The following is a 72,089-nucleotide window of genomic DNA, read 5'->3' on the forward strand; positions in this document are numbered from 1 at the left end:
AGAAATGCGGATGTACTAATCCAACAACGTGTGTTGGCCCAACATATCTCTCGCAGATGCTAGCCCAGCTAAGTCTCCAAAACAGGTAGTCTTCGTTAGGGTCGACCTGCAAATATACTGGCCTCCCCATGAGTCGGTCAAGGTCGGAGTGGGTCTGCTCGATAGTGCTTTTTGAGTCCCCCCCATCCCTCCAATAAGTTAAGGGTCAAATGCACTCCCTGGGACTCGAACCAAATCAATTCTTCCTGGTCTGCCATGTCTTACAACACAGGAAAACTTAGCCTACCCAATATTTAATTAAATCATGTTGGACACAATATATATATATATATATATATATATATATTTATTAATAGACACTCAAGGTTTTGTTTTTTTTTATTTGTAAAAGCTCTAATACCACTTTTGTCACGACCTAAACCCGATACCCAAAGACTCGGCGTCGCAGCAAGATAAAAGTAAAATAATTCTAAAATTTTTGTAGTCGTAGGGCAAGCAGATAAATTAAATAAATTAAAATAAAATAATTGGGTACCAAATGTTTATTTAAAGGAAACAAACATAGTCATTTGGGCTTTTATTTTATTCCAAGTGTCCAATTAGAAATACAAATAGTACAAATATATATATATATATATATATATATTGTGGTTTATCCCCCCCCCAAAAATTTTGATCATGCTAAGTCTCGTCAGCTAAAAGGGGTAACAACTATAAGCACATAGCAGAATGAGAAATATTATACTATGAGTATATGGGCACAAAATAGCCATGGATGGTTATTTAAGCTAAAACATTAACATAATTTAAGTTGTATAAATAAATTATTTAAGTGACAGAAACTGAAATAAAAATTACGTAATTAACTATAACCACGGTACAGACCAGAACAGAACATGGGTCATTGGAGTGACAATCAGAACATGGGTCAATGGATCCATGACAAACAGAGGACCACAAGGTGGCCAAACAGGGGCCAATGGTTTATTTAAGTCCCCCAAGACGCGGGACTCCTGTAATGGTACTTACAGAACATAATTATTTATAAATTCTTTGTCAAATAATTTCTAAAATTTAAACTAACATGTCCATGGGTTTCAATTTAAGCAAATAAATTTCAGAAAATAATCCATGTAATTAAAACATTAACATAACCATAAAACATAAATTATATAAAATAATTTGTTGTAACTCAAAACATTCGTAAAATATATTATGGTAACTCAAGACATATAGAAAACATATTATGGTAACTCAAGGTATAATATAACTTACCTTAATGTTAATTCCTTACTATGAATCCCACTTGATGCTCCGAGTCACACATCGAGGTTATATTGTCTCTCCTATTTGTCTTTATATATATATATATATAATTTTCGCCTGCCTCCTACGCTTCCACCCTTCTCCCTTTTATACTTGGTTCACATGCTTGCTTAACAAGCAAATTTTTCCCTTATTTGATTACTGTACAGGTGTTACAACATCAAGCTCTCAGGTGGCATTGTTTTGTGCCTTAAGCCCTACTTTTCCTACACGTGGCCTTACCAATGGTTTGAACTCCTTTGTTGTAGAACCTACTTGGCCTAATCATATATTAATTTTTGATAAACTTTAATGGTCTCGTATTTTAACATATATGTTTATAATTGCTTTGAATTAGCCCCTAACAATATATTTACTATCTTGTTATGTTTTGGTAGCAATCATACTTTTAATTTGGAATTCATTTTGGCACGTATAATTATAGAATCAAATGTTTAATTAATTTTTATTATTTTGTTCCAATTCTAAAGGCTATGATTTCTTAAAATTACATATGATTATATGTTAGGTTCACGTCTAAAAACCTCACCATGCAACTATAAAATGTCATTTACTGCTTATTAAAATATTATACCTTCTCTCTCTCTCTCTTTTTTGTTTTTTTGATATAACAAGGAATTCACAGTATTAAATTTAAAAAGATTCGGGTGTCACAATCACGGTAGACAAGTGTTGGACTGATTGACTGCATGCACAAAACGTGTCATCTCCCTCGCCTTTGGATCCCTGGTTACCACGTGTTTTAATTATGTGACGAGTGTAGAAGAGTGCTAGAGAGAAGAACGTTGGAGAGGAGGGGGATCCGTCATGTTTCTGACCAATTAAAAACTATTATTTCTTTGGTATTTCACAATTATTTAATATAAAATCGCGAGTTCTATCATTTCCACCAATCACAATACACTTAAAGCATCACGTGATAGTGCCTAAGGAAAATCAAGGCTTTGTTTGGCGTAAACTTTTTTTTGGTTAAAATAGTCAATAAAGATAAAAGAGATTAAAATAATTAATAAAACAAAATATTACTTCTAAATCAATCATTTCATTTCTCTTTCACAACCATCAAATCATTTTTTTGTTAAAAAAATTACTAACTATCATTCTAAATATAATTTTTTTTAACTAGGTTAAAATAATCAAATAATCAAAAAACTAGGCTAAAAAAGTTTGGACTAAATGGAGAAATTATCAGAGATTCATCAGAATGTCCAGAATATTATTGAAAAAAAATAAATGGATAAATTATAGTGAAAAACATAGCAAAATGTGCTAAATATTAATAAATTAAAAGGAAAAAAAAAAACATAACAACAACAAACAATAATGGAAAAAAGTATATATTATTTTTTAATTTTTGTAAGATTTAAACAAATAATTTTAAATATTGATCAAACTGTAAAGTAAGCTTTGAAACTGTAAAATGTTACAGTTTTAAAGTATGATTCTATTAAGTATTTAACTTTATTAATCAAATTGGAAAACATGTTATGAAACTGTAAAATTTTATAGTTTCGCACAGTTCTAAAGAATGTTACGAAACTATAAAATTTTACAATTTTAAAGTATGATTCATTTCAGCACCAAAAAAAACTAAAACTGTAAAATTTTACAATTTTCACCGCCTGTAACTAAAACTTAAAAACAACTTATTTAGAATTTGAAAATTTTCTCCATTAAAACAGAAAAATAGAGGTGTGTAGTAGAGAAAATGTAGAAAAATTGAGAAATCGAAGGAGAGAAACAGATATAGAGAGAATATTGCACTCCGGCAACTATTTTTGGTTTAAATCTAGTCGGATCTCATGTAAGATTTGATGTAGATCTGAGTAGATATACTCATTTTCTTCGTCGAAAACTCGTCTCTTTCGTTGTCAGTGAGAGTGAAGTAAGGAGTCGATAGTTAATGGATGTCGGTGAATCCCAAACAACGATAGTCGTCTGTCACCGACAACTATATATTAGAAAAAGAAAGAGAAAAAGTAAGGCATAGTCACTGATCACCGAAAATCATGAAGAAAAAGAGGTAAACAAAAATAAATACACAAATAAAAATGAACAAGAAAAATACGTAGTGGACTTTTGAGAGTATTCAAAAGATTGTGGAACTAAATAGACTTATCCTCTTTTAAATAGGACTTTCAAATAATATACTTTTCATTTTTTTAACTTATCTAAGTCTTATCATCTTTTTACTTTTTATAGATTTTTTTGTAATAAAAAAAAACAACTATTTGCTCAAAAACGATTTTGATTCTCATGAGAGAGAGACTCTCACGTAGGCCTTTAGTTGTACTAATAAAAATTGAGAATTTTAATTTTAACATTTTAAGGAGAATTTTAATAAGATAAAAAGGAGTGGATCTATTATGATATTTGTATTTATATTTATATTTTTTATTTTTTCTCTTATCACGAAAATTAATGGTGTTTATCATTGTTGTTGGTTATATGTAGAAGGCATTTTGAAAAGTTGGTAAATTTTTTTTTTCTTTTTGATTTTTTAATTAATTTTTTTTTTATATAAAAAAATAGGAAGATGTTGTGATTAAAAAAAAAAAAAAACGAAAAGTCAAAAAACACTCATTTTTTTACCACGTTTCCAAAACGCCCCATCGTGGAAGGTAGAGCAACACGTTATCATGCCCCAACATTTACGTCAGAACACAGTGAGAAAGTTCGTGGAACTAAAGAGCGATACAGTGACTGTAATTCCATTTCGGCGGCTCTCTTTCCCCGATTTTCCTCCGTAGATTCCTTTCAAAAACACTTCCTACTTTTATTGTGCTCGCGATCTCGATCACACACCACGATTGCCAGTCTGTGATTCGATTTCCATTCGTTCGATTCGACCACTTTCTTCAAAGTCTTCGCTTCAAAAGTTCAGGAACGACCTCTGAATTGCAAAATTCTGGGTTCAGTTCATGGCGGAGTTGTTCTGAGATCGGAGTGAAATTGAGAGAGGAAAAAGAGCGAGCGAGTTCAGTTCATGGCGGAGCCTCGGCGGTACAGTCTCGGCACTCAACAATTAGGTTAGTTGTTGAGAAAAATTTGTTTCCTTTTCTGGCTTGTCTTCTACAATTTCATGTATGTGCTTGTTGATCTTAGTTGTTCTTATATGTGTTTGTTTTAGTTTGCTAGAAATTTTATGGGGGTGTTTGGGAAGTTTGGTTTTTGTTTTTTTTCACTAAAAACAAATTAGTTACAAAATCAAAAAAAAATTAATCCAAACAAAATATGATATCAAATTTCATAATCATTTCACTTTTTATTTCAAAACATTCGCATTCAACTGCAAAAACTATCTTCCCAAACACAAAAAAAAAAAAAAAAAAATTTCTCCAATAATATTCTTAAAAAAAAAAAACTCACTTCCCAAACATCACTTAGTCTGACTTATTATAACTTATTATAGAATCGATTCTTAATAATCCTCTCTCTGTATATAGGTGTATGTGTAGTTATTATATGTGGAGTGGAGTCTATGGAGTTGGATTTATTTAATTTCTTGAAAACTATTTGAGAAGCAAGTATTCGATGAATTTTCTAGTGGAAAAGATATTTGATAAACTTTGACCCTGGTTAGGTGGAGGTACGCTGATAATATGTTTTTGTAGGAAAAAAAAAAGAGGGGGCAAATGCTAAATGAGTGTCTCTTGGCATTGTTTAATATTGGGATTAATGTAAAAGTTCCTTGAAAATTGGTGAAGTGTTAAAAAGTGTGTTGATTTCAATAAAAAGAGCATTGAATTCAGTGAAAAGGTGTCTTGTGTTCTTTTTATAAAAATAATTGTCTTTTTCTTACGACGTGGGGAACTTACAAGACACAATAAAGAATTAAGAGAAATGGAGTAATCACTGTCATCATAATTTTTAAAAACCTTCTTATTTCAAAGCATCTTTTAAGTTGTTAGAATAAGCTTGAACACTGGCCCTGCCCTACATTTAAATCCCTATCACCAGTAATCAAAATACAGTTTGGAATGGCCCAAGGCATTGGAGAACCTGAGAGGAGTAAAGGAGGAGTTGCAGAGTTGGAATAAGATCAAATTAGGAATTTTTTTTTTTTTTTTTTTTTTGTCATTTGGGAGCAAAGGAGTATGAAACCATGGATTAGAATCAGAGGGCATTAGGTGGTGAAATGGTTGCAGAAATAAATGGTTTAGAAGCCAGAGAAAGCATTCAATTAGTTGGAAATGTGCCAAATGTTCAAGTTCTAACTGTTACAGTAAGTAGACAAATATGTGTTTCTATAAAACTGGATGATTTGAACATTGTTTCAAACCTGGTAGTTTAGTAGTTTTTATTTCATTGCTTCCTTTCTGTTTGGGCATTTGAAAGTCAGCAGATTATTAACTGAGTTTGTGGTTGAATGCAGATATTGAGCAAATACTATTGGAGGCCCAACATCGATGGCTACGTCCTGCTGAAATTTGTGAAATTCTTCAAAATTACAAAAAATTTCGTATTGCTCCAGAGCCTGCAAATAAGCCTCCAAGTATGATTCTTAGCTGCATTCAGTCAGTCAATAAGTACAGAAATAAACATGCACACAAGAAATATTCATCTCACAGTTTAAAGCAAAAATTCAAGTTCAATAATTAACTCGATAGAAGTCAACAATCTTGAAACAAAAGCTACTTAGTCACTAACCAAAAAGAGCTTCTGCAAAAGAGGGACATGGGAAGGGTAAGATGTAATAAAAGAAATGTGCACATTATACAAACTGTAAACACAAAACTTGAACAATGAAATTGACTTAAGTGTAAGAAAAGCAATTAACCAAGATCATCAATTCCCCAAATAGGAAATGACAAAATAATCCCCAACCAATAAACCTCAAACCAAACAAGAACACAAGAAATATTTGTCCATTTGGCATCATTTTTTTGCTTTAATTTATTGGAAAGTTCTTTCATGATTTTCATATTATCTTTTAGATGGATTGGAGTGTTAAAAATGATCTGTTGGTAAAATTGCTTCTTGCATAAAACTCTGTTTTGGTCAAGCTGTTTGTAGTTCATTTGTTTTTGTTTTATTTTCTATTGTCTTCTTCTTCTTCTTCTTCTTCTTCTTCTTCTTCTTCTTCTTCCTTCATTTTTTTTAACACCCAAGATCAAATCTGTATTGCAACTTGTGTGATGCCATTTATTTCCTCAACACTTCTGTAACATATGCTGTAGGTGGTCAATCATTTACACATAAATTCAAAGTTGAGAAGTTCAGTATGGGAAAAACTGGGAAGTTGGAGAAGCAGTAATTTCTTTATATTTAACGTCTTTAAACTCTTATTTTCAAATATTTTTCTTGTGTTTGCCTTGGGCACACTTTCTAAAGGCCAAGGATGATCAACTTTTTGTCCCTTGCATTTTTCAAGTTGTTATTCACTTCTAACAGCTATCCCGCGTTGCCTATTTATATCTCTTTATTTTCATGCCCTTGTTCTTGGGTCTTTTTGTCTGCATAATTGTTTCTATTTTTTTTTCCCCCAACTCTCTATGTTAAACTTCCACTCTTTGTTCCTTTATATGTTTTATTGCTAAATATAATTATCTTTTGGTTCCGACTGACATCATCATTGAAATTCCCATTTGTAACCTCTTTCAAATTCAATGAGATATTGAGATCCAACTAGCACTTAGTGTTATCTCATTTTTGCCTCAACATTGATTGTTGTTGAAATTCATTTTCGATTTTTGTTTCCTTTAAACCCACTGGGAGTTTATATTCTGCTTAGGACATCATTCTCCACACAACTTGTGGCTTGGAAAATGCAATTGCATTGTTTTCTGCGGATGGCATTGATGCTTATTTGTCATTTCAAAATTTTTTGTCTGTCTTGGTTCTTCTAGTCCTGCTTTTTTATCCTCACTACAAGAGCCTTTTAGTTTTAAATTAGCTGCCCTGGTTATTTCCTCTCTGTAATTGATAATTCTAGATAGTTAGGAGTAGCACACAGTTTATGTTTAACTCATAGATAATAACATGGTTTGAAGCTGTAGGTGCATTTATTGCTGTCATGTTTGTGATTTAAATGTGTCATTATCTTCATTTAGGGCATTTTCCCATTAAATTTTGTTGGATAGAAGAGGGCATTTTCTTATATCTTCAAAGTATCTTGGCTTGACGTGCATGTCCCTTTTCAGGTGGTTCACTTTTTCTTTTTGATCGGAAGGTGTTGAGATACTTCAGAAAAGATGGCCATAACTGGAGGAAGAAGAAAGATGGAAAGACAGTGAAGGAAGCTCATGAGAGGCTCAAGGTTTGTGCAAAAGGATGATGCTTGTTGAAGGCAATTTTTACTTTTTAAGTTGATTTTGTCTACACCAGACAGAAGTTTGTGACTTTCAGGAATTTTGCACTATATGATATAATGAATAGTTCATGCTGTGTATTTTTATTACACTTCCAAAGTAATTTGCTTGTATAATGTCCTTTCAGGCTGGGAGTGTTGATGTGTTGCATTGCTACTATGCCCATGGAGAAGAAAATGAAAATTTCCAGAGGCGAAGCTATTGGTTGCTTGAAGAGTGAGTGTCTAAAAGTTTGCCTTGCTTTTATCTAACCGGAATATAATATGTAAAATGTTGCTTTAATAATTAGGTTAGTATAATAATTAGTATGCTTTAATAATGTACCTTTAATAATGTTGTTTGGTTTGTGCTTCTACTTTCGGTTTGTAATTGTTCTCCCTCTCCTCTATGAAGGAGAGAGCTCAACACACCATTATACACATCAATCAATAATGCAATTCTCTTTATACATTCAATTTTAACATGGTATCAGAGCAAGGTTGAGAACCTAGTAATTCCGCTTCACCGGCGGGCGGCAGCCTCGCCTTGGCTGCCCGCCGGACCTCTACACATACCTTCACTCCGCTGCATCTTCCAACAAGATCCTCTGTGTGTTCAGATCTTTGTATGCAACACCATGGTCGTTCATGAACTTCATCCCTTCTGCCACATCTGTACTGGTTTCTTCTGGCTTTCTCCAGCCTTCACCACCACACCTGATCTCAAAGCAACACTGACACCAGAAGATTCACCTTTTCTAACCCATACCAAGTTTGAATCTCTTGGCTTCTGCAGTTTCTGGCTATGGAACTTTCCAGAAACCTTATCGCACTTCCCAGACGATCTTCCACGGCCTCCTTTCCCACCACTCAGTGAAAGATCCTCCAATTTCCGTCCGATTTCCACTGATCGATCAACCGGGACTTTCTTCTCCCCATCCATAACATTCACCAGCAAATTGTTGGCATTTCGCTTGATTTCACTGGTTTTCTCTTCTTCTTCGACCCACCTTCCATGCTCGTCGAACTCTCCAAATCTCAAGACATCGTGGCCGGCGATGGCACCACCACCACCGTCGTCGTGCTCGCCGGAGCTGAGGAGCACTCATGCTACAACCCAAACTTCTCTCTCTCTCTGCCCAAAGTCCACTTTTAGTTCAACATAGGGGTGCAACTCGGGCGGGCTCAACCCGAGCAACCCGAGCCCAGCCCGAGTTTTTTTAGGGCTTGGGCAACTATATCTTGTAATCTGGACGGGCTTGGGCAGATTTTTGATGCCCGAATTGCAATTCGGGCCGGGTTTGGGCAGAACCAATGGCCAACCCGAGCAACCCGAACCCGAATTCAATTTAATATATTATATAAATTATATAATATATAATATATAATATATATATAATTTAATAAATTATGTAATATATATAAATTAAGTAAAAGAGTTAGTCTTAATTTTTATTTATTTATTTTTTTTTTTGGTTAGTTTTCTACCATTAGATTAGCATCTTTTATGTCTATCCTTAGATCTACCTACAGGTTTCTGAACTCGGGCAATTCGGGCAACCCGAGTTCAAAATACAAAGCTTGGGCCGGGCTTGGGCAACAATGTTCGGGTTCATGGTCGGGCTTGGGCGGGCTTGGGCAGTGCCAAATACAATTCGGGTCGGGCTTGGGCAGACCCCCAACCCGACCGAACCCGCCCGAGTTGCACCCCTAGTTCAACATCGACGTGTGAATTCGACTGCAGAGAAAGGAGCGAGATGCCACCGTCGAGCCAGCTTCAGGCAGAATCAGGGGAGCTGGAGTCATCGGCGAGGCTGTCGGAAGCAAATTCTGGCCGCAGCTTGACGGCCGACAAAATGCCTTCAGAAACCGAAATTGAAGACTTCTTCGTAGCTGCTGAAAAGTGCCTCCAGAAACAATTTACAGAGAAGTATAACTATGACATTGTGAAGGAATTGATTTTCCGCGATTTGCTTTTTCTGTGAGCGTGAGAATTCAGAAAAGAATATTCCTTACCTCTTTCTTTTATTTTGTCCTCCACTTTTCATACCCACAATCCTTTTTTTTAATCAACCGTCCAACTTGCGTATCAGGTAAAGCTGTGCAAGCCAACTTTCTTTATTTTATATATATATCTCTTTTTATTATATTATATATAAAAAAAAAAAAAAAAAACCCAAAATCATACCCACTGTGAAAGATCACCACTCAACTTTCTTTTCCTTTTTTTTTTATTCTAGCTTCTTTTATTCAGCCACTGGCTTTTGAAAACACAAAACCAGAAGGTTCAATATATTTCTTTATTTTTTCTTTTCATCCATTTTACACCACCAGACATGATCCAACACATACTTTTTCTTTTTTCTTCTTTCCACACACTCATGTTCCCACTCAACTTTCTTATTTTACTCCATCTTTTGACAAGAACACGAAACACAACCTTGCACACCCACGTTGGCTCCACTTTTCTTTTCAAGACAAAAAAAAAAAAAAAAACAAAAAAACAACATTATTTGTAGAAATTTAATATATAAAGAAATAGAATAATGCATATATTGATGTTATTGATGCTATTACAAATGGTTCCTTATATAGATGTAGGTGTAGTGGATGGTGGTGGTAGGTGAGTGTGTGGTAGGTGATGGTAAGTGTGTGGTAGGTGATGGTAAATTTTAATAGCCCCCCGCAAACTCAAGGAGGAGAGGAACTAACCAACTTGAGTCTGGAGAGAGGAACAAAATAATAAAATACATAAAAATAAAAGAGGATAGGAGACACTGTATGGTCGTGTCAGACCGTTGGTGAAGACACTGGATGGTGGTGTCATAACGTTGTAGAGGACACTGTATGGGGGTGTCATAACGTGGTAGAGGACACTGTATGGTGGTGTCATAACGTTGTAGAGGACACTGTATGGGGGTGTCATAACGTGGTAGAGGACACTGTATGGTGGTGTCAGACCGATGTAGAAGACAGTTTATGGGGTCATGTCGGATCGTTGTAGCAGACAATGTTGTGACAGTTGTTGTGACAGTTTACAGAGTCTTGCTGGACCCTTGTAGAAACTAACCGGAATCAATGTCGGGACAGTTTACAGAGTCTTGTCGGACCCATAAAGGAGCTAACCGGAATCAATGTCGGGACAGTTTACAGAGTCTTGTCGGACCCTTAAAAAGTCGCACCCTCAAAAGGTGTGACCAAACTTTCAAAAGGCGTGCCATCAAAAGGCGTGCCCAATTCATCAAAAGACGAGCCATCAAAAGGCGCGCCAGACACGCGGCGATGCACGTGATCGACAGTGCGCGTGTCGGCCTCTTCGTCATGTTCTATATAAATCGAAGCGGAGGCTGAGGCTGGGAAGCATAACAAACCAGTCTGAAACCTCGGAACCTTTGCAGTCTGAAACTGCTATTTCGCTGAAACACTCAGCAACCCAAAAAACATGGCCTCTTCTTCCCGTTCAGCTACCCAGAATATGGCCTCTTCGTCCCGTGGTCTGCTCACTCTTTTTCCCGACCTCAACGAGTCAACAAGAGAGATAACTGGTGCGGTGGCCCGTGAACCTCAACCAAACACCTCTGATTTTGCTCCGTTGAACTTTCCGATGCGGTCTGTGGAGCAAAAAATGGCGGTGCAGTCGGATGTGGAGGCCAATCAGTATACCTTGAAGTCATGTGTGGAAACCATGACTGCGGTTACAAATTTGTCGAACCGGCTGCAGAGTAGGACAAATGAGGTGCAGCAATTAACCGCCCAACTGGCTCTGCTCCAACGCATGTATAAGGATGCGCGAGCAGAGATGAGTGTGCTAAAGACGGAAAACAAGGAGCTGAAGCGGAAGGCCACCGTGATGTTCCGATTTGGAGGACCGCCATATGCTGCAGTGGAGGAGCAGGGAGTAGGAAACTTGCTTGGTGGTCTAGGAAGTACGGAGGCAACACCGGCAAGGACTGTCCAAGACGGAGGCAAGAAGAAGAGACCTGCAGCAGAGTAGAGAAGAAAAATCCCACTGTGGGTGTGGTTGGTTTGTGTGGGTTCTGTTTGTTTGTGGTTTTTTTTTTTTTTTTTTTTTTTATATTGTATTTTTTTTTCGTGTAAAATTGGGATCAGGATTGATACCTGAGATGAATAAAATATGGTTGGTTGTGCAAATTGGAAATTGGGTTGGGTGTTTTTTTTTTTTTTTTTTTTTTTTTTTTTTTTTTTTTGAAGGGAAGTAGCTGGGGGCACGTGGGGTGAGTGCGGTTTCTTTACAAAAGATGGATTAAAAGAAATATATAAAAAAAAAAAAAATAAAAGGAAAAGAAAGTGGAGTGGGGAACAGGAGTGTGTGGAAAGAAGAAGATACATGGCCAGCAGAATGATTAGGTTTTGGTGGGTGGGAAAAAGTAAAGTGAGAGAGAGAAAAACTGTTTGCTGGATCATCTACCAGTCAATCCATCTTCGTAAAAGTTATCACCGGTGGAAATGATGAAATCTATGTCCGACTTTTCTCCTGTTTTGCCCATCTGAAGAGCAACATGAGATTGGTTGTAATTTCCTTTTCTTTCCCAGTCACCAACCACCAAAACGCTAAGAGACCCATCAGCTTTTGCAGGGTGTTCGAACCTCTCAAGCTCAGCTATGGAGACACTGAAACACAGCCCTATTAGAATAGCAGTGAAGAGCTTGAGTTTAAGAGAGAGATTCATATTCTTGTTTCCGATCAACAATTCAGTCATGGCGTTGGATGAGAGAGAGAGAGAGAGATCAGGTTGTGGAAATTAGGAAAGCGATTCCTCGGATTCTTGCTCTAGTTACGGTTCAAAACCCAAAAAGAGCAGGTTGCCTTCTTTACAGAAGTCCGCTGGCAGCTGTAACAGTGAAAGGAAGCGTGAGAAAATGAGGAAGATGGTGAAGACACTTAGAGGAATTGTTCCCGGTGCCAACCAAATGAACACTGTCGCTGTTCTTGATGAAGCTGTCAGGTACCTCAAGTCTCTCAAGGTAGAAGTGCGGAAAATTGGAGTTGGTTGAGGGAGAGAGCCGTGGGCCTCGTGTTTGTGTTGTCTGAGTGTTGTGTGTTTTTGGTTGTCTAGGTGGTCTCCGACAGGCGAAGTTCACCTGGTATCGTAGTGCCGGCATCGCTACAGTGAGCGTGGCAAACCCAGTTAATCTAACCATCGGGAGGAAGCGCTCCTGACCATAATAGAGGGCTACAGTGGCACAGATCTTTGTTGATTTTATCAGCGGAATAGGCTGAGGTCTGGCGGGCGGCCAAGGCGAGGTTGCCGCCCGCCGGTGAAGCGAAATTACTTAGATTCTTAACCTTGCTCTGATACCATGTAGAAATTTAATATATAAAGAAATAGAATAATGTATATATTGATGTTATTGATGCTATTACAAATGGTTCCTTATATAGATGTAGGTGTAGTGGATGGTGGTGGTAGGTGAGTGTAGTAGGTGAGTGTGTGGTAGGTGATGGTAAGTGTGTGGTAGGTGATGGTAAATTTTAACATTATTAAAGGTACATTATTAAAGCATACTAATTATTATACTAACTTAATTATTAAAGCAACATTTTACATATTATATTCTAACAATTTTGTCAAATCTTTGCACTTTGCTCTCTCTCTCTCTCTCTATATATATATATATATACACATATATAAATCTGTCTGTATTACGGACCACCTCTGGGCAATTGCTTTTAATACAAAGTTTATCTGTTAATTAGTATTAGTGTATAAAGGTTGATTGAATGTAAATGCCTACTTGCAGCTTCTTGTACATGCACAGACATAAGTACAGTCTTCTGATACTATTTAGCATTGAATAAACATCAATTGCTGAGTAGAATCTGGTTCGTTAGTTTTATCTGCTTCTGGAACAGTTTTGCTGCTTTGGAAGTCCCATTACCTTTGTCTGTGAGGGAAAAAAGATGAAATATGGTCTAAAGTTTCTCCCGTTTTCTCTGTCATACTAATCATTTTAATTTTTGGAATTACAGCCATGTCTATAGCTGTAGACTCATGTTAACTTGTATGAACTTCCACGAAATTGACGACACCTTGAAAATTGAATCAATTTATGGAAGTTAATGAAAATCTGACCATTTTTGTATTCTTAGTTGTTATTTTGGAAGGGCTTTTGCTGCACATTCTCATTTGCTTTCTATTTGGATGACACCTGCTGCAGGGAGCGCTCGAACATTGTTCTCGTCCACTACCGCGAAGTAAAGGTTACGAATTTATTCTATTCTTTCTTTGTTTCTTCATTGAAGAGATTCACAATTGATAATTTGTATATTGTATCAGATGATTCTTGAGCCAATATATATTATACATTATGCTGGCTATTTTAGAATAACATCGCTTTCTAGCTTTCCCATCTCTTTTGTTTCAAGGTTTCTTGTGCATGTATAACTTCCATGTATTGGAATCTTGCTACAAAATATAATCTAATGTGTTTTGTTGCCCAACTTTTCACATCAGTGCTAGTTCTAATGGTCATTACAATGTTCATGTTACTTGTAAGATTCCCGACTTGGTAGCACTTCTATGATTTGGAAAGCTCCTCCATGGGTTTTAGTACTTCATGTTTCAGATATAATATTTTCTGTGGGCATTTTTCTTTTGGTTTCTTATTCTATTTTAATTTTCCAGTTTCTAATATCTTCATTTAAGTGACACACCTTCCTTTATAATCTGCTAATCGGTCATTATTGACAGGCTATATCTTTGGGAACCACTACAGTATTCTGATTTATTAGCGCACCAAATCATGTAGAATTAGGCAATGTTTTGAAATTCCATCAGGACATATGTTTGGTCAATGGACATATGTTCGGTTCATACTGGGTTAACTGACAGCAAGAAATAGATCAATTATCAAGTAACTTGGGGAGGAGCCACTCTCTTTAAGGAACTACTAATGGTCTCTTCAAAACTGTCTTAAACATGAACTGTTGAATGCTCTCTGAACCAACTTAACAGTTGTCATGTATCCTGTACAATGCGATGTTTTGAAAATTGATTTAGGACATATGTTTGGTCAATGGACTCAGTTGGTTCATACTGGGTAAACCGACAGCAAGAAATGGATCAATTATCAGTTAACTTGGGCAGGAGCAACTCTTTTAAGAAACTAATACGTTTTCTTTAGAACTGTCTTTAACATGAACTGTTGAAGTAAAACAAAGCTTTAAGAAAGATTCAATAATAATTTCATGAATTCATTGGTTTAATTTTTCATTCTTGCATTTAATCTCCAAGATCCAAACCAGCTAAGAAAAACTTGTGTGGAGCTGAATGGGGATATTAAACACCAGGTTCCATACTCTCTCTCCCGGCGTCTCTTTATTAACTACTGTTTTTTCTCCTGTTGCCTATCTGTTGCCCACCTGGGGAGGGGCTGGGGGTTAGGGTACAGTGAAACAAGGGGTTCTTAAAGCCTCAAGCCAATAGAGAGCAGGACAAAAACCTCCTGGACAGAGACACCAAACCAGCCAATATGGTCATGGTCAGCATACGCAGCCTTTTGCTAACCCCAGGAAAATGAGCCAAGACAAATATCTGATCGAAGAGTGTGAACCACATGCAAGTTGTGGATGCGGACCAAATAGAATGGTAAACCCGTAGTGAAGCGGTTAATATACATTTTAATAAGTAAGACAATTTTAATAAAAGAAACATCAAAAGCAGATTGTGCCCAAATTAAAAAAAGGTTAAACTGTGACAACCTTGGCTACACTGACAAAAGATGCCTAGACTCTCAAAAGACTAAAGGTCTATAGATTCTTATAAGTGAAAAGAATCCACAAAGGGCATGTTTGATTGGGTGGATTAAAGTATGGGATTGGGATTATTAATCCGTGGGTCCAATTATCCTATGTTTGTTTTAACATTTTGGTTTAGGATTATTAATCCAATGGATAATTAATCCAACAAATTTGTAGGATTATTAGTAATGGGGTAGGGGTGGGATTATTAATCCAATGGATATTAATCCAATTGGATAGTGAATACCACACTAATTTAATAGGATTATTAATACTTCACTATTAATCTTGTGAATCAAACATGTTACATGACCAAAATGTACAAACGGTGAGGTTTGGGAGATCCTTCCCCGACATCCATCCAGACAAAATAGACTATACAAACTCTTAAAAGCCTATGCAAAGGCTCCTCTACAGCTCAAAAAGTCCTCTTGTTTCGTTCCCTCACCAAAGCCACATTAAACACAAAGCAGCTAGCCACCATGCCACACCATCTGCCTTTTGGCGTCGTTTCCCTTCCCTACCTTCCCACCACCTCAGCATTACCCCTACCACATCCCTATGAAACATCCACTCCATCCCGAACACTGCTAAAATCAACCCCCACAATTCCTTTGGCCATATTGTACTGAATTAGCAAATGAAAAACTTATTCACTATCACACTTAGAGAGGACTTGTCGCCCCCTAATTAAGTTATCATTTGTAATTCTCATGGGCTGTATTCGACATATAAAAGCAACCTTCGATGGAGCCCCAAAGGTCCAAATGCCTTCGAAAGGGAAGGAGAAGGAAAAGGATACTTTGTGGTAGGGTCAAGAGTACACTTTCTTGGTATTGTGTATATGACAAGGTTTTCGCAACAAGTTTCAGTTTCGAGTTTTGTAATATCAACAAGAAGTAGAGATCATGCGAATAATCTTTGATCCAATATGATGTAGTGTTATACTCTTTATTTCTTCGTTCAATTGTGGAATCCTTACGTTATTTGATGAGAGCCTACTGCGTAAGCTATTGTTTGCTACCCTTCCTTATAAAAGACCCATATTACATAGGCTTGGGTATGGGTGTCAAGTACGGATATGTTTCCAAGTATCAGATTCATCTAATTTTCTTGTCTACGGACACCAATATATAACTAAATTTCTTATTTCTTACGTACTTAGTTTTATTTTTAAGAATAAAATGGTGTTTACAAACTAACAAGAGTATTTTGTAGACAAAATGGGAGTTCTATGCAAAGTAATGATGCAAACTAGACTATTAAGGCATACTTAATGGGTGCATCTCTAACTAGACATGCCGATCACATATTTGATATCCTTACTTATGCGTCGAGTGTCTGACACAGGTATTTCTCAAATTTGGAAGTCCATGTAACATAGTAAACGGCCATACAATCCATTAACTTGCAGAATATCATGTATTTGAACCAAACCACTTTTTTTTTTTTTTGCTTGTTTCTTTTTCTCGGTTGAACCTTCCACTGCTTTTTCTTGTACCCTTGATTTGGATTTCGTAATTATTTTTTGGTGTAATTTGACTTGCCCTTAACTTTGTCTCGGTTGATGCTAGCCTTAGTATCTCACCAATGGATTTATTTCTTATATTATGTTTTCAGTTAGGTAAATGATCAACCCAAGTTCTTAAAATGTCTTATTGCGATGACAGCACAACATCAATTGTTTAATTGTGTCTATGGCGTTAGTTGCAATGATTGATTTGTTTTGTTGGTAAGAACATGATATAATAAAAAGTTTTGGTAAGAAGGACAAATTATTAATTTGAAGATTTTTTATTTCCATTTTCACCCTTGCGTTGTTACATCCTTATACACAACCACCATTGGACTGTCACCGAAAAATTCGTTAGCGTTGGAAAAGTCGCCGGTGATGGCTAAAAAAGTTGCTAATGGTGGTGGTGATGATTTAGATAGATAAGCAGATTAGGTGGGCACATAGGTGGATACATGAGTGACACGTGGACAGATAGATGAATAAATGGGTGACACATGGACAGATAAATGACATTTGGATAGATAGGTGACCTATGGACAAATAGATGACAATTGAGCAAATAGGGGTAATCTGGTCTCTCACATTGTTGTTGTAATATGGTCTTTCACATTGTTGTTGTCCTTATGGCCCCATAAGTTTTAACCTTAGGCTCAACATATCTAGAAATGGTCCTCTGGGCTGAGTCCCCTTGTTTTATTCTAGTAGCACAAAACCAAAATAACCAAACCAAACCAAACCAAAAATTTGTTTCCCAACCAATTGGAGTCGGTTACATGAGTAATTTTCTGCCATTCCGCTTTATCAAGGGCTATATACTCAGTTCAATTTAATAAATTCATATCTCTTACTACAACATCTCATATTAGTTTAGGTCTCCCCTTCCCTCTAGTATTTATATTCATAGTGATTATCTTATTTTTCCTTACCGTTATATCTACTAGTACTCATTGTAAATGACCAATGCATCGTAGTCTGTTCTTTCTTGTGGTACTCCAACCATTTCACAAATGTATTCGTTTTTAATGCTTTCTTTCTCGATCTTACCAATTGCCAACTATTCATCTTAGCATGCTCATAGTAGCTACACTCATTTGATTAATGTGTTGTTTCTTAATTTTCCAACATTACAAAAAGTATTCTTGACCTTATAGATGTTCTATAAAATTTTCCTTTCAATTTTGTTAGAATTGTTCAATTGCATGTGTCATCAAATGCCCTTACTTTATTTTTTGTCTATTGAGCTTTGTATTGGTATTTTGCGAGTCTTACCTTTTGTTAAGATTTCACAACACCTTCAATTAAATTCTTGTTTTGGAATTTAGAGTGGTTGAATACGATCAAGATGGAAGCATACCCCCATTATCTTGTGCTTTCTACTTGGAGTTCAAGTTTATTTAACTTAAATTAGTCCGAACTTGGATTGGGTCCTGTTTCTCAATGGCTAAAACCAATGGGTCTCACTTTTTGATCTAGAACCTAATATGACTGTTGCAAACTTCCTATCTCAATGAGTTGTTTGAACAAAGTGTCATGAAAAAGTGGATTTTTGGATTGTTTTGAACAACACCCGAATCAATCCTTGATAAGATTTCAAAGCTTACAAGGTTGTAAAAATGAGTTTTATTTTCTAGGTCAGATCCACTTCATTACAGCCTTGTGTTGCATACCTCATGACAGCAATTATAATATTTTTTTTTCCCTTTAAATTTCTAGAGTGTGACTTGACATGGATTATTTCTAGCATTGCCTGTTGAGCCATAGGGTATCAGTGTATCACTTGACATATCAGATCTCCATCACCTATGAATGCCATTGCTTATCATATCTCTTGAATCTGTATTTTATTCCTAAATATTTGTAAACATTAGAAATAGTATTTTGCTTTAAAATGTTCACACGTCATTCTTTTCTCATTAGGGAAATAGGGCAAACTTTAGCCGCATTAAAGAGGCTGAAGAAACTATTCACAATTCCCAAGAAAGTGAAGAAATTGTACCCAATTCTGAGGTGGATAGTTCTGTATCCTCAACATTTAACCCATACAACTACCAAGTAACTTCACATGCTACAGATACAGCAAGCTTGAACAGCGCTCAGGCATCAGAATATGAAGATGCTGAGTCAGGTGCGTTTATGGTGTATTTGTCAATTCTCAGTTCTAATTCCTTAGAAAATGGTTAACATTATGTCATATTGAGAGGATAAGTGGATATTAAGTTGTTGATTGATGATAATTCTTCTTCATGATAAATAAATTTGGTGTAGGATATAATCACCAAGCAAGCTCAGGATTCCACTCTTTTCTTGAGTTACAACCACGTGTTGTGGAGAAAATGGAGGATGGACTCTCCGTGCCTTATTATCCAGTGCCTTTCTCAAGTATTATGTCTTCTGCCGTTGTTTTATTTTATGTCGTTTAATTTTTATCACTTCTGCAGTGTTTTTTGATGGTTGAATGCATGATGAGAGGTATCAAAAGATTGTAATACTTACAAGCTTTTTTACAGATGATTACGAAGGAAAGTTGTCTGCTATTCCTGGGATGGATTTTGTTCCACTTGTTCAGGGAGATAAGGGTAAAAACAGTGTTAATGCTGATTTAACATTTGAGCCTCAGAAACAGCTGGACTTCTCATCATGGAAGGACGTAGTGGGAAACAGTGGCACTGGAATTCAATCTGATACCATGAGTTTTAATCCTGGACAAGGAAATGAGCTACTGGAGCAAATTTTGACCAATGACTTTGGTAAAAGTGAAGATGCTGGGATTTATCCACCTCGCCAAGACAAATGGCAGGTATGCAATGACTCAAAATATTTTGCCTTGCCTTGTTTGCCATAAAGTTGTAATATTTGCTTATATGGAAATACATGCTTATTACATAGTAAAAATTTGATAGATGCTGATTATTGCTATCGTAATGAGAGTAGTAAAAATTTGATAGATGCTGATTATTTCTATCTTAATGGGAGTTGTTTCAATTTGTTTTCATCTTTTCTACCTTATAGAATGAAAGTAAGAAAGGATGCATGTGCTTTTTTATATTTATGGTAGTGCCCTCAGTGTCTGTCCTTGACATATTAGCAGATGTGTCACTGGGGTTTCAAAATTATGCAATTTAAGTAAAACATTTTGCACAGGACAAGATGCAACATGGATATAGATGTTTGATTTTGTGGCTCTATTGTGATAGTGAAATTATTGATTTTTAATAAACCCGGAATTTACATGCTATAATACTAGAAGAAGTCCCACCGGAGCCAACCCGAATTTTTTCAGAAACACCCACACAGCATGATATTAGCCAGTGTTGGTACCTGTAATTTTAATGCTTCTCAACCAAGTTGCAGGTGCACTATGTTAGCTTTTATGAAAGTTGCATACGCAAACCTCATAAGTTTAGCCATCTGTTGATTGAAGCATATCCACCACATCCAATTGTAAAAACTAGTATTTGCCTATCCGAAATATTATGTTCAGGCTTTGACTTACCTTGCAATCAGACTTCTGAAGGTGATTCTTCACACATATCCAAGTGGTCCATGGATCAGAAGTTTTATCCGGAGTCAGAGTATTATCCCACCACTGAGCTTTACAGAGGAGTCAACTCAGTGGATTTACTCAACTCTGCAGGGCCCTTCCATGCACATTCTGCTGAACAAAATGAGCATCATACACAAAGTGACCTTCAGATACAAAGCAGAAGTGCTCTGAAACCAGCATCAGAGAACAATCCGATAATAGAGGGAAAAGCTGAATGTTATCCTTTGAAACAACCCCTATTAGATAGCTTTCTTAGAGAAGGTCTGAAGAAGCTTGATAGCTTTGACAGATGGATGAGTAAGGAATTGGGAGATGTAAATGAATCACATACGCAGTCCAACTCTGGGACCTACTGGGAGACTGTTGAAACTGAGGATGGAGTAGATGATTCCAGCATTGCTCCCCAAGCGCACTTAGAAACCTATATGCTGGGTCCCTCGCTGTCTCAGGACCAGCTCTTTAGCATTATTGATTTCTCACCAAACTGGGCATATGCAGGCTCTGAGATAAAGGTATACTACAATATTTTGTTTTTTCGGCCATGATTTCAACTAAGCTATTGGCTGTCTCAGCTATTTACCATCACTGGGATGAATGACCTCAGGAATTATTTGTCACTGAGTGATGAAATTGTTTTATTTTCTTTGATAACCAGGTCTTGATTACGGGAAAATTCTTGATGAATCAACAAGATGTGGATAAGTATAAGTGGTCATGTATGTTTGGAGAAGTAGAAGTTCCTGCCGAGGCTATAGCAGATGGTGTACTCCGTTGCCATACTCCGTTACACAAGGATGGCAGGGTTCCCTTTTATGTAACATGTTCCAATAGGTTGGCATGTAGTGAAGTGCGAGAATTTGAGTACAGAATTGAGAACCTTCAAGATGTGGATATTCCAGATATCTATAGTGGCAGCAACAATGAAATTCTACTTCGTATGAGATTTGGGAAAATGTTGTCTCTGGAATCTGGCAGTCCCCCAAGTTCTGTTTCCAGTACCCTAGGTGAGAATTCCCACCTGAGCAATAAAATCAGTTCACTACTAAGAGAGGACAACAATGAGTGGGAGCAAATGTTAATGCTTACTTCAGAAGATGAATTCTCCCCAGAAGAAGTGAAGGAGCAGCTTCTTCAAAAGCTACTGAAAGAAAAGCTGCACTTATGGCTCCTTCAAAAGGTTGCTGAAGGTGGAAAAGGCCCAAGTGTATTGGATGAGGGTGGCCAAGGTGTGTTGCATTTCGCAGCAGCACTTGGTTATGATTGGGCTATACCACCCACACTAGCTGCAGGTGTAAGTGTCAACTTCCGTGATGTTAACGGGTGGACAGCACTCCATTGGGCAGCATATTGTGGCAGGTTAGACCTTTAATTTTTTTGTTATTTGCTTTTCTTCTCATAGATGGCTTACCTATAAATACATTTCTTACTGTTGCATGTCTTGTCTTCCTTTCCATGGACAAGGCAACATATATAAAAAGGTAAATTGTACTTTTCACTTCTATAGTTTGACCTTAATTTCAATTTGGTCCCTATTGTTTCAATTTGAACAATTTAGTCCATTCACTTGAAAGTTTCAATTTGGTCTTTCCATCCAAATTTTCGTTAAATTTTTCTACGTGTACACCTTAGGAGACTAACAAGTATCTCAAAATCGTTAATTTTAACCTCCAACTTGAATGGAAGAAAGAATCAAATTGAAATTGAACTTAAAAGTGTAGGGACCAAATTATTCATTTGAAACAATAGGGACTAAAGTGAAATTTGGGTCAAACAATAAGGGTTAAAACTGTAATTTACCCTGCATAAAATATGGGGTTTCAGGAATTTTATTGTATAGCTTTCTTGACATTCAACTTTCATTTAATTCAGACGAGCAGTACTCTTCATTTTTTGTTATTTTTTGGGTAGTTATGTTGCTCTAATTTTGTTGATATTAGAGAGCGGACAGTGGTTGTCCTCCTCTCCCTAGATGCAGCTCCTGGAGCATTGACAGATCCTTCTCCCATATATCCTGGTGGTCAAACACCTGCAGATCTAGCTTCCAGCAAAGGTCACAAAGGGATTGCTGGTTATCTTGCAGAATCTGCCTTGAGCTCTCACCTGCAATCACTTCAGTTGAAGGATACTAAGGACGGTGATGAAGGAAAAATTCCTGGGGTAAAAGATGTACAAACAGTTTCAAAGCAGGCTGCTACTCCAATCGACGATGGGGACTTTCCACATGGACTGTCTCTGAAGGATTCATTAGCTGCTGTCTATAATGCTACTCAAGCTGCTGCTCGCATTCATCAAGTCTACAGGGTGCAGTCATTCCAAAGAAAGCAGCTCAAAGAGTACGGTAATGATAAATTTGGAATGTCAGATGAGCGTGCCCTTTCACTTGTTGTTGTCAAGAGCAGGCTGGGACGGCATAATGAGCCAGTACATGCTGCTGCAATACGAATACAAAATAAATTCCGTAGTTGGAAGGGCAGAAGAGAGTTTTTAACAATCCGGCAGCAAATTGTGAAAATTCAGGTGATGATATAATTGTTGTCCTGCTTACGAAGTTCTGGTTCTTTTTGTTGTATGTGTTTATTCTTCTTGAATATTGTCATACAAATCTTCGTCAATTCTAGTTCGGTTCTTGAATTCTAATTTTCTGCTTCTCTAATGGATAGGCCCATGTGAGAGGACACCAGGTGAGGAAGAATTATAGGAGCATAATCTGGTCCGTTGGAATATTAGAGAAGGTAATTTTGCGGTGGAGACGGAAAGGGAGTGGCTTGCGGGGATTCAGACAAGAAGCACTTACTCAGGGCTCTAGCAAGCAAGATACACCCTCCAATGAGGATGATTATGATTTCCTGAAAGAAGGCCGAAAGCAAACAGAAGAACGGTTTGAAAAGGCCCTTGCTAGGGTGAAGTCCATGGTTCAGTATCCGGAAGCAAGAGATCAATACCGTAGGTTGCTGAATGTTGTCACGGAGATGCAGGAAACTAAGGTATTTCTACTTCGAAACATTTGAAATGCCACTTAACTGTAATTGTTGGAGAGCTTGATATACATTGCTGGGTCCTTTTCCTAACATCTTAAGAGTTTGGGACAATCGGTAACTTAACATGATATCAGAGCTCAAGTTGAGAGAGGTCTTAGGTTCAAGTCTCTTCATTTGCATTTGATCCCTAGTTGCATTCTTTCTTCTCTTGTTTGCATTCTGTCTTCTATGCATGGATGTTTGCATCTCCAGGTGCAAGATGGGTTGCACGTGAGGGAGGGTGTTGGAGAGTTGGATATATATTATTGGGTCAATTTGCTAACAGTTTAAGCTTTTTGGGACAATTGATGACTTTACAATAATCACTTTGGTATTTTCCTGGGAAAATGAATATTCAATATAGAAAGAGTTGTAGAGTATAGGACTTCATTTAATTCAATCTGGATGTGAAAGTTTAGCAATTTATGAAAAGCTAATGCAGAAAAAACTTGGTTTATTCTTGTGTTAGTATAAATTTTAGCTTGGTGCACACTGTTGGTCATGTGTCACTAGCATTTTCGTGTAATGTTGTTGCAGCAAAAGCTTGATTTATGCTTGCTTCTCCACCCTAGTTTGAACCCATATGACAGTCATAAGCGCTGGCCAACTGGGACAATCCAGTTGGTTTAGTTGCAGTTGTTACTAGTCATTTTACATGGACTCTTCAAAATAAATCAAATACTCGTGTTGAACACCAGACACTTAGACAAGGGTGTCGGCTGTGTCCAATACTTTCCATTGGACATTTCTTATAGATTTGTATTTAACACTCATTATATGTATAAATAGTAATATAATTGCTATAAACTGAGTAAAATGCCGCTTTGACACTATGTCATATATAACACCATTTTATCTTATATAATATATCAAAATATGAATTTTTTTTTTTTGGCCCAGTCTACATACCCTTAAATCTGAGATTTGATGAGTCCACCCTCTAGATACGCACCTTCACCCCACACCTATACCTAGGTGCATGTAATATAGGTTACTGTGTTAGCTGGGTTGATATATATTATTGGATCAATTTTCTAATAGCTTAGGCTTTTGAGAAAATTAGTAACTTATGGTATTAGAGCTCAGGTTGAGAGAAGCCTTGGGTTTAAGTCTCTCCGTTGGCATTTTGTATTCTTTCCCTGTTTGATTTCTTCTTCTCTGTTTGGTTGTTTGCTTATCCGTCTGTTTGGTTCTCTGTCTCTTCATGTGCAAGACGGGGTTGCACATGAGAGAGGGTGTTAGATAATTTGATATATATTGTTCGGCCGATTTGAGTCAACAACTAGAACAAGAAAGCACACTTTATTTAAAGTAGTCATGACACCTCTAGTTCACAATCTAAGTCAGTTTGGTTCATGTACACAGCATGGGAAGGACAGTACCAATAGCTAACTAGCATTGCCAAGAATAAATACTTAAAATCACCATAATGCCATATACTTTTGTGAAAAAAGCTCATGCCTGGGACTAGAGATGGCGCAATTCAGGGGAATGTGTCACCTATATGTTTTGCTCAAGTTGTGTAATTTGGTTGAATTTTACATTATTATATCACAAAGGAGAATGCCCTTTACTTGATCATATTGTCAATGACCATAATCTTAATTTTCTTAAGTGGGGAAACGAGATTGCTCATTATTCAGTAATAGAATTGCAGTCGAGGCCATGCAATTTTTCCTCACTAGATTCCTTAGACAACATTGCGTTCGTGTTTGTTTGCGTATGGTGAGGTTATTTTCGAATTCAAACAAGATTGTCTTTCATTGGAAATTATTGTTTTTCCTTTTTGACCCATCTTGCAGGCTGTGTATGATAAGGTTCTAAACAGTACAGAAGATACGGCTGATTTTGATGATGATCTGATTGATTTTCAAGCACTGTTGGATGACGATACCTTCATGTCCACAGAATATTGACCCCGATCTCTGTTTCTATACCTTCTGTAAAATTTGGTTTGCCATCTGCCTTTATTTGATTCGTAGAATTGTAACAATAGGTTGCACTGATATTCATTTGTAAATGTTATATATGCCCGAACCATTGACCACCCTTGTCCAGACTGGGTTAGGAGTTGTAGCAGACACAAACAAGCAGGCTGTGCTAGTGTGAGTTTGTGCCCATAAATTAATCCGTGCATTTGTGAGAATATGTATGTAGTTGTGCACTGTATGATAGGTATTCACAATGCAAGTTGACAGTTGATGAAAACATAGGTTTGATTGTGTTAATGAGATTTGGTAGTTTATTTTTTCTTCGTCATAGACGATGAGAGCCATGTTTATATGCTATATGCCTATTGTGTCCTCGTGCAAAAGCTTCTTTTCAAACCTCTGTTGTATAGTTGTCTCCATCGCTAAAGCACACACCGTGTTTGAAAACTTAGAATCATTCCAACTGTGAAACCTTTGAAGGTATTTCCAACCTCTGTTTGGTAACTAGATTGTATGCATTGGTCTTGTTTATTAGTTGACCCCATTTCTTGTACACACCAAGTCTGAAAGACAATATTATATGTTTCTTTTCGTGTCCACATTGGAGCTCTCAGCTAGTGAAATTCGAACTTGGTTATCACGCTGTATAACAAAATACCTCATCCTCCTAAGAGATCGTCTCTTTGGATCATGAATTTTAATAAGAATTTGGAAAAGAAAAATAAAAAGATAAGTAAAATATAAATGAAATATAATTATATATATATATATATATATATTTTAAATTCTTATTTAAATTCATGATTCAAATACAACTTACAAGTCTTGATAAATGTTTATGGGACAAACCAAGCAAAGCAGTTATAATTGCATACAATCCTTGAAAGACAAAAGAAGAAAAAAAAGAAGGTAATTTCTTACCGTCATATTTGAACATTCTATGCTTTGTATTGCATGTCAAAGAAAATCTATGCCAAAAAAAAATTAAAATTTGTATGAGCATATGGAATATGACATCCTATGAGCTGAAATCAAACCAAAACGTAAACATTCTATGATTTATATTTCACAAGAGTACTAGAAAATTTTATATAATAAAACATTACGCACTAACTAATTAAAGGACGAAAAAATTTCATAAAATCTAGCATTATTCATTTTTGAGCAATGCAAATTGAAAATATTGTTGGAAAATGTGGGTTGACATTTCATTTCATGGTTAAAACAGGTGGGTTGACAGCAGCATAATCTAACAGCTCCGGATCTCTCTCGAACACAGCCATGTCTTCCTCCTTCAGGCACACCCAAGCTTCAATCCCACCACCATCAAAGCTATCCAACAACACCATCACGTTTTTAAACGGCATGTAAACAGTACACACCCACACCGGCTTTCCCCACCCAAAATCAGCCTCGTGTACTGGAAATCTACACCAGCTAGTCACTGCGTACATCTCCTCATCTCCTCTCTGGAAAATCTTCATCCTCTCCAGTATAGCCGTCGATGAGCAACCACCCTCTTTCTCTTGCAGCTTCTTCACGTAACCCTCGTTGAACTCTATCAAACCCTTCTTCAGCTCCTCCACCGCTTTACCCATATCGATCTCGTCATCCGATGTTGTCACCGGATAGTATCCGACCATGTTTCCCATCGAGTTTCCCGGCAACGGAGGGTTGAATCTCGTCCTCAAATTCACGCTCTGGAGCAAGACCGTTGGCTTTGTTTGGGAATTGGATCGAGAAGCCTTGGTGGCGCATTTCCATATCAACGCCGACACCGCTTCGACTCGGGTCGGCTGCGGCGGTGCTTGGTGTTGGTGGATGGTTTTTCCGGCGACTTCGGATTTGAGATTTCCGATGCTGGAAGATGAAAATACGAACCGCTTTATGGAAGTCTTCTCCGACGAAGAGGTGGGTAAGTTCGCGTTGGCCAAGAAATCTTTTGGGGGGAAGAGAGTCGGCCCTGTCAGTAGCTCCGGGGGACTGACCGACTCGCCGCGTGCAGCGGAGGCCCAGGCGGTGATGAATGTGGCCATGGCGGCGGCGTCGGCCATTTTGTGATGAAACAAGAGCCCGATTGCTGCTCCGCCGCATTCGAAGAAGGTTGATTGAATGAGAAGCAGAGGACTACTCGAATCTCCGTCATTTGATTGGATATTATTCAGAGGAAGGAATTTCCTGAGAAATCTCTCTGAAGGTTGGTTCAGAATTTGTGATAAATGGCAACGAGCTCGAGCTTCGACGAAAATAGCTCCATCGTCGTTGCAATCGACTGAGAAGTTGGCTGTGATTCTTCCTGCAAATGGGTAGAAGAGAGATAAGATTTGAGAGAGAGAGGACTTTAGGAGCTTCGATTTTGATTCGATCTCTGCGCATTCAGGAGATGAGGGGAGGTAGAAGTAGATTTGTTTTGAAAAAACACGGGCAACGAGCTGATCTAATAAGGAAATTTTGAAGGTTTTGAGATGATTGGGAGTGGGAGAGGATGGTTTGATAGCTTCTGTAGAAATGATCTCGACCTCCATCGCCATCGCTATCTGTATCTCTGAGCTCCTTTTGTTTCCCTCTGGCTGCCTTTTCTTCACTCACTCTTTCACCATTAATACTATTTTGTGTCTCCCACCCCACGCGTTTAGCGTGGTGCCACATTACCAAACACCTTCAAATTTGTATAACAGAAAGTTAAAAAGGTTGGGAACGAATAATATTAGGGGGCTTTTCTGCCAAAATACCAAGCCATTTCTTAAACTAGGATTAATTTGGATAAATTTTTTAAAATAGACTATAACATAATTATAAATTACGTTTTTACCATTTTTATGGTCTTTCTGTGAAAAATTTGTAAAATCATAAAAGTGTGATTACAAATTACGCTTTTAATTAAGAAAGCGTGATTACAAATCACGTTTTTAACAAAAATTTTTTTTTTTAAAAAGATGATTAGAAATCGCACTTTTAATTAAAATGTAAAAACATGTTTTGAAAACACGTTTTCAATGTTGCACTCACTCTTCATTTTCATTCTCACACTCACACGCACTCACTCTCTCTCTCTCTTAGACACACACACCCGCCACACTCACACACTCACATTTTTTTAATATATATAAATTTTATTTTATAAATTTGGGATCAATATTAAATATATATAATAATAATTTATAATAGCAAATAATAATCAATTATATAATTTTTGTAAATATAAATCATTTTTATATAATTTTTATTTTTCGAGTGATTAGAAATAATTTTTTACAAATTAAATTGAAACAACCATACGTATGTATATAACCTGTCCAAAATTTAAAATGATAATTATTTTTTATTTTTTATTTCTTAACCAAATTAATTTTTAATTTTTTTAAAAAAAATCTAAAAATCAAACCATACATAACCTAAAAATCTTTTGATAAGTCATTTCTTACGTTGGTAACTTATTTAATTATTTGTTAATTTTACAACATTTTTACCATCTGAGACATATTTGGTAACCATTTCGTTTTCAATTTTCAATTTATATTTACAAAAATTTTAAAAACTATCATAAAAACTTGTTTGATAATTTTTTTTGTTTATAAATGGTTGTCTCAATTTGTAAATTTGAGGAAAAAACGTAAATTCAAAAAATGAGTTTATATTGGTTTTTAAACAAAAATTTAAAAATTTTACTAATAATTTTTTTTTTCAATTAATTTTATTTGAAAAAAAAATTATTTACAAACTAATGTGAACTAATTTTTTGAATTTATTTGAAAAAAAAATTAATTGAACAAAAATTTTGTTAGTAAATTTTTTTAATTTTTGTTTAAAAACTAACGTAAACTCATTTTTTAAATTTACGTTTTTTTCTCAAATTTACAAATTGCGACAATCATTTATAAACCAAAAAAATTATCAAACAAGTTTTTATGATAGTTTTTAAAATTTTTGTAAATATAAATTGAAAACTGAAAACGAAATGGTTATCAAACATGCCTCAGATGGTGAAAATGTCATAAAATTAACAAATAATTAAATAAGTTACCAACGTAAGAAATGACTTATCAAAAGATTTTTAGACTATGTATGGTTTGATTTTTAGAATTTTTTTTTAAAAAATTAAAAATTAATTTGGTTAAGAAATAAAAAATAAAAAATAATTATCATTTAAGGTAAAAAAATAATTATCATTTTAACTTTTGGGCATGTTATATACATACGTATGGTTGTTTTAATTTAATTTGTAAAAAATTATTCTAACCACTCGAAAAATAATAATTATATAAAAATGATTTATATTTACAAAAATTATAAAAATTATATAGTTGATTATTATTTGTTATTATAAATTATTATTATATATATTTAATATTGGTCTCAAATTTATAAAATAAAATTTATATATATTAAAAAAATGTGAGTGTGTGAGTATGGTGGGTGTGTGTGGGTGTGTGTGTGAGAGAGAGAGAGAGAGAGAGAGAGAATGAAAATGAAGAGTGAGCGCAACAGTGAAAACGTGTTTTCAAAACACGTTTTTATATTTTAATTAAAAGCGCGGTTTCTAATCACGTTTTTTGAAGAAATTTTTTTTTGTAAACCACGCTTTCTTAATTAAAAGCGTAGTTTGTAACCACGCTTTTATGATTTTACAAATTTTTCACGGGAGGACCACAAAAATGGAAAAAGCGTGGTTTGTAACCACGTTTTAGCCTATTTTAGAAATTCCGTCCGAACTAAGTCTAGTTTAGAAAATAGCTTGGTATTTTGACTTATTTTGGGAAAAGCCCCTAATATTAGGGAGGAAAAAAATATCATCAAATGTTTATAAAGATTTTTCATCCTTTAATTAGTGTATAGTGTTTTTTTATATGTGCAATCTAATGGTGGAGAATCTTTCATTATTATTTTCATGATATTTTTTTCATGATACCTAACATTACTCTTTTGAACCCCTCACTCCAAATGTATTGTGGTTGGTTAATTTTTTTTTACATTTTTTTTTCTCCTATTTTTGGTTGATATGTGTGTGTGTGGAGTTGTGAGGTTCCGATCTAAGTCGAAGCGGTGTAGGACTCACATAATATAAGTCTTATGTGGATCCTACCCATATATGATTAATAAAATTTTTCAAATCTCTAACATTTTATTTTCTTTTCTTTTTTTGGATTTTTTTTTCAAGGTATTTTCTTGTTTGAGGTAGCAAAATACTACTTGAAATAATATATTCTCTTTATTTCAAAATATTAATTTTTATTTTATTTTTTTATTATCTTAAAATATTAATTTTTTAAAATTTTTTCATTCTTTTAAATTCATTAACATTAATATTTTTAAAGTATAATAATTATACTACTAAAGGATAGTTTTAGAAAATATTTTTGAAATATAATAATTATACTATAAAAAAATTAAAATTTCTATAAAAAAAAAAAACTAATATTTTAAAACAGAGTGAGTAATATTTTTGTTTTTTAATCTATTACAATAAACACAAAAGGAATGTTTATTTATATATGGCTGTACACGTATTTTTATAGCATGATATAACTAAAAGTATTATTTTAAATTATAAATATCACAATATATTGTTGAAATAATTTTAAGGTAAATTACAAATACATCTAGTGAGATTTGTAAAAAATATGATTTTTCCTCTCGTTTTGAAAATTACAAATATTCTTTTGTCATAATTTTTCTTACAACTGGCTTCAAAAAAAAAAAAAAAAAATCTCAAATGCCCTCTAATACCAAAATAAAATTATTATACTATTTTCATCCACCTATTACCAAATTTCTCTCTACACTATCACAATATTTTTAAACTCTCCTCAGCGATGCACCAAGTGTTTGTAAACAATAATGACTGTTGTTGATTGAGTGGGAATTGGTGGTGTAATGGTTGAGCAAAGTAGTTTGACTCCCCTTCACTACGCGAGTCTTAACTTAAATGGGACTTGTATTGAGGAGTCGATGCAAAATCTAAAGTTATAGTCTCTCATCCAAAATGGACAACAAGATACCTTGGTAATCTCATCATGGGCTCTACCTGAAGCCTGCGGAAAGGATGTGAGGATTTTCCTGTAACAAAAAAAAAATGTCACTAGTTGAAAGAAAATGAGGAATAACAAATGTGACATGAAAAAAGAAATAAAAGTGTTTAACTTTATAAAGGTTAATATAGGTATTTAAAAAAAAAAAAAAAGGAAATTACCCACAGGTCCCATGTGGAACATGTGGACACTATTTAATCCCATAACTTTTTGGGTACACCCAAAAGTCCTTTCCTCTATCTCTCTGGTTTTTTCCTCCCTTTTTACGTTTTCTTCTTTATCTTTTTTTCTACATTTTTCTCTCATCGTCTTCGTCATAGATGATGGTGCAAGTGTTCATGTCTTTCTCCATTGATCGGGGTTCACTGATAACCGCCAACCATCGAAATCAACTCGTGATTTCACTCTCACCGACGGCGAAGATATATATTTCCGACGAAGAAGAAGAGTGGATCTACTTAGATCTGATGTAGATCTACTCATATCTATCAGATCTGAGTAGAACTACATCAGATTTGGCTAGATCTAAACAAAAAAAAGTTGTCGGAGTATAATCCTCTCTCTACATCCGCCTTTCTCCTTCGATCTCTTTTTTTTTTCTCTGCTATACACTTCTGTTTTTCTATTCTAATAGAGAAAATTTTCGAATTCTGAACAAGTAGTTTTCGAGTTTTAGTTACAAGCGGTGAAAACTGTAAAATTTTGCAGTTTCAAAATTTTTTTTTGGTGCTGGAATGAATCATGGTTTAAAACTGTAAAATTTCGCAGTTTTATAACATTCTTTAGAACTGTAAAATTTTACAGTTTCATAACATGTTTTTTAATTTTTTTTTCCGGCAATATTCTAGACATTCCGGTGAGTCTTCGGCGACCGTTAAATTGAAGTCCGACAGTAGTAAGATGTGAACAGTGTCTGTAAATTAAAAAAAAAAAAAGGATTTTTTGGTAACAATTAAAAATGTATTGGACTAATTGGTGCAAATGTTTTGTTTTGGGATTAACTGGATCTTGAACTTGGTACATGGGACTTATCAGTAAGTTCCCCAAAAAAAAATTGTTACTTACCTCATATACACTGGCAGTTTAATTTAACGGTTGATTAACAGAGGGAATAATTGAAAATCTTAAAGTGTGGGACGTAGTTTCTTAAACATAAGGGGAAATTTTATATTTTTAATAAATCTTAGAAATTGTATTTGTAATTTATTCGTAATTTTATATATATGTATATATAAAAATACACATAAATAATTTAATTAACATGAAACGCATATTTATTTAAGTTCAGGATGTACCTATGATCTTTGCCTAAAATGTTAAAAGAGTGTTTGTGAATTCTTGCCAAATGACATGAGCGTCTATGATATAACTCAATGTTAAAAGAGTGTTTATGATGTAACTGTTGGAAATGGTTATAAAATTCTGGATAAAATCAGAATTTTTTCCTAAGTTCGGTCTATTTTTAGGTGGGCCCCGAGTGTCGATTTACTCGGGTCAAAGTGGTAGCGCGTTCTATGCCGCGTTGTGATTCACGTGGTATATTTGGTTGCTCAAAACCATTACCGAGTGAATGGGAAATTGAAGCCAAAGTGTGCTCCATGGAAATGGAGTTTTGGTGGAAATTCCTTAAGGTTGTAAATTGGCTTATCCCACATTGATTTGGTGGGAAGTTTTGAAAGGGTTTATAAGGCTTAGGGTGAGATACTTGGGGTGTGCCCCAAGGGGTACCCAAGTGTTTTAGAGGGAGAGGTTATGGGCAAAATGGGCTACACCCATTGGATCCAAAAATCACCACACGCGCGCCGCCGTCCGTCCGGCTGGGCTTGGGCTTTGAATTTAATTTTATTTTTTATTAAAATAAAATCCAAAATTCAAATTAAATTGGTTTGGATTTTTTGTTCATCCAAACAGGGCCCTTCCCGTTTTCAAACAGAAATAAACTGTTTTGGAATTAGTGCACACCCAAACAGGGCCCTTCCCGTTTTACTATCTGTTTGAATTGTTGAATCTGTTTGAATTCAAAACCCAACAGGTATCATACCTGTTCAATTCAAAACCAAGAGCCACATACCTGTTCAATTCAAATCCAAGAGCCACCTTCACATCTATAAATAGGACCACCCTCATTTGATATTTTGTTAATTCAGAAATTTCGTATTTCACCTCTGTTAATTCTATTCTTCATCTTGCTGCATTTTATTTTCCAAAGAAAGAGTGTAAACACTTAGTGTGTTCGTAAGGCAAACAATTTGTAGTGCTGCTATTGTTTGTGGTAGATCATTTCATCCTGGGAGATAGACGTCCAAATTCTGAAAGCACCGTGGAGAGGACGAATCTGTCTTAAGGACACAGTGTCTAACACTGGACTTGATCAGAAAATAATTTAAAGAAATTAAATCAAGTAAGTTATTTAATTTATTTTCAGTGTTGTTTTTATTTATTTAAATCAGATTTTAATTTTGTTTTTGTAACAAAATAAAATCTGTTTTTGTTTATTTATTTTTATTTCGAGTTTGATTTTTGTAATCAAACAAATTCTCTCCTTTTCTTTATTTCTTTAAATTCTATTTGTTGTTGTGTACACAATAGAATTAAATCTTTTAAATACAGTGAAGATTGTCCAACAATAACTTCTAAATGTCAAGAGCTATCTGTTATATATTGAAATGTTAAAAGGTATCCATGTATTTTCATCGAATGTAAAGATGTGTTTGTGTACACTTTTTAATTTAGTAGATTGATTCCAAAATAATAAATAAAAAGTTTATATTATTTTAATTGGAAATAAAGAATATAATATTGAGTTTGAATTTTTTTTTTTACATATTTTTTATTCAATTTAATGAGATTACATAAAATAAAATATAAAAAAATAGGAGGAATTACCAAAAAAAAAAAAATCTCTGGGTTTGACCCTCATAACAAAATAAACTTGAATTTTTAATTTTATCAATTTAAATTATGAATTTTTGATTTGTTTTCATAATATCCCTAAATTAAAATAACTTTTGAAAAATAAATTTATTTTTCTAAATGCAAAATCAAAGATATTTTCTTTACAGAAAATCGGAAAGAAACGGTGCCATTTGGGGTGCTGTAGAGAGCATAGCAGCAGGTGTCACAACAATGACCCTACATCTTTCGAAGACACTATTTAGACCCGTAGAGTCAATTATCGAGTTTTGCTTTAATGATTCCAATCATTTATTTTATCATATATTTTGTGTATATTATTTATATAAAAAAATTAGTTCAATTAAATAATCGTAATATATTTAATTTATTATATTTTTTATAAAAAAAATTAAATATGTTACGTTTATCAGATCAATTTTTTTTTTCTTTCTAAATATTTACATGAAAAGCCTAATAAAATAAATAATTTAAATAATTAAAATGAGACACGTCATGAGTCATACAAGTTCGAACAATACGTTCTAGGCCAAATTATGAATTATGGACCAAAGGTATTCACCTCTTTTTATTTTTATTTTTTTGATCTTTTAAAAGGGAGAAAATTCCCTCCAATCCATTGTTTGGACTGGAAGGCCTATCAGAAGCCCATTTTAGGTCTATTTTATTAAATTCAAACAGTTCAATTTTAGTGCATTTTGAGTAAATTATGTAGGCAAAAAATTAGATTGATTAACATAATTTTTTACATTCATAATCTAAAATACACAAAAAATTGAATGATTCAAATCTATAAAACCCATCGGTCCATTGTTTGGACTGGATGAATTTGCACCTTCTTTGAAAAATAGATAGTGCTATATTAACAAAATAATTTTGACATTATTTTATTGAAAATCATGTAACAAAATATTGATTAATGTGATTTATAATTTTTATTTAAATTTTATTTTACTTAGATGAGGGAGGCAAATGGTGCTATGATCATTTTGGAGGCAAATGAATGCAAGCACTCTGAGTCCGGATCCTCGGCCGCCCATTCCTGCAATCATTCCTGCGGCGCCCCAAAACAACGTCATTTTTGGGCAAAATTTCAATTAAAAAAAAAAAGACTAAACAAAAGCAAGGAAGGAGGAAGGGAGAAGAAGGAAGAATGCACTGAAGAGAGAGGTGGGTTTCAGAGTTTGAGTGGTTTGGACAAGAGAAGAGAGAGGGAATAGTGGGTTTCATCACGCTGCTTCCTGGAACCGCCACTTCGAGCCAATTTGTGATCCAGAACTATCAGATCATTGCTTGAAACTTTGCGTTTCACACTCGCATTCTCAAATTGATCCAAACTCTGCCCAAACCGCACTTTTCATCAAGTCCAATGCACCTTCGGAGTCACCGCCGTTGATCCTAAACGGCCAGATCTCGGCCAAATTGTACGAAGCCGCACTTGCACTCTGAAACACACCGCCGTTGATCATCACAGGCTGATCCATCCGAAGATTCTCAAAATCACATCCGATTCGAATCCAAATTTATCTTCAATGTTATTCAAAGCTCATGAATTAGTTGCAAAGAGAATCATTGCTATAGTTCAATTTCAAAGTGTGCATTTGAAGATAAAAAACAAGCACAGAGAGAGAGAGAGAGGGGGGGAAGGGCAGCTGTGTGATCTTCTTTGACAGTGGAGATTGATTGTTGGTGAGCACTGTACACACTACCACTACCAGTATTCACTGGAGGGAGACCTCTTTTCTTCCCTTCTTCCTTCCTTCCTCTCCCTTCTTCCTTCATTGCTTCTGTTCAGTTTTTTTTTTTTTTTTTTTTTTATAATTGAAATTTTGTCCCAAAACGATATCGTTTTAGGGCGTCACATGAATGGTTGCAGGAATAGGCGGCCGAGGATCCGGATTCGTCTATCCCTTCATGTGAAAAAATTATTGAATAGTTACTGTTGGAACAATTTTCTGTGTAAATAAAATAAATTGAAATAAAACCAAACAAATAAATAAATAACGTACCGAATTTATTTATTGAACCGAATTAAAAATTCAAAGACCAAGTCGAGTGTGTGACACTCTGTCCTTAAGACAGATTCGCCCCTCTACGGTACTTACGATTGAGTGGCGTCTATCTCCCAGGATACAATGATCTTCACAAATTGTAGTAGTACTCCAAAATATTTGTTCGGCGAATCAAACCTGTGTTCTAATACTCTCTTTAATTTATTCTAAAACTAAATATGAAGAATAAATGCACTAGAGAAATTTTGGACAGCAATTTAGACAATCTGCAGACTGGTTTTCGGAACCCCCAAAGACTGCTGGAACATGGCTGTATTTATAGGCAAAATATCTGACCCGAATAGGTACAAACAAGTAATGAACAGGTGCGAATTGAATTTTGAACAGATGCTGTTTGTTTTAACAGATTAACTGCTGGCAACCGTAGCAGTTAATTACCTGTTCTCAAACTGCCCAAAAAACCGAATCTGTTAAGGCCTTCTTGAACCTGTTTTAGAACTGTCCAAAAAAAAACAGAATCTGTTAAGGTTGGGACTTTATTAATTAAACCATTGAAATATATATATAGTAAACTATTAGAATATATATATATATATATATATATATATATTAAACTATTTGAATAGTTTAATAAATAAAGGAGGAGGTACAAACTTTAGGAAACTACTCAGGAACCCAAAATTTGAATTTAGAATTAAATTAAATTCCCACAATAATTTTTTTATTTAAAAAATTCAAATGAATTTTATCTAAAAAATTAATGTTAGACCTGAAAACGACGTCAACTTTCTAATCACTCATAAATGGTTTTGACGTTCCGTCTTCACCGTGTGACTTGCCACGCGGCAAGGAACACGTCACCTCTTCGGACCCACCCCAAAAAACGTTTGGGGCCCACTCAATTTTGGGCTCAAAGTCGGCCCAAAATATGCCTATATTAACCATTTTTCCAACAATCCCCCACATGAATGGAATTTGACGGAGAGAAAATATAACAACATGATCTAATTACAGAGAGTACAGAAATTGAAAATATTCTGCAAAGGATAGGTAGCTTTTAGCTTTGAACCTTCCCTTGTGAGACATTATCGGATTTACTAGCTAACCAGTGAACATGATGTCTTGAACTGTTCAGCCGTTTGTGTAAATCAAGACAATAAAACTCACACAGTATATTCCCAGACATAGTTTAGTTTTCATTATTGTGTTCATTTTGGCCCTGAACAACCTGGTCTTTCATGAGTGCTCTAGAGAATCGTAGCCCTACACAAATCTCATAGAACCGGCCCAGCTCACACTCACATAGGTGATTCTTATGAAGAGTATCCTGTCATACTCCACTAGGTTTACCTAGATATAAGAATCATTAAAATTATTACTTAACCTAAAATGCTGCAGACATCACTATTTCATCATAGAAATGGATAGGAGTTAGACTCCCTAGTGATCCTTCTGAGTTATTCACAACTCGATTGTCCCTTTGAACCTAGATCTTGGGATCTCCAGTCAACTAGGTTGGGATGCCGTTGTGGTAACTCTTATTTAATAGCAGTCCCATTCCCCTCGATGAATTCTCAACTAACTCTCTTGCTAACCCTTTGGTTAGTGGATCCGCTATGTTGTCTTTAGACTTAACATATTCTATAGAAATAATTCCATTAGAGAGTAGTTGTCTCACGGTGTTATGTCGACGGCGAATGTGTCGTGACTTACCATTATACATATGACTCTGTGCTCTACCTATAGCTGATTGACTATCGCAATGTATACATATAGCAGGCACCGGTTTGGGCCATATTGGAATATCGTCAAGGAAGTGGTGAAGCCATTCTGCCTCTTCCCTACTTTGTCTAAAGCTATGAATTCAGATTCCATAGTAGACCTAGCAATACAAGTTTGTTTGGAAGATTTCCAAGATACAGCCGCCCCACCAAGAGTAAAGATATACCCACTAGTGGACTTTGAGTCTCTAGTATCTGATATCCAATTTGCATCACAGTATTCTTCAAGTACTGCTGGATATCTAGTATAATTCAGCCCAATATTACGAGTAAATCGAACCCTTATAATTGCTTTCCAGTGTTCTATTCCCAGATTACTCGTATATCTATTTAATTTACTTACTGCATAAGCTACATCTAGGCGAGTGCAGTTCATCAAGTACATTAAGCTTCCAATAATTTGGACATACACTAATTGAGAAATACTTTCCTGTACATTTTTAGAAAGATACAAATTAACATCTACAGGAGTTCTAGCAAGATGATCATCATCTTTGCTGAATTTGTCAAGTATTTTCTCAATGTAATGAGATTGTGACAAAGCATATCCTTCTGATGTTTTGGTAATTTTCATACCAAGAATTACATCAGCAATGCACATGTCTTTCATGTCAAAATGTTTATTCAATATTTTCTTGGTAGTTTTAATTATGTCATTATTACTACCAATGATGAGCATATCATCTACATAAAGACATACAATGACATAACATTTATCTGTGTTTTTAATATAAACACATTTGTCACACTCATTAATTTTAAATGCATTTGACATCATTGCCTTGTCAAATTTCTCATGCCATTACTTTGGCGCTTGTTTTAAACCATATAATGATTTAACCAATTTACACACTTTCTTTTCTTTCCCTGGAACAGAAAACCCTTCTGGTTGTTCCATGTAAATTTCTTCATTTAACTCACCATTTAAGAAAGCGGTTTTAACATCCATTTAATAAATTTCTAGATTGTATAGAGATGTAATAGCAATTAGTATTCTAATGGATGTTATTCTAGTAACCGGTAAGTATGTGTCAAAGTAATCTAGACCTTCTTTTTGTCTAAAACCTTTGACTACAAGTCTTGCCTTGTATTTGTCTATTGATCCATCTGCTTTCAATTTTCTTTTGAAAATCCACTTGTACCCAAGAGGTTTACAACCTGGCGGCAAATCCACCAATTCCCAAGTGTGATTTTGCAAGATGGATTCAACTTCACTGTTGATAGCTTCTTTCCATAAAGGAGCTTCAGGACTGGACATAGCCTCTTTAAAAGTTAAAGGCTTATTTTCTAACAAAAATGTTAGAAAATCTGAACCAAACGATTTTGAGATTCTAGCACGTTTACTACACCTAGGTTCATCTTTCTCATTTTGATCTAACTCTTGTTCTTGATCCTGACTAGTAATAGCATTATGAGATCTTTTATTGTTACTAGTCTCTTGTCCAGTCTTATTTGGAAATGCATGTTCAAAGAAAGATGCATTGCTTGATTCAATAATAGTATTTACATGCATTTCGGAATGTTCTGATTTATGAATCAAAAATCGATATGCACTACTATTCTTGGCATAACCAATGAAAATGCAATCAATGGTCTTAGGACCTATCTTAGTCTTTTTAGGACTAGGAATAGCCACTTTAGCCAAACACTCCTACACTTTTAAGTATTTGTAGGATGGTACTCTTTCATGCCACAATTCGTAAGGTGTTTGATTCACTTTCTTTTGGGGTACTTTATTAAGTATATAATTAGCAGAAAGTATTGCTTCCCCCCACAAGTTCTGAGCTAATCCAGAACTGATTAACATAGCATTCATCATTTCTTTTAAAGTCCTATTTTTCCTTTCAGCAATTCCATTTTGCTGAGGTGAGTAAGGAGCGGTGGTTTGATGAATTATTCCATATTCTTTACAAAATTCACCAAAAAGTGATTCATATTTACCACCTCTATCACTTCTAAGTTTCTTGATTTTCTTACCAAGTTGATTTTCAACTTCATTCTTAGATTGAATGAAAGTTTCTAAAGTTTCATCTTTGGTTTGAATTAAATAAACATAACTATATCTAGTATAGTCATCTACAAAAGTGATAAAATATTTTTTCCCACCTCTAGTTTGAATTGATTTAAAATTACAAATGTCACTATGAATTAATTCAAGTGATTTCGTACTTCTTTCAATTGAATGAAAAGGAGTTTCAGATAATTTTGCCTCAACACAAATTTCACATTTATGATTTGAATCAATGTCAAATTTAGGTAAACATTCCATATTAATTAATCTATGCAAAGATCTATAATTAACATGTCCTAGTCTACCATGCCATAAATTTGAAGACCCAAGCAAGTAAGAAGAAGATATATTTTTATTAATACCAGAAGGTACAACAGTCATTACATTCATTTTGAAAAGGTCATCAGACATGTAACATTTTCCTACATACATCCCATTTTTGGTAAGTACAAACTTGTCACTTTCAAAAACTAGCCTAAACCCATTTTTACTCAACAAAAATCCGGAAACTAAATTTTTGCGAATGTCCGGTACATGCAGCACATTGTTGAGAGTGAGTTCCTTTCCTGATGTCATCTTAAGTACAATCTTTCCTTGTCCTTCAACTTTGGAAGTTGAGGAGTTGCCCATAAAGAGTTGTTCACCATTGTCCACTGTAGAATAAGATATGAACATCTTTTTGTCGGTACAAATGTGGCGAGTAGCACTAGTGTCCACCCACCATTCTTTAGGATTTTTGACAAGATTTGCCTTGGAAACAACTGCAGAAAGATTTATGACATTTACACTATTGGAAATTTCATCCATTTCAGTCATTTTGGCTTTAGCAACCTTCTTACTTGTTCTTCATTTGCCTTTACGTTTGTAACGGCAATTGTGGGGATATATTTTCTGAATACCAACACGTGGCATGGTGACGCTGACGTGTCAGCCGAGGTGCCACGTGTCGTGGTAGTTAGGCCGAGGTGATCTCGGTGTTGCCGAGGTTATCTCCGAAGATATCAGAATCCGAGATAAACGAATAAGGGACAAGAGTCCTAAGACGAAGAGGGGACTTAACCAAGATAAGGATAAAGCTCTTAGGGAGTTTATCTTTATCTCTTGAGGAGTCCAAAGTAAGCACAGAATTGGAGTTCATAGAAGTCATACATCTAGTGGGACTTCGATTGAGTATATTATAAAAGAGAGGCACCCCCGTGGGTCTAAGGTATCCAATTTACATTTTGAGTATTAAGTTTAAGCACTTGATTATCTTTGAGAGATATACTGACTTGATCGTCGGAGTGCCCCCGAGTGGAAGAACCACCGCCGGAGCCTTCTCTTTCTGTTACAGGTTACTGAAGCCATCTATTCTGCCTGTGCTCTCCAGCTGATTACTGAATAGGCAGTGTGGTCAGATTTTCACCCACACAATTTGGCGCCGTCTGTGGGAACGAAGGAAGAATAGATGGCCAGTAACGGACAGCAGGAAAAAATTGGGGATGACGCTCCCGCTGGGAGTGGCAGACCAATTGACCTTGACATTGAAGGAGACAACCACAATACAGAAGCCTGTGACCAGGGTCACAGAGAGAAAGACGTCATCCAGGAGGGTGACACGTCAAAAAGAACAGACCAAGGAAAGTACTACAATGAAGATAACCTCCAGGTATGGAGGGACAGGTGCCTACGGAGGGATGAGGAAGTGAAAGAATTGGCGAACAAGTTGGCAGACCTTCAGTCAGTCGTCAACTTCATGATGCAGAATAATGTTATGCAGCCACCATACCCGCTGTAAGATACGCCGATGCCAGCAACCAACACCCAGAAGGGCGGAAGAAAAACAATCCCCGTGGTCCCTCAGCATACCAGGAGCGGAAGGCATTCTCACCGGCCTTCCAGGGAAGTCGGACGAGAAGAGCCGAGGCAAGAAGAGTCCCGAAGGACCCACCACATGAAGAATCCAGAACCCAAAGAACATCGGCATGTTCGAGGGCAAGCACTCTGCTTTGACACAACCCATGGAGAAAGATCCAAACGGACCCACCACGAGGCCGAAAGCAGTGTACCAAAAAGACTAAAGTCCAAAGACAGCCGAGCTCCAGGGAGGAGCAAAGAAGACCTGAGAGACTACCTCAAAAGGAGACAACAGAATGCTGACGCCGAGGTAAACTCCCCAGTAAAACCAAAGACAGCCTTCTCGGTGGAACTGGACAAATTCGAACCACCAAAGAGGTTCAGTATGCCAAGGTTTCAAATTTATGATGGTAAGTCAGATCCAAACTTTCATGTTGGACTATACCTGAATTCAATGGCATTATATAGCGGGAACGAGCCGTTGCTCTGCAAAGTTTTCCCCTCATCCTTTGGGGAAATTGCATCTGATTGGTTCCATAAATTACCAAAGGGAAGTGTAAAGACATGGGAAGGCCTGGCCGAGATGTTTGTGGCCAGGTTCGTGACCAACAAGCTGCAGCCCCTGAGGGTTGATGCTTTGATGGCTCTAAGAATCACCAAGGAAGAAGGCCTTAGGGCCTATGCGAAGAGGTACTACGAGGTGTTCAACCGAATACCCGAATGCAACCAAGAGGTAGCGGTCGTGTCTTTCAAGAACAGCCTGAAAGATGACTGCCCACTACGGAAGTCTTTGGCAAAAACATTGCCAAAAAGCATGGAAGAACTCATGGCAAGAATTGAGAAGTACGCCAGAGTCGAAGAAGTTACATCGGGAAACAAAGAGGTAAAGCAAGAAAAGGGCAATGGCTCGCCGAAGCGAGGCCGAGGCAACAATGGGCCGACCAAACAAGAAACAGAGTTGAGAAGTAAACAGGCGGTAACGACGGTATTCCGAATCCCAATCCATAAAGTCCTAGATCAAATTCGAAACCAACCTTATTTCAGGGCTCCGGCAAGAGCACTAGGGGAATTCATGGGAAGGAACGTTGGAAGACGTTGTGCCTACCACAATGAAGAAGGACACCCAACTCAAGGTTGCAGAGCCTTGAAAGCACACTTGAAGGACCTGGTGAGACAAGGCCTTCTGAGGGACCTGGTCGATGAAGCCAGGACAAGGGAAGAACAGGCAAGGTTGCCTCAAGCACCAGCAGCGCCGCCTCCCCCAGCACAGCTACCACAAGCAGGAGGACCGAGGGTGGTTAATGTGATCCACTCAAGGGTCAACGAAAAACGAAGTCAGAGGGGAGACCCAGAAGGTAAGACATTTACAGCATGTCTACCAAGTTGGGGAGAAGAGACATCGGCCAGAAGAATGCCAAGGGCCGATGATAGCCTTTACTGAAGCCGACCTGGAATTGGTCCAACATCCGCATAATGATGCCTTGGTAGTATCCCTCTAGGTTGGGGAGTGCCAAGTGAAACGCATCCTAATAGATCAAGGCAGCTCCTGTGACATCATGTATGTCAGATGTTACAAGGAGCTGGGCCTTCACCCTGATGACTTAGAACAATCCAACGGCCCGATGGTCGGCTTTAACGGAACGCCGACATGGCCACTGGGCGCAACAAGCTTGAAAGTACAAGCTGGCACTAAGAAGATCCAGACGGAATTTCTGGTAATTGACACGCCCTCACCGTACAACATCATCTTGGGAAGGCCGTGGTTGCATGCAATGGGGGCAGTTCCCTCAACGTTGCATCAACTACTGCGGTTCCCAATAGAGCATGGGATTGAAGAAGTCAGAGGGGATCAACTGCAAGCAAAAAATTGCTCCATGGCAGCAATGAAGTCCACCTGTAGTATACGAGAGCCAAGGAACGCAGAAGTTGAAGATGAGGACATGGAGGTCCTAGAAGACGTCGAGAAAGAACCAGCCGAAAAAAGCGAAGAGGCGCTAAAAAAAATCTTCGTCCAGGAGGACGACGAAGAGCGTTTCTTTCTTCTCGGCTCAGGCTTAGCTAGAGAAGAAGAGAAAGAACTGGAAGATTTTTTGAGGGCAAACATAGAGGCGTTCGCCTGGACACCTTATGAAATGCCAAGCATTGTCCCCGAGGTCACTTGCCACAGACTGAATGTCGACAGATCGGCAAAACCTGTGATTCAACGAGCCAGAAGACCGACGTTGATGCACGTTGAAGCAGTAGAAGAAGAGGTAGACAGACTCCTGGAGGCCAGGGCCATCCGAGAAGTTCAGTACCCAACATGGCTGTCCAACACAGTAGTAGTAAAAAAGAAGAATGGCGAATGGAGGGTTTGTGTAGACTTTACCAGCCTCAACAAAGCTTGCCCCAAAGACAGCTTTCCTCTGCCCAAAATCGACCAACTGGTAGACGCCACTTCAGGACATGAAAGGATGAGTTTTTTGGATGCATACAGAGGGTACCACCAGATTGCCATGTACCCTCCAGACGAGGAGAAGACCGCGTTCATCACCCCTAAAGGCCTGTACTGTTACAAGGTAATGCCTTTTGGGTTGAAAAACGCAGGAGCAACCTATCAGAGGTTAGTGACAAAGATGTTTAAGCACCTGATTGGCAAAACAGTGGAAGTCTACATCGACGACATGGTCGTGATGACCAAGGAATCAAAGGGTCATCTTGCCGACCTAAAAGAGGTCTTTGACATACTCAAAAGGTATCGGCTCCGACTCAACGCCTTGAAGTGCGCCTTTGGAGTTGGATCAGGTAAATTTTTAGGATATCTGGTAACAAGAAAGGGCATTGAGGCCAGCCCAAACCAAATCAAGGCCATCCTGGACTTATAGAGCCCGACATTGGCAAAGCAAGTTCAAGTGCTTACTGGAAGGGCCGCATCCCTAAACAGATTCATCAGCAGAAGCTCAGATAAGTGCAGACCCTTCTTCAACCTGGTGAAAAAAGCCACAGACTTCCTATGGACAGAAGAATGTGAAGCCGCCTTAACCGACCTAAAAAAGTACTTGACCACAACTCCGGTTCTTTCCAACCCAGTACCAGGGGAGGAACTGTTTTTGTACTTAGCAGTCTCAGAACACGCAGTCAGTGCAGTGCTAATCCGAGAGGAAAAAGGGGAACAAAAGGCTGTTTATTATGTAAGTAAAACTTTGGCCGACGCAGAAACAAGATACCTACCACTGGAAAAATTAATGCTGGCCTTAGTAATGGCTTCAAAGAAGTTGAACCATTACTTTCAGGCACACAAGATTGTGGTCCTAACAGAGCACCCATTGAAGTCCTTGTTGCAACAAGGAGACTTAACAGGAAGGATAGCAAAATGGGCAGTAACCCTGGGCCAGTTTGACCTGGAGTTTAGGTCGAGAACAGCAATAAAGGGCCAAGTTTTGGCCGACTTCGTCGCAGAACTCACACCTGAAACCATCGTACATCGGGCTCCGTCGAGCCAAGATGAGCATTGCCCCAACAAGCAAAAAGAATCCCAGCCAAAGACAAAAAAGCAAGAGAAGGAGAAGCTCAGACCCTGCAGCATCTACATCGGCGATTCATTCAGACTATTCGTCGATGGAAGTTCAAACCGCCAGGGAGCAGGGGCAGGAGTACTGCTGATATCTCCAGATGGAGAAATAGTAGAACAGTCTATCCGTTTGGGGTTCAAAGCCTCCAACAATGAAGCAGAATATGAAGTATTAATTGCAGGGCTAAAGCTGGCAACAACAGCAAAGGCAGATGAGGTAATTGTTTTTTGTGATTCACAACTCATTGTTAACCAGTCAACAGGAGAATTTGCAGCCAGAGACGAAAGAATGTCGGCATATGCAAAGGAAGTCATCAGATTGGCAGCCCTATTTCAGAACTGCAGATTACTCCAAGTTAGCCGAGATGACAACACCCACGCCGACGCGTTGGCTAACCTGGCCAGTTCAATTCAAACTGGAAAAACAAGGACAATTATGATCGACTACATGTCGGCCCCGAGCATAGATAGACAGAGCACCGAACAAGAAGCAATGTGCGTGGACTTGGGACCAAGCTAGATGGATGCAATTATTGCATTCCTAAAAGAGGGGAAGCTGCCAGAAGACCACAAGGAAGCACATAAAATCAGACTGAAGTCGGCCAGATTCAGTCTAACAGCAGAAGGCCATCTCTACAGGAGGTCTTTCACTGGGCCGCTTTTAAGGTGCGTACACCCTTTGCAGGTTGAAGATTTTCTTTACGAAATTCATGAAGGAATTTGTGGAAGCCATGCTGGGGGCAGATCATTAGCCCACAGGGCCATTACCCAGGGGTATTGGTGGCCCTACATGCAAAAGGATGCCGAAGCCTATGTGAAGAAATGTGAACAATGCCAAAGGTTTGCACCTTTGATACATCAGCCAGCTGCTGACCTGAACCCAGTATCCAGCCCTTGGCCGTTTGCCCAATGGGGCATGGATCTGGTTGGACAACTTCCCCAAGCAACTGGGCAAAGAAAATACTTGCTGGTAGCAACAGACTACTTTACAAAATGGATAGAGGCAGAACCTCTTGCCAAAATCCGAGATGTGGACGTCAAGAATTTTATATGGAGAAACATTATCACCAGATTTGGGATTCCAAGAGCAATAGTCGCCGACAACGGAACACAGTTTGACAGCAAACTCATCAAGAACTTTTGTGCAAAATTCAAAATCAAGAATTATTTCTCAACACCAAGTTTTCCTCAAAGCAATGGGCAAGAAGAGGCATCCAACGAAGTAATTCTGGATGGAATAAAGAAGAGACTGCAGGCTGCAAAAGGAAAGTGGGTAGACGAGTTGCCCAACGTACTTTGGGCATATCGGACTACGCCAAGAAGATCAACAGGAGAATCCCCCTTTGCCATGGCTTATGGCACAGAAGCGGTCATCCCATTGGAGATCGGCATCCCAGGGATCAGAACCCAGGGAGTAGAGAATGGCACCAATGACATACTCTTAGCCCGAAATCTGGATTTGTTGGAAGAACGAAGAGAGAAAGCTGCAATTCAACTTGCAGTATACCAGCAACAGCTTGCCAAAGCTTACAACAAGAAGGTCAATCCAAGAGATTTTCAAATCGGCGACCTAGTCCTGAGAAAAGTCGTCGAGAACAAGAAGGATCCCAGGGAAGGCAAGCTTGGCCCAAACTGGGAAGGACCCTACAGAATTACTTCAGTATTAGGCAACGGAGCTTATCGGCTTGAGGACAATGAGGGCAAAGCATTGCCCAGACCTTGGAATACTTGTAATTTGAAATTTTTCTATCATTAGATGTGCATCATTTTTTGGCCGATATCATCAATAAAGTCTTTTCAGAATTCTTTCAAACACATATGATTGATAAAGTTATGCATTAATGTTTATTGAAGACATAATTAATGTGAACCCAAGTCAAACTCAGGTTCACGTTGGGGACAAAGAAAAGAAAGAGATTATTCCTTAATTCACTTGTTGAAATTTGTAGCAATTTACAAGTTGAAATTAAGCTGATTCCTTATCTTCACTTGTTGAAATTTGTAGCAATTTACAAGTTGAAGTTAAGCCGAGATTATTCCTTAATTCACTTGTTGAAATTTGTAGCAATTTACAAGTTGGAATTAAGCTGATTCCTTATCTTCAGTTGTTGAAATTTGTAGCAATTTACAAGTTGAAGTTAAGCCGAGATTATTCCTTAATTCACTTGTTGAAATTTGTAGCAATTTACAAGTTGGAATTAAGCTGATTCCTTATCTTCAGTTGTTGAAATTTGTAGCAATTTACAAGTTGAAGTTAAGACGAGATTATTCCTTAATTCACTTGTTGAAATTTGTAGCAATTTACAAGTTGGAATTAAGCTGACTCCTTATCTTCACTTGTTGAAATTTGTAGCAATTTACAAGTTGAAGTTAAGCCGAGGTCATTGCTTAAGTTCTCATAGCAATATGTGAGTTGCTTAACCCTAAGGAAGATGCTTAACACTTGTTGAAATTTGTAGCAATTTACAAATTTATGTTAAGCCGACATATGATCACCCGCTGAGGTATACAGAAATTTACAAGTTGAAGTAAAGGCTAAGTATATTGTTTAAACACTTGTTGAAATTCGCAGCAATTTACAAGCAGATTATTATTTAACACTTAGAAAAGTTTACAGTATATGTTAACACTTGTTGAAATTTGTAGCAATTTACAAGTAGGTTAGACCGAAGTCCCTGTTTAATACTTGTTCAAACTTGATAAGAAGCTTGCAAAGTTCACATTAAGTAGTATATGTTTTATACTTGTTAAAAATTTATGAAAGGTTTGCAGGTCAGTATCTTGCCGAAGCAAAAGTTTTGTAGTTATACCCTAGGTACGTAACCCCGAGGAGATTGCACAAAGGAAGCAAAATGAAAAAGCATGCAAAAATTTCTAAGTATAGAAATATGCAGAAGCAATCAAGAACATCACAAGATCAAAGACATCTATAGACAGAACAGTTGCAGTTACATATTGAAAAAGCTACATCGGCCATAAGAAGGAGTTTTGCATTGTCCAGAAATTAAAAAAGAGTACAAAATGCAAAGTGTAGAAAAAGAAGGAAAAAGTACAGAAAACATTCGAATCAAGACTCTTCAACATTGGCAGCCAGAGGGGCTAGGACCTCGGAAGACTCTGGTGGAACCTCCTCGGTAACCTTTTCTGCTTCAATCTCAGCATCAATCTCAGCCAGCGTATTGTCCAGATTTCTTTCAACCAAAAGAAGGTCGGATGATAGTTGCCCGATGGCAATTTCCTTGGGTGCCTCCCCAACCTCATCACCCTCCTCATCCAAGGTTAAATCCATCACTTGCTCAGCAGGAGGAGAGGACTTAGCTTCAGCAGCATCCTTGGGTTTTCTCACCAAGGCCTCATCATCATTGTTCTCTTCATCCTCATCCTTGGCATCAGCCTCAAGCTCTGACTCGTCTTCAACCTGACTTGGAGGAGGAAATGGTAAAGGAATGGCATCGGCATTACGAAAGGGCGAGTCAACAAGGAGATCAAGCTTTTTTATCAGGGACATCCAACCAAGGGAAAATCCCCTGTTGCATGCCTACCTGACTTGAAGTTTGTAATCCTCTGTGACGTCGGCCATACCCTGGGCATAGGCCTTTTCGTCGGCCTCTTTGACTTCGGCCTCTTTGGTGGCCAGAGCTTGCTGGAGCTCTTTCTCCGCTCGGGCCTTCTTAGCCTCGGCCTCTCTTTTCTCGGCCTCAGCAACCTTTTTGACGGCCTCAGCGGATTCGGCCTTCTCTTCGGCTAAAGTTTGGGCTTTAGTTGCAGCCTCGGCCTGATCCTCCAGTTTTTTCATTTTTGATTCAAGAGACTTTATCTCCCTCTTCAGAGAGGACGCCTCTCTCTTCATATCAACCAATCTTTGACGATTTTCAAAAGATTGCATTGAAAATGAATGGGCGTGTTGGACGGCTTGAAGGAAAACAGAAGTGTTAGAAAATATTCTCAGAAAGAAACAGAAGGAAAATTCACAAGTGTAAACAGAAACACTTACTTGCACGGAGTGTTGGAGCATGAGAGCGTAATTCTCATACTCACTGAGCTCAGCATTTCGCTCCAAATCCTTCGGAAGGAGAAGAGCAGTGCTGAGGGCGACACCAACGTTGATATCATCGGCGCTTTCGCTGGCCATAATAGGCCTATCCTCCAGAGTTAATTGAGGGGCCCATGGAACGTCAGGCTTCTTGGACGCCGAGGTCGTCGCAGACGATGACCTCGGCCTTTTTGATTGTGTAGACGCTAAGGGTTGGGCCTCAGCAGACCTCTTGATGGAGGCAGAGGTTGATTTTTTGCTTTCTACCAGCTGAGAAATAGGCAAAGCATCCTCAGCTTCGGCATCAGTAGCCTTGGCCTTGGGCTGAGCCTTTTTTACTCTCTTCGGCTTTGGTAGGGGCATCACATGCGTTGGTACAGCATCGTCGTCGGTTGGAAGGTCGGCAAGAAGATCTTGGGCGACAGGCCTTGGACGAACCATCTCGGCAGTCTTCACAAGTCTTCGTCGACATTTACGTTCTGGAATTGGTATTAAGTAGGGGGCCGAAGTAGATGGCAGATCGGCTGGATCAGAAGTGGATCCTTCGTCTGCTCGTGATATAGAAGCAATGGAAGGAGTTGTGGCAGAAGGTGGAGAAAGGCTCTTTTTCTTCCTTTTTGGGACGTCTGGTAAAGTGGATTTATAAGTCGGAATGAAATTTAGCAACAAGGGAGCCTTGCGCTTATGGATAGGAAGACCAAGAAGCTTCTTTAAGTCTTTTCCAAGAAAGAAGGATTGACGGAAGTTCTTGGGTGGTTGATGAAGATCTGCAGGACAAGAAAACAGACATTAGAAACAGACCAAATTTTAAAGACTTAAATAAAAACAAACCAAGTGTCGGCACTGGGCTCTTACCCTTGCCCTCTTTAACTGTTCGAGGAAGAGGGTAGAGGTGGACATCTTCGTCTGGGCCAAATTCCCAATTTTCCGAAGCGATAACAAAGTCATCCCCAGCCCCCTTGTTAGAGTCTGGGAGGTCGGCTACAATTTTGAACCCGGTAGACCTCGGCTTAAGGTAATAAACAAAGCCCCTGTCCTTCAGGTTGAGGGGGCACATTGTATAATAGTACTGAAGGTCGGCCAGGGTGATCCTAAGATTCTCTTGCCTAGCTAAAGCTATAATACCGTTAATCACCCTATAGGAGTTGATAGTAAGTTGCATGGGGTTCAGCTTGTAGAAAGAAAGAACTTCACGAAACAGGGGATTAAGTGGTAGCCGAAGTCCACATTCAGTAAAGACTACTATAGGAAAGGGCATCGTATGGTCTGTGGGCATGATGGTATCATCATCCCCAGCTAGCTTAAGGTGAACATCGGCTGGGATAGAGAATTCCTGTCTAAAGTATTCGAGTTTTGTTGGGGTATTTACCCTATGCCTCCACATACCCATTACGTCAAACTAAACAAAGAAGAATATGTTTCAGAAAATGGGCGTTCAAAGAAGGGTTGCAAGAACCTCGGCAAAGACCTAGGAAGGAACTGATAAGGCTTGTTTCAGTTTTTCCTGAAAAGTTGAAGGTTCTACACACAAACTCCCAAGCCAAAGAACTATAAAGATCAAAATCGAAGGCACAGAACTGAAACAGATATGAGAAAACAAGAAAACAATGGCAAAGTTTCAAATTCAAGAACAACGATGGGCTATCAGAAACACAAAGAATACAAAGGGTTAAAAGCCAAGAATTATGGCAAGAAAAGTGGTGAAATAGTGCAAGTATTCAAGATATAGCCATGATTCAAGATACAAACGAATCCAAGGCTTTGAACAAAACAATAATGACAACAGGCGGACGAAGGCACATAAAGAGAACTAAAAGTAAAAGGAACAGAATCTTACCAGAACAAATGAAGCCGGAGCAGTATTCGCCGAAATCAGATGTCGGTTGTGACAGCAAAGAAAGCTTCGCAAGAATGGAAGATTAAAGACAGTTGCAGAAGAGAGATTGAAGCAATGGCAGATTAGAAGAAAAAAGGGCTTTCGGAGAGAGAAAGAGCAAAAAATTAGAATGAAAAAGTGAAGAAAGAAAGGGGCAAAGAAAAGTTTTGTCAAAAACTTAAAACGGCGGCAAAACAGGGCATTTATTGTGCCTGGAGCACCGGATACGTCAAACGGCGCAGACGGATGAAAAGACAGCCTTAAGGCGCGTCGCAGGAACGGGCCAATAAAAACAAAGCACGCGAAAGGAACGGTTAGATGTGCATGACAGCTCATGCGCGTGGTGGAGTACATTTGAATTCTTGTTCTCAGAAGCGAACACATCGGCTTGGAAAAGAATTAGCTCGGCCAAACAGTTTCTTGGCCACAATGCAGAAAGAAATATCAATATAGGTTCCATCACCTCAGAATGCCGAGGTAATAGAACCTAGGAGGCAGTTGTGGGGATATATTTTCTGAATACCAACACGTGGCATGGTGACGTCGACGTGTCAGCCGAGGTGCTACGTGTCGTGGTAGTTAGGCCGAGGTGATCTCGGTGTTGCTGAGGTTATCTCCGAAGATATCAGAATCCGAGATAAACGAATAAGGGACAAGAGTCCTAAGACGAAGAGGGGACTTAACCAAGATAAGGATAAAGCTCTTAGGGAGTTTATCTTTATCTCTTGAGGAGTCCAAAGTAAGCACAGAATTGGAGTTCATAGAAGTCATACTTCTAGTGGGACTTGGATTGAGTATATTATAAAAGAGAGGCACCCCCGTGGGTCTAAGGTATCCAATTTACATTTTGAGTATTAAGTTTAAGCACTTGATTATCTTTGAGAGATATACTGACTTGATCGTCGGAGTGCCCCCGGGTGGAAGAACCACCGCCGGAGCCTTCTCTTTCTGTTACAGGTTACTGAAGCCATCTATTCTGCCTGTGCTCTCCAGCTGATTACTGAGTAGGCAGTGTGGTCAGATTTTCACCCACACAGCAATCTTTGGCTGATGTCCCTCTTTGTTACAAATGTAACACATGCCATTAAACTTGTACTTTTTAGGTTCCCCTTCTTTAGATAGTATTTTCTTTTGCCATCTTTTAAAAACAGTTCTTAAGAACTTATTTGGTTTTTCACCATGATTCACTGGCACAGTCCCAACATAAGGAGAGGTTGGCGTAATGGCAATCACCATACCAGTACTGGTTTGAACATTAGTTTGACCGGTTTTAGTATCCATCAATTCTAAATTATAAAATAAAATTATAATTAGAATTTTATACTACACAGAAAATTTAAACCAAAAAATACAGAATTTTAAATTCTGTAAAAAATAAAAGAAACAAGAATTGTAACTTTTATTTCCAATTAATTTGAAAATAAAATAAAATTTTATTTAAACAAATTAAACCAAAACTACAGAAATAAATTCTGTTAAAATAAAAGAAACAAAAACAAAATGTAACTTTTATTTTCAATTATTTTGGAAATAAAATAAAATAAAATTTTATTTAACCAAATTAATTCCAAAACTACAGAAATAAATTCTATTAAAATAAAAGAAACAAAACAAAATGTAACTTTTATTTTCAATTAATTTGGAAATAAAATAAAATGAAATTTTATTTAACCAAATTAATTCCACACAGAAAACTAATCCAAATTCATAAAATTAAATTCTGTAAAAATAAAAGAAACAAAAATGTAACTTTTATTTTCCAATTAATTTGGAAATAAAATAAAATTTTATTTAACCAAATTAATTCCACACAGAAAATTATATTTCTATAACACTTCAATAATTAAAATACTGAAACAGAATTTTAATTAATGAAAATCCAAAAAATAATTTCTAAAAAACCCTAAATTAATTTCTGAAAAAATTCCACAAAAATATATTCTGAATTGTTAATGACACCAGTATCGCACTACTAGTTGTCAAAGAAAATAGACAGTATATTACTACTATCTGTCAAATAGCATATAATCACTATTTGTTTTTCCAACCAGAATATTATTTTGTTAATCCACAGAAAAAAAATTTCTTCCGAAATTATTTACGAAGAATGAAAAAGAAAAACAAACGAAAAATTCTGTAAACAAAATAATTCGATTCTTTCTTAAGATTGTTGGAACAATCTTCTGTGTAAATAAAATAAATTGAAATAAAGCCAAACAAATAAATAAATAACGTACCGAATTTATTTATCGAATCGAATTAAAAATTTAAAGACCAAGTCGAGTGTGTGACACTCTGTCCTTAAGACAGATTCGCCCCGCCACGGTACTTACGGTTGAGTGGCGTCTATCTCCCAGGATACAATGATCTTCACAAATTGTAGTAGTACTCCAAACTATTTGTTCGGCGAATCAAACCTGTGTTCTAATACTCTCTTTAATTTATTCTAAAACTAAATATGAAGAATAAATGCACTAGAGAAATTTTGGATAGCAATATAGACAATCTGCAGACTGATTTTCGGAACCCCCAAAGACTGCTGGAACATGGCTGTATTTATAGGCAAAATATCTGATCCGAATAGGTACAAACAGGTAATGAACAAGTGTGAATTGAATTTTGAACAGATGCTGTTTGTTTTAACAGATTAACTGCTGGCAACTGTAGCAGTTAATTACCTGTTCTCAAACTGCCCAAAAAACCGAATCTGTTAAGGCCTTCTTGAACCTGTTTTAGAACTGTCCAAAAAAAAAACCGAATCTGTTAAGGTTGGGACTTTATTAATTAAACCATTGAAATATATATATATATAGTAAACTATTAGAATATATATATATATATATATAAAACTATTTGGAATATATATATATATATATATATATTAAACTATTTGAATAGTTTAATAAATAAATGAAGAGGTACAAACTTTAGGAAACCACTCACCCAAATTTTAAATTTAGAATTAAATTAAATTCCCACAATAATTTTTTTATTGAAAAAATTCAAATGAATTTTTTCTAAAAAATTAATGTTAGACCCGAAAACGACGTCAACTTCCCATTCACTCATAAATGGTTTTGACGTTCCGTCTTCACCGTGTGACTTGTCACGCGGCAAGAAACACGTCACCTCTTCAGACCCACCTCAAAAGACGTTTGGGGCCCACTCAATTTTGGGCTCAAAGTCGACTCAAAATATGACTATATTAACCATTTTTCCAACAATTGCTGAGTATTTTATGATATTATCTCTACATATTGTATATTAGATTGTTTAGGAAATTAATTTTTTTAATAATTATTTTACTTTTTACAAAAATATATATAAAAATAGGAAAAATAGCTGATTTTTTTTGTAATAGTTTTTTGATTTTTAACTAAAATTATCAAATAATTTTTTTACAAATAAATAAATTAATTTAAGTTTTTTTGTATGGCGATGGGTGGATGACGCATCACCCATGAGTGGCATCGCCCGCTAGCAAAGGGCTCATTTGGAAAGGGTGGATTTGGATTTTTTTGATTAACATAGTTGCAAAAAAAATTAAATTGGTTTTTTAATATTAGAAGGCATTGTTAGATAATATCTCAATGGGACCACATATTTAAATGTGGTGTTATCATTTATAAGAAGCCTACAATTTAAGTGATTCAATTTAGTTAATAGACTTAAGGGTATATGTGTTATGGACCTAATGTGTAGATACTAGTTGTATAATTTCTATTTCTATGAGGGGCAGAAATAGAAATTAAAACATATTGGTTAAAGTTGGTTTTCATTACCTTTCAGTTTTAAAACCAATAATGGGTAATTTATTGGTTTTCATTACCTTTCAGTTTTAAAACCAATAATGGTTAATTTATTGGTTTTCATTACCTTTCAGTTATGAAAACCAATTACAACCTTTAAAAGGTTATGGTCCCTATTCCTTCCCAAGGTGAAAAAATAAGAACATTGTTTTGTTTTTCTAAATCCTCTCAAGGAGAAACATAAGGCACCAAAGGGGAAAGGATTAGAAGGCTCTAACAAAGTCAATATTAAGGTTTTATTGATAATCAGACGCTTCCGTTTAACTGTTCATCAATGGATTCAGGTATGTCATTTTGTCTTGATTTCTTGATGACATACATGGTAGATGATCCGAAACATGAAGTTTCATGTTCTGAAATTTATGTTAACAAGTGGTATCAGAGCGGTTATATCATGTGTATTATCAGAATAGATATGCTTTTATTCATCCTATTTAGTTTCTTGGAATCAGATTCTGTTTTTTGTATTTCTGTTTTTCCCTCTGCTGCAAATTCTGTTTTGTTTTCTGGAAATGGAACATAATTCGGATGGGCGGTTCATTTTTCAAATGGTGAACATCATGTATTTATATATATATGTATATAATTGGGATTGCTGCAGATTATATAACATATACGGGGTAACAAATTTAGAAATCTTTAAATTTAATGTAATTTCATACAACGTCTACAGAAATTTAATTTTCTAACATTCTCAATATAAGTCAATTCAAACAAGATGTCACAAAAGTGATCTCTCTTGTCTAGATTATTTTATATGGAATGTTTTGATGTTCATGTATGTGTATCTCATGCGGGTATTTATCGGTCCAAAGACATGATTAATACTTGGCAGAATTACACACACATTTTGCGGTGATAAACATGTGCCAATTGTCAAGAAAACCTAATGTGAATAATAAATCCATCAAAAGATAGATTTGTTATTTGATATAACTTATTGTCAATGTTTGATCATTATAACAAGAATACCACTTACAGTTAATATCACTACCCAAAGGTTTGGTATTAATATTGTGCTAGGTATCTTGAGATGTTGTCATTAAATTAATTTATTTAGAGATTATCTGTTTGGTAACTTTATGTGAAAGAGAACATATTGATTGTTCTCGGCTGCATGGACATAGACTTGGCATTAAGGATGCCAAAACCGAATGCTCTCACTGCACAAAGTACTCCTGAGGAAACTGTGTACTTTGAAAAGTGGGATCGTTCTAACAGGCTAAGTCTTATGATCATGAAACGTGGGATTCCAGAAGTTTTTCGGGGTGCAATAACAGAGGATGTTACCGTTGCCGGTGAATTTCTTTCAGAAATTCAAAAGCGCTTTGCTAAAAACGATAAGGCTGAAACAAGCACGCTTTTAGCAAGCTTGATTTCAATAAAGTTTGGGAATTTGTCTCATTACCAGTTAGTGCGAAGCCCGTAGGTTGTAAATAGATATTTAAAACCAAAAGGGATTCAAATGGTAATGTGGAGAGGTATAAGGCACGTCTTGTAGCCAAAGGCTATACTTAAAAAAGAAAGAGTGCAGAGTGGACAGATTTCCATAGAGCACATTGGGACAAACTCCATGATAGCGGATCCACTTACGAAGGGACTACCACCCAAGGTCTTTCATGAGCACACTGCTCAGATGGGTGTTGTTCTATTTGAGAACATTCTGGTTTAGTGGGAGTTTGTATTTATATTACTGCTTTATGTCAGCCTTGAGTTTTATCTATGTAATTAGATTAATTTCTGCAGAAATGAAGTATTCAGTTTATTACACTCTGTTACGTATTATGAAGTATTGATCTCAATAAAGTTAAGTAGGACCAGTTGGAAATAGGCATGTATGGATCACATCACATGTAATTTCCATGCTACGCATCCATGATTGATCTATGTCATTTAGCTGTATTAGTATACGTGACCATTGGTGGGTCGAGTTACGATTGATGTAACGAAGACCGCTTTGATCCTATATCAATATAGTTAATGGACAAGATTGTTTGGATACCCTCAGGTCATGATAACAAATTTCTGAGCTCACTAAAGTTAAGCACATTTTTCAGGTTACATATGTGGTCCAGTGGGAGATTGTTAAATAATATCTCAATGTGACCACATATTTAAATGTGGTGTTATCATTTATAAGAAGCCTACAATTTAGTGATTCAATTTAGTTAATAGGCTTAAGGGTATATGTGTTATGGACCTAATGTGTAGATACTAGTTGTATAATTTCTATTTCTATGAGGGGCAGAAATAGAAATTAAAACATATTGGTTAAAGTTGGTTTTCATTACCTTTCAGTTTTAAAATCAATAATGGGTAATTTATTGGTTTTCATTACCTTTCAGTTTTAAAACCAATAATGGTTAATTTATTGGTTTTCATTACCTTTCAGTTTTAAAACCAATAATGGTTAATTTATTGGTTTTCATTACCTTTCAGTTATGAAAACCAATTACAACCTTTAAAAGGTTATGGTCCCTATTCCTTCCCAAGGTGAAAAAATAAGAACATTGTTTTGTTTTTCTAAATCCTCTCAAGGAGAAACATAAGGCACCAAAGGGGAAATGATTAGAAGGCTCTAACAAAGTCAATATTAAGGTTTTATTGACAATCAGACGCTTCCGTTTAACTGTTCATCAATGGATTCAGGTATGTCATTTTGTCTTGATTTCTTGATGATATACATGGTAGATGATCCGAAACATGAAGTTTCATGTTCTGAAATTTATGTTAACAGGCAAAATATTACATCTAAATCATAATCATTATATTCTTTCTCTCACAAAAAAAGTCAAAAATCCTTCCAAAACGAGACTTTTAGTCCCATGTTAAAATAGCCAAAAAGTCAAAAAGTCAACCCACTTTCTAAACGAACTCAAATAATATTTTCTAAATATTCCGATCTAGCAATAATCATCTCGTCACTAGTATTTTTTTTTAAATAATAAAAATTAAGAGTTCTAATTTTGGAATTCTAATATTGTGTTTGGTTGGGAGATTTGAGTAGAGATTTGGAAAGGAAAATGGAAAAAATAGGTGAAATGTGAATAAAACATACTTATATTTCACTTAATTTCATACACTTTTTTCCTTTCTCTTGCTAAATTTCTTCCCAAATCCCTCAACCAAACACACTGTAAAGAGAGCTCTAGTGATGTGGTATATATGCTTATGTTTTTATTTTTTAATTTTTTTTCTCTTGTCACATCATTAAAGTTCTCTTACATGTGATGTATGTGCCTATGTTTTTTTTTTTTTTTTTTTTTCACATCATTAGAGTTCTCTTTAAAGTTTCAAAATTAAAGCTCTCTGTCATTGTTTTTTTTTTAAAAACAATTATATGCAATGTAGTGAAGAAAGTTTTGCTATGCGTTTGAAAGACTCTCAATAAAATAATTAAGACTGTGTTTGGTTTTGTTACTCAAAAGACAACTTAAGAGGGGGGTGAATTAGGTTTTTATAATTAAAATTAATAATACCCTAATAAAAATTATGACTAGCACAATAGATAAATATAATTAATGATATAAAAATAATTAAAACAAGTGTGTTAACAACTATGTCAGCTAATGAATTTAGCAAAGTAAAAATGTGAAATATAGTTATGGCAATTTAAAATAAAATAAAGAGATAAGGGAGAGAGAGCAAACAAATTTATAGTGGATCGGCTTCAACTCGGCCTACATCCACTCATCAAGCTTCACTTGAGATTTTCCACTATCTTCTAGTTTCATAGGGGTGCTAGCAACTTCTTTACAAATGGAGGAATCCTCCACGGATTTTACACAAACTTCACAAGTCTAAACCCTTGCAAATCTTAGGTGATTCACAATCACTCTCAAGATTTCAAAAATACAGTGTTTGCAACACTTTTACAAGATGAAATAGTATTTTTGCTTTCAAAGAAAACTTACAATAAATATCTCTCAAAGATAGATATATAAAATGAAACTTTAATTTTTCTGTAAATCTCACACAAGAAAGATGAATTTAAAGTTATAAGGCTCAGTGTATAATTTTTTAGAATAGATGTGAGTGATTATAGATCAAAGAATATTTTTAGGTTTTTTGTTGTAACTTGTTTACATTAAAGGCTTTGGTATATATAATGAAAATTATAGCCGTTTATAGCCGTTGTATTCCTTTGAATTTATAGCTGTTTATAGCCGTTGTAGTCATTTAAATTTATAGCCATTTATAGTCGTTGTATTTCCATCATTACCAATTTGAATATCTTCCACTCTATTATTACAAATTTGAATATATTTCACTTGAACTTTTTGACCTTTTGAACCTTTATAGTCATTGTACTTCCATCATTACTAATTTGAATATCTTCCATTTGAACCTTTTGGCCTGCTGCTGTGCTAGGTTGTTTGAACTTTTGTTTTGGGCTGTTTGAACTCCTGATTTAATCAAATATTAAATACATTCTAACAACATTTAGGATAAAGGTTTAGGTGAGAAATAATGGGACAAAATAAATTTTGATTCTATTTTCCTCTTTCAAATAAATTATCAAAATAAATTTTGATTCTATTTTTTTCTTTTAAATATATCATCAAAATAAATTTTGGATTCTATTTTTCTCTTTCAAATAAATTAAAATATAATTAAATAAATCATCAAAATAAATAAGTCTAACAGGTTTGTCATTGGAATAATAATTCTAAAGGTAAAATTTTTAAATCACTTTTCAAAATTCATAACCAAACACACAACTCAAAACTCAATTCAAAACTTTTTTGATGATGTAGCGTTGAAGATAAAAAGTGATGAGATTGTTAAATTATTTTTATAAAAAATCAAAAATCAAAAATTTCTATATTTAACAAATATCTAAACAATATATATATATATATATATATATATATATATTTTCAAATAACAGGTTGAAAAAAAAAATGCAATGTTCTTGTCAATCGGCTGGACATTTGGGAGGATATTCGGGCGGACGACTGGGTAGACCCAATCCGCTCTTTTTAAAATTTAAAATTTAAAAATTCCTTTCAAAACACTTTTCAAAACTCATAACCATACAAATTTTTTTATCTTTTCCAAACTCAACTCACAATTCCACAATCAAATCATAATTTCAAAAAGAAAATCACAATTCTAAAACTAAACCAAAGGCAACCTAAATTTCTCTTATCAATTTTGGAGATTATATAGTTAAGAAACAGGAAATTCTATAGGGTGGTATTTGGCAAGAAAAATTTTAGCCATTTTAAGATAAAATTCACAAAAAGATAAAATAAGTTAAAATAGTTAATAAAGTAAAATGTCACATTAAATCTATAATCATTTTATTTTTTCTCTTATAAACATCTCATTTAATTACAAAAAATCTAATCATCTTTCTAAATATAAAAATTTTAACCTACTAAAATAATCAAAACCTAAAATAACCTACTAAAATAGTAAGTTTCAAACACCCACATAGTTTGGCCCCTTAGACACTACCATTGACTCTCCACGCCTCCCGAAAATAAAAATAAAAAAACAAAGGGCAAATTACATATACACCCCTCCAGGTTTGACAAAATTACAGATACCCCCTGAGGTTTGAGAAATTACGAATTCCCCCCTGAATGCTATATTTGCATAAGAAATTAGGGGGTAATTTGTTATGAAATATAAACCTCAGGGGGTAAATTGTTATGAAAATACAAACCTCAGGGGGCGGGGTGTAATTTCTGAAACCTCAGGGGTATCTGTAATTTAACCAAACCTGGAGGGGTGTATATGTAATTTGCCCAAAAACAAAAAGCAAAACAAAATTAAACAAAAAAAAAAAGATAAACTACAAATACATTCTTTACATTTAATTAAAATATGAATTACTTTCTATAATTTTAGAAATTATATTTCATCCTCCGAGATTTTTAATTTCATAACAAATCGTCTATTTTATTAATAAATCATCAAATTAATTAACAATTTTTAATGATATTAGAAATATGTTTCAATTAATAATTTAAATAATTTTATTATTATATAAGAGAGTAATTATGAATTTCATGTTTTAGTTAATTTTGTTAAATAAAAAATTATAACAAGAGGGTATTTATAATTTTTCAAATCACATAAGATAATCTGTACTTTAAGCAAATCTCCAAAAACATATTTGTAATTTACCCAATAAAATAACAACACTTAATACAAACAACAGTTAATACAAGTAACACCAAGTAACTCTAATCTACTATTTCAACACCAGCAATTCTTGAATATGCAATTGTATAACTCACAAAATTGTATATTTGTAAATATACGTAAGTTAATTCATAAAAATTAAAAAAATCACAACCTATATATGTTTGTGAAAACTAGTTCGATTTTGTAAGGTAACATATCTATATTTATGAGTAGGGGTGTGCATAATACCGCCAAAACCGTCGAAACCGCCAAAACCGCACCGAACCGCACCACCAAGGCAAATTTGTTATTATTTGCCAATCGAACCGCCGGTTTTTGATAAGAAAAATGGTAAATTCTAGTGACACTTTTATCAATCCGCCGGTTTCTATTTTTCTTCCAAACCGCACCGACCCGCACCGCTATTAAATCATGTTTTATAAGATTCTAAAAATTCTTTTTTACTTAAGTTTGCTTGTTGTTCTATACCTTAGAATATAGTATTACATTACTGCTCGAGGGGAATTTAAGATGTCAGTAATCCAAAATAAAGTTGGATTCCAATTCATTTTTCAATCTTTTTTTTTTCTGGCCATGTTGCAAACTTGCATCAGCTCACTTTTCAATCTAAATACTTTTCAACAGTAAACATTTTCAATATATTGTAAACCTTGAATGATATTAATTTTATATATTGTATTTGATCATTGTAGCTTACACAGATGCTTGTAATGAACTGATGACATAGTCGTTGATATTATCATGTTGTTGCTACACTTGCTGCATCAGAAGAAAGCTTCGCAAGATGCTCACGGTATCTCTCGTCTTTTTTTTACTCTTTGATTTAAGTTTTGTAATTTGAATTATATTTTTTATAAACCGCCAATCTGCCCGAACCGTCAAGGCAAATCCGCCCGAACCGTCAAGGCAAATCCTCCATTATTTGCCAACCGAACCGCCGATTTTTGATAAGGAAAATAGCAAATTCTAGTGACACTTTTATCAATCTACCACCCGCCATACAATTTCTATTTTTCTCTCAAACCACACCGACCCGCACCGCGCACACCCTATTTATGAGAACTTACGCAAACTCAATAGCTTCCTTTTAAACACGGCTTAAGAGAGAGGAGTATGTGTGGAAACAGTTATGGGGTGTGTACTTAGAACATAACTGACTCAAGGCGCAAGCCATCTCTTCCAGTCTTATTTTGAAAGAGGCCCAAGCTCTCATTATCCAACCAAAAGCCCAAAAAAAGAGCCCAACTAACAAAAATTGTGCTGTCCAAAGCATATAACAAAAATCTTGTGCAACGTTCAATCGAACAAGCTGGGCTTTTGGGGTAAAAAAGAGTGGGCCTTATAGAGTAGTTAAATTTTGGTTTAAATAATAGTTCTTACCAAAAATATAAAATTAAATAATAGTTGTTATTTATTTGATTGAATGTTAAAAATTTACCTTTTATTCAGTAAAATCTTTCATAACCCTAGTCTTCACGTACATGAATGTGTGCCTAACTTAAGTCTAAACAATTGCTCAATTGTTCTGTTAACTAAAATTTAACTAATAGTACAAAGGATTTACAAAATTGAGCAATGCTATAAAAATTGAATAATAAAAGGTTCGATATATTTAAATAATGTTATATCTTGTATTAAGGGGTGTTTTGAGAAATTGGTTAAAAGTTAGTTTTTGTGACTTTTTTGACTAAAAAAGCTAATTTTTTTAGCTAAGAGCATCTCCAACGGATCAGTATTTTTTTCATAAAATTTGAGTAAAAAATGACTCATTTTCTCAATCTGATATCAGTTGCTCCAACGGTATATCAAAAAGAAGAATCATCCCGTGGGTCAACCGGTTGGTCGACCAGTAAGGCAAATTTTTTTTTTTTTTTACTCCTTTTTGAACTGTTTGAACCTACCTAACCATTGGTTCAAAATTTTTTTGAACCGTTTGAACCAGTAATTTGAACCGTTTAAACCAGTTCGCAGGCCAATTGTTGAACCATTTGCATGAGTTGGTCGACTGGTTGGTTGACCTGGGGGTCGACCACCATGTGTAAAATTTTCACAAATTTCTGCTTTAACGGCTATGCACAGTGAATTGGTGAAAGGAGCAACCTGTCCTTAGTTTGGTGAAACTTTTGATGTTTTCTCAATTTGATATTGTTTTGGTGCAACCGTTGAAGCATAAAAAGTAATTTTTTTTCATCAAATTTGAATTTGATATTAGATTTGGTGAACCGTTGAAGATGGCCTAAAAAAACTAAAAAATTCACTTTTTATGAAGTTTCCAAAACACCCCCTAAATTTTACAAGGTTTAGCTATAGTTAGATTTGCAAGCTCAATGAAACTATCTAAAAGCACGATTCACCTTCTTAATGGTATTCTTGAAACACTGCTCATTTCCCTTTAAGGAAAAAAAAAACAGAAATCAATAAATAAAAAAAATTCCATAGTAATTTCATAAAAAATTAAGATTGATATTTTCAAAACAAAAGTGCACACCAAAGTTAAAATTAAAAATACGATATTTGATAAATGTGATTTTTTTTATAGGCATAAGGTATTCGACCAGCTTTATATATTAAACGGTTTAAATTATTTAAATGAGACCCATGACAAACTCTACGGTCCTAGCCGTACCGTCCAATCCACTTTATAGACTGAAAATAAGCCTTCTGCTTTGTCAATTTTATTAGATATAATATCTTTCAAAATCTAATATGAATAACAAAAATAAGAATAAAACACTGAAATAAAATTTTAGATAAACTACTAATAGATCTTAATAATTTGATTTAATTCTCATAAAGTCCTATTAAAAATAAATCATAATAAAATCATCGCTAAAAATAATTTTTTGTGACAATTTTTTGTATATGTAGTAAAAATTGACAATTAGTGACTTTTTTTTATCACGATTTTTATAAATTGTCGCTAAAACTTACAATTAGTGATTTTTTCTATGAAATTTTTTAAACTATCGCTGAAAGTTGAAACTTAATGACGGTTTTTTTAACTGTCTTTAAAAATTATAATTAGTGACATTTTTTATAACAAAATTTTTAAACTATCGCTGAAAATTAACAATTAGTAACTTTTTTAATAGTGTTTAATGAAAAATGTCATTAATTATCATAAAACTTATTACACAATAAATTTATCTACTAGAATTTATATATAAGTCCCTCTATAAATTTCATAAATTAATAATTCAAATCTCATGCTATAATACGTGGAATAATCATACTAGTCTAATTATTTATAAAAAAAAATAAAGGGTTAATTATAAAAAAAAAAAAAATTCTAGGGTCTCGCATGTTTTTCAATTTAAACCCAGAATTTCAATTTCGATAAATTAAACCCTAGAGTTTCATCCGTATTTTAATCTGGTCCTTCTGTCCATCTCCGTCATATTAAACTAACGGAATCTTGGCAGAATTTCAAATTCAAACTTACATGTTTAAACAGTTATATATCCCTCGTCATAATTCCGTTTCGCCTCTTTTTTACGTCATTGGATTCACCTCATGACCTACTTTTCATTTTACTCTTCATACGCTTTGTTCCATATCTTTTTACTTGCCGTCAGAGTTCCGAAAGTTAGCCAAAAATAAGATTTTTCTCTTTTTGGGCAAAATTTTTATATTCAAATCTACATATTCAAGCACTTGTATCTCCCTCGTCGTAACTCTGTTTCACTTCATTTTCACGTCATTAGACTCAACTCATGGCCTAGTTTTGATTCCACCCCTCATATGCATTGTTTCATCTCTTTTTGCATACCTTTGGATCTCCCAAAGTTGGCTACAAATAAGATTTTTTTCTCTTTTTTTTGTTTTTGTTTTTGTTTTTTCTTGCTGCTATCGCAACAATATTCTTGGCAATGGAGATGCAATGGATGATGCTTAATTGGAAACTAAGGCACTCTAACATGCTCACCAACTCATTTGGTTTTTGATTTTTATGTGTAGTTGTATACCTATTATTACTCGACAACACCATCACCATTATCACCACCACCTCATCTTGCAGATAATGATGGTGAAGCAGCAGCATCATCATCATCATCAAGTCAGAAGGAGGAGTCGCGGAGGAGGAGGGAAACAAGAGAAACAAAAAAAAAAAAAAAAAAAAAGAGAGAAAAGGCTTATTTTTGGCCAACTTTCAAAGATCCCACAGCATGCAAAAAGAGATAAAACAAGGCACATGAGGGATGAAATAAAAATTAAGCCATGAGTTGAATCTAATGACGCCAAAATTAGGTGAAATGAAGTTACGGTGAGAGAAATACATGTGCTTGAATATGTGGATTTCGAATCTAAAATTTTTGCTTAAAGAGCGAAAAATCTTTTTTTTGACCAAATTTCGGAGCTCTGACGGCAAATAAAAAGATGTGGAACAAGACTTATGAAGAGTGGAATGAAAATTAGGCCATGAGTTAAAACCAACAACGCAAAAATGAGGTGAAACAAAATTACAATGAGGGAGATATAAGTGTTTGAACATATAGATTTGAATCTAAAATTCTGTCCAGATTTTCGTTAATTTAATATGACAGAGATAGACAGATTGAAATATGGATAAAATTCTAGAGTTTAATTTATTAAAATTGAAATTCTAGGGTTTAAATTGAAAAATAAGCAAAACCTTGAGTTTTTTTTTTTTTTTTTTTCTGTAATTAACCTAAAAATAAATTTAAAAGCGAAAAAGGAAAAGAAGCAAATCTGGTTGGTGGAGCACGTGACAATCGTGGCTCGTGGAAATCGTGGCCAGATATATTTATTAAAATAAAGCAACGCTAAAAAATATATGGGTTTGAGAAACTGATTAAAAGGCAATTTTTTACTTTTAATTTATTTAAGTTAATTTTTTACTTTTAATTTATTTTTAGTTATATTATCTCTTATATTTTTTATATATAAAAAGATTAAAAAAATTAAAAAAATTAGTTTTTAACTAATTTTTTTTAAATACCTCATAATAAATAAAAAGATAAAAAAAAAACAAGCATAGGATTAAATAAATTAATTTTTTATTTATTATAAAAATACGTATAAAAAATAAAGAAATAATATAACTCAAATAAATTAAATAGTGTAATAACTTATAAAACACTTTTCAAAAACACCTCAATCTTACTTGTATCTTGTGAGTATCATGACAAGAAATATATAATAAAGGTATAATTTAAGAAATTAAAGATTCAAGCAAATCTTAACATTCGTATATTAGGTGGAGCCCACACAATTAGGAAAATTTATCATACACATTTAAGTGTATCATATGTTTTTGATTAGAACTTTTGTAGTATATAATTATGATATCTTGTTGTGTTAAGTCTAATTTAATTATAATGATATTTGTTATTAGTGAAGAGATTTTTTGTTAGGTCTCAATTGGTATTTGATCATGATATATAAGAATATTAATTATGACTTACATTCAATCATGGATCTAAGGGCGTGGAGTGCAGTTGTACCCCAATTTTTTTCCCCAAAATTATATTATATTAATAATTAGTAACATAATTTTAAATTAGAATACTTCGCAGCTGCAAGATTTTAGTAGTTCACACTCTCAAAAATATAAAAATTTGCACCCCTAAATTATTTATATTATAAAATTTTAAAATCGATTTTTATCAAATATTTGTATATTTTTTAGTTGTTTGAAAATATATATGATGTTATCTTAAGTTTCTGTTCTTGTTTTTTCATTTGGGTTTGGCTTCTTTGCAATTCGTGATCGGACTGGAAGGTACTGTTAGACTCGTGAGAGCTCATCATGAGTCCCGTTTCGATAATGTGAACTGTTCAATATGTAGAACTCATTGAGTATTATATACTTATAAAAAATCACGTTGATTGGAAATCGATAACTATGTAATTAAGTAAGTTTTGTATATAAAAAAAAATGGATGGTGAAAAATAAACGGTTGGCAGAAATCTAATCTGATGAAATAGTTATATATATCCAATCAATGTGATTTTTTACAGACATATAGTACTTAACAATTTCTATATATTGAACAATTTGGATTATCAAAATGAGACCCATGATGAGCCCCTACAAGCCTAACAACACTCTTCGGTAAGCGAATCCGTTTTCATTTTACCCTTGGTCTTTGGACACGTTTCCATGTAGGTTGTTAGGATAGTGACTTGGAGGGTAAATTCATCATTTTGTCATAATAAATTTATTATTTTTTCTTGATTTATACATAATTCTATTTTCATATATTAAATTTTTTTAATGCACATTTTTTTTAAAACACACACTTAATGAATTTGAAATCTTATATTTTACTCTATACAAATTCTACCTTATCAAAAATACCCTCATCTTCTTCATCATTCAAACCCTAACCCTAACTCTAACCCTAACCCTTTAATTCATATCTTCTTTATTCATTGTCGGCCAGCCACTACCTCTTCTATCGAAAACTTGTACCACAACTGCCACTCTTGTCTTTCTGTCATCGTCAGCCGCCATTACCAATCCATCTACTCTCCAGCGTCTATTTTTGTTATCCACTATTCTTTCTAAATCTTAGGCACCGCGACCTCCATGTCTACACCACTGCATCTGCCATGAATATGGAGCCTTGTAATGCCAAAGAAGGAGTTAAAGCACATGACACTAGAGATGAAGTTGAGAAAGATGACCCAAGGAGAGAAATAATGGAGGAAGTCGATGCCGCCAATGGAATGGTAAGAGATTAGGACTTAGGAATTAGGATTTTGGATGAGGAAGATAAGGTTATTTTGATAATTTTATTTAAAGATAAAATTATAATTAAAAATAGATTCATTAAATGTGTACATAGAAAATATCTAGTGTGTAAAATATAGTTACTCTTGATTCATCCCAAACACTTTTGTTTGTGTAGTTTTTACCCTTTTTACTTTTTTGGGGAAAAAATAGGACTTACATGTAGGTCCTATTAAGTAGACTTATTATTCAATAGGTCATTTGATAATTAATGACATTTTTCATCATACACTATTAAAAAAAAAAAGTCACTAATTATTAATTTTCAGCGACAGTTTAAAAATTTTGTCACAAAAAATGTCGCTTAAGTTTTAGTGACAGATTAAAAAAATCGTCACAAAAAAATTCACTAATATTCAACTTTTAGTGACAGTTTGAAAAGTTCGTTGCAGAAAAATGTCACTAATTGTAAGTATTAAAGGCAATTTATTAAAATCGTGATTAAAAAAGTCATTGATTGTCAATTTTTAGCAGCATATGTAAAAAATTGTCACAAAAAAATTATTTTTAGCGACAATTGTAATAGAACTTATTTTCAATAGGATTTGATGAGAATTATATCCAATTATTAGGATCTATCGATAATTTATTCGGAAAAAAAGTTGGCTATGTGGCGTTCCTAAACACTCCCTCACTACAAGAATTTTTACTTTTGGCGACTAAATTTTTGGTCGCCAAAAATCATTTTTTAGTCGCCTATAGCCTTTAGTGACCAAATTTTTTGGTCGGAAAATTAGTAACCGAAGAGTAGTTGGGAAAGCTAATTGGCGACTAAACTTAATTTAGTCGCCAAATGTATTCATTTGCTGACTAAATATTTAGTCGCCAATAGGTTGGAAAATTAATTAAATAATACATTTTTGCCGACCAATTTTTTTGTCTCCAAAAGCCAATGATTTAGTCGCGGAAAATTTTTTAGCTACTAAATTTTTTAGTCGCCTAAATCAAATACTAGCGTTTTAGCTACTAAAATTTTAGTCGCCTAAAGTCAATCTTTTTTGGCTACTAAAATTTTAGTGGGCAAATACTATTTCTTTTGGCTACTAAAAATTTAGTCACCTAAACTTCCACATTTTTTGCTACTAAAAATTTAGTCGCCTAAACTCCCACATTTTTTGCTACTAAATTTTTAGTCGCTAAAAGTATTTTTATTCTTCAACTTTTGTTTTTAACTACGAAATATTTTGGTCACCAAATGTTTGATTTTCTTTTGGCTACAAAACTTTTAGTAGCCAAATGTTTGATTTTCTTTTGGCTACAAAACATTTAGTAGCCAAATGGTTGTTTTTCTTTGGCCTACAAAAAATTTAGTAGCCAAATGTTTGATTTCCTTTTGGCTACAAAACTTTTAGTAGCCAAATGTTTGTTTTTTTTTTTTTCCTTTGTTTTGGCTACAAAACGTTTAGTCGGCAAAAACATGATATTATGTTTTATTGCAAATATTATAATGTGTCCATAACCTGTCTGTATTCCATGTAACTTGTAATACGCATATAAATAAAATGATACATAAACTATCAATCATTTCACAATCTGCATCCGTATACAAAAAATAAATTACTTTAACAGTCCAAGTACATACAAACCAACTATTGTCCAAACTAAAATAATAATTTCATACAACATATAGAATCATACAAAAAGTAAAGCCCTCCATATACAAAAATTACATTTACTATACCATGTGAAATGACCATTTGGCATGGTACAAATTACCATCGTAATCTGTACCACGACAAAAGGTGATGTATGTACTAAGCCAAAAGTACATTTATGTACCACAACAAAAAATCATATATCTGTAAGGCGACAAAAGGTGATCTAGTTACCATGCTAGTAATTATCTGTTCGCTGCCAAAAGTTTTCTGTATCAGTAATAGTTAACTGCACAAAAGCCGGATACGATAAAAGTATTATATTACTTCTATACAAAAGTACAATTTCTTCTCTATATACCAACATATCTCTGGAAGTCCACGCAACAAAGTCATCTACAAAAAACAAAAAAAAACATTAGAATTGGAACAAAAAATGCCCAACTTCATGAATGAATTTGGCAACAAGTGACAAATAAAAATAAGTGAGAAGCAACCTTCCATGATGAATCAATTATCAGTCTTTCTAAAGTCTTTTGTTATAAGGAACACTGTTAAATGCAGAACAATCATTACTAAATCTTTCATTAGTAACATAAAGCTAATGTAACAATCTTCTATTTGTATGCAACATGTATCCAAATTATGTGGCTAAACCAATATCAAAGCCCAATGTGAATAGAAAGTATTCTTTTTACCAACTTCATCATTATTTGTTTGCAAAAGGCACTTGAATCATTAGATTGGATATAAAACCATCGTTGCTTATTAATGTATATCAGTGCCATTTTAGAAAGGATATTAGAACATGTGATAAAAATAATAACAAAAATAAATTTCAATCATAAAAGGAAATATGTAGAAATATATGTTGAGACACCTATAAATGGTTCATCAAAGAAAGAATACTTGATATCTTATGATGCGCATGGCCTCAAAAACACCATGAGCATGCTTCATACTTGTATGAAAGCTTAAATATAATACAACACACGTGTGCACGTTCAAAAAATTAGCAAGTTTAAAACAAGGCGTAAACTGAGTTCATATTGGTTTCTGAATATTTTTCCCATAATTTTCCATTACTATACATCTCCAATACATTCTATCAGTTGTCACAAGTCCTATTTGTAATGGGGAAGCTGCCCGTGAGAGTCAGGCGGAGGTTCGGGGGCTGTTTTGAAGTTTCGCCCCTGAAACACCCTTTTTCAATTAAGTTTTGGGCGTATTCGGCTCTAAATCCCAACTTACGGGTCCGAATAACATTTCATTAATTGTCGCAAGTCATATTTGGCATGGGGAAGCTGTTCGTGTTGGCCACACGGCGGTTCAAGGGCTGTTTTGAAGTTTTGCCCCGAAACGCCTTTTTTCGACTAAGTTTTGGGTGTATTCGTCTCTAAATCCCAACCTACGGGTCCGAATAACATTCCGTCAGTTGCCACAAGTCCTATTTGGCATGGGGAAGCTGTTCGTGTCGGCCACACTGCGGTTCGGGGCTGTTTTCAATTTTTGCCCCCGAAATGCCCTTTTTCGACTAAGTTTTGGGCGTATTCGGCTCTAAATCCCAACCTACGGGTCCGAATAACATTCCACTAGTTGTCACAAGTCCTATTTGGCATAGGGAAGGTGTTCGTGTCAGCCACACAACGGTTCAAGGGCTGTTTTGAATTTTCGCCCCCGAAACGGCGTTTTTCGACTAAGTTTTGGCGTATTCCTCTCTAAATCCCAACCTACGGGTCCGAATAACATTCCGTCAGTTATCACAAGTCATATTTGGAATGGGGAAGCTATTCGTGTCAGCCACATGACAGTTCGGGGGTTGCTTTCAATTTTTGCCCCCGAAACGCCCTTCTTCAATGGATTCGGAACACAGTATACAGTTGCAACTTCCCCAGGATAGAAATTTAAGTATTATGCTGTCATGAGAGGCATTGTTATTTAGGTCCAAATACCTAGCTTTAATGGAATTAGGACCAAATATCAACAATTTTACAAACAAAATTGCTTCTTTGGTTACAGGACAAGACCCAAGTCAAGACAAACCAAATTCCAAGAAGATTGCTTAATGTATTACAAATGCAAATCTAAAAAAAATGACTATATGTATGTCCTTGATTTTGTAGTAAGATTGAGTCTCCCTTAAGTTATTTAAATGATCCCCCTGAGTATAGACAATCTAGGTCAACCTTTAAGAATCCTAGGAACACTCAGAAATGGAAACAAGGTGGTCAATCTAGATCAAGAACATTTATAGTGTTTGTACTATTATAGACCCAAATGATATGTATAATTCTGTTGAAGGAGCTGATGATGATTCAGATTGTGAACCTTGTCAATCAAATG

The 72,089-nt window shown here is 35.4% G+C and overlaps 2 protein-coding genes across 2 annotated transcripts; one reads left to right on the plus strand and one right to left on the minus strand.

Annotated features, from left to right (window-relative positions):
- Window positions 1-3,932: 3,932 nt before the first annotated feature.
- LOC114272403 (calmodulin-binding transcription activator 3-like) lies at window positions 3,933-25,713 on the plus strand. Its single transcript, XM_082889086.1, has 13 exons — window positions 3,933-4,355; window positions 5,702-5,821; window positions 7,470-7,585; window positions 7,765-7,853; window positions 13,796-13,838; window positions 18,811-19,018; window positions 19,159-19,272; window positions 19,401-19,690; window positions 20,398-20,949; window positions 21,093-21,793; window positions 22,375-22,954; window positions 23,098-23,421; window positions 25,257-25,713. Exons 1-13 carry the CDS (start codon window positions 4,313-4,315, stop codon window positions 25,368-25,370), a joined length of 3,294 nt encoding a protein of 1,097 aa, XP_082745212.1. The 5' UTR covers window positions 3,933-4,312; the 3' UTR covers window positions 25,371-25,713.
- A 698-nt stretch (window positions 25,714-26,411) lies between these two features.
- Window positions 26,412-28,193, minus strand: LOC114272405 (akuammiline synthase 1). Its single transcript, XM_028214092.2, has one exon. The coding sequence runs from the start codon at window positions 27,914-27,916 to the stop codon at window positions 26,594-26,596; it is 1,323 nt and encodes a 440-aa protein (XP_028069893.2). The 5' UTR covers window positions 27,917-28,193; the 3' UTR covers window positions 26,412-26,593.
- Window positions 28,194-72,089: the final 43,896 nt, after the last annotated feature.

This window comes from Camellia sinensis, chromosome 1, assembly GCF_055761805.1.
Source record: "Camellia sinensis isolate YWXY chromosome 1, ASM5576180v1, whole genome shotgun sequence".
In the NCBI taxonomy this organism is placed as follows: Eukaryota; Viridiplantae; Streptophyta; class Magnoliopsida; order Ericales; family Theaceae; genus Camellia; species Camellia sinensis.

Bases quoted from the DNA above. Each gene is read 5' to 3' on its own strand.
- LOC114272403 (XM_082889086.1), top strand. From the start codon at position 4,313: ATGGCGGAGCCTCGGCGGTACAGTCTCGGCACTCAACAATTAG. The intron at 22,955-23,097 runs GTGATGATATAA...TCTAATGGATAG, and splicing joins AGCAAATTGTGAAAATTCAG to GCCCATGTGAGAGGACACCA. The intron at 23,422-25,256 runs GTATTTCTACTT...CCCATCTTGCAG, and splicing joins CGGAGATGCAGGAAACTAAG to GCTGTGTATGATAAGGTTCT.
- LOC114272405 (XM_028214092.2), bottom strand. From the start codon at position 27,916: ATGGCGATGGAGGTCGAGATCATTTCTACAGAAGCTATCAAACCATCC.